We start from the raw sequence: 72089 nt of genomic DNA, 5'->3' as shown, positions 1-72089 counted from the left end.
CGGCTCACGGGGAAGCCCCGGGCAGCAGGCCGGGCCGCGGGGGCTCTGGCAGGGTTGCAGGAACTCGCTTTTAACTTCTGCTCCAGATACAGTTAGGGCTTTTGCCAGCCTTTTTATCATGCAAAAGCAGCAATGGAAAGGAAATGGAGATTATCACCAGGCTGCATCTGAACTGAGATGGAAGTGAAGACAATAAAGAAAAGGTGCTGCCGCAGCCTTAGGGCTTTCCCCTGCTGACTTCCAAAGGCCACAGAGGCACCAGCAGAGGTGCCAAACTGCTCCAAGCATTGCAAAAATCTCTTCTAATGAGAGCGACTAGGAAGACAACTCAGAGAGGTCACTGCCAGCTCCTTCTATAACAAAGTCTAGCTTGCCTGAAACACTAGAAAGTGCAATGTTTGATCTGTCACCTCCATTTATAAAAAGATTTTTAAAGAAGGCAGCAAGGCAGCACTTAAAAGACAGATGAAGTCATGACTTTGTTTATCATTAAAACATGAGCAGATATGCTATCACATATAGCATATGAATATGCTATGTACAGTAGCATAACTAACTTCTGTACCTCAGGAGAAAGAATCTCAATGTCGGAGCAGCTTCCAGCTTTTCCATAAAGAGCAGCCCACAGTTTCCTCACTTAACAGACACCAAGGCAGAACATGGCATAGGGCTTGGGAGTTAAAAGTCTCTTCTGCCAAACAGAGTCGGGATAAGGTACCAAAGCCACGCGGGACCATCACAGCCCTTAGCAGAGCYGCATGGCCTGGTTACTGAATACACACATACAGCACAGCCCAGAGCTTGCTTTTTACCCACCTCACACACTGCTTTTACCTGCACAGCAGACCTGCAGGTTTCTCCCATTTATTTTCCTGAAAATTGCCTGGCTGGCACTGCAAGCTCTGGCTGCTGCAACAGAGATGCCCAAATATGCTCTCCTAGCATCCACTTCTCTTTCAAGGGCAGCCAAGAAATGCATGACATGGAGACACCTCCTCTTTCCACTCATCCCTCGAGATACATTATAATTTAGGGTGCACCATAAAATAAGACACCAGAGATTACCTAAGAGTTCAAGGTGGGGATACTGAACTTTCAAACACAGGTTCAGCAGAGCCCAGCACTTTTTTGATTATTGTTTGTATTGTTAAAGCATGGGGGAAGGTAGGAGGGAAGGTTGTGAAAACATTAAGGGTTGCTTGGCAGAAACACAAAGCAGGCAACAAAATGACAGGTTATTTCTACCAGATTTTCCATAGGTGCAAAATATTTTGTTCACTTTTGGGAGTCTGGGTTTAGGATTGTTTTTATTATCTCCTTCCTCAGCCTATATCAAGGCAGAATAGCATGTGCGGTCCAAACGACTAATTTATTTATTTTTATTACCAAAGCAAATGAAACCGACTTCCAAAAAAACCCTAGGATTCTGCAGACTTAGTAGGATGGATTCTGCAGACACAAAAATCAATTTTTCTCCCCGCTTTTGGTCACCCGTGCCAAGTKACAATTCATTGCAGATTTTCTGCATCTGCATTTTAAATCCTCCCGCTGCAAAGCGGCAGACATGAGCAGCGCCGAGCGACACAAAGGGCCGCAGCCCGTGTGTGCATGGAGCCACAAAGAGYGGATCTTTGTTCCCGGCGGGAGCCTCCATGTTGTGTCTGTGCTGCTCTGCAGCGGGGCAAGCGCCGGGCTCCCCGTAAGCAGCTGGGTTCTTCATTTCCACCTATATTTTCTCAACTCCTTGCTAAAGCGGTGAACCAGATTAAACTGGCTGGCGCTGCCTATGACAGGATATTAGCTATTGAGAGGCTGCATACATTAACTGCCAGAATAGATGAGTGCTTTAACACTTACAAATCACAGGAGGAGAAGAATAGAGCTAGAAGAGATCATTCGTGTGCTCCTCGGTAGATATGCTGATATCTTATCAGCTCGCTGCAGACAAGCCAGATGTGGAGGTGAGCGGAATTCAAGTGCAAACCTGGCTGCCGGGTGCTCTGCGATGCACAACCCCAGTGCGGCCGGAATTCCTGCCGCCAGAAACCTCTATCACGTATGGAAATTAAATCTCCATCCTCTAGTGAGGAATGAGAGGGGCCYGGGCAAGCATTTGCTTGATGCAGTGCTCGCCTTGTGACATCCCTTCCTTCATGGCCATCTAGTACTGGGGAAGTGACAGGAATTCTGCACAGGCCCTATTTTGCTGCCCCTCACTGTTGGCTCACATGAGAATTTCCATTTGCTTCAGCCTTCCACAGGCTCATTCAAGAAACASTGTGAAAAACTAGAGGTAAAAGATTATTCTCCCCAAAGCTCCCATATAATAAGATAAAACCACTATCTCCTTTACAAACCAGGTTTCCAAAAATAAGAAGCTGAGGTTTGCCATGTTAGTTTTAATGAGCCCAGTAACTTGACATTCAGGAAAACACATTTATTTCTGTATATAAACAGAAATGTGAGAGACTAAGGACAGCTGTAGATCTGTTTATCCACAGTATATACAGCATTATCTGGCTCAGGGCAAATGGAGAGTTTAAGGTCTCATTCCGCACCTGATGCAGGGGGCTCTCAGGTGTGGGCACCTTSCCATGCCCATGAAGGGCTGCCCAGAGCAGAGCAGCCTGGTGACCAGACCAGTCCTCACAGGGTACTGCACACCCTTACAGCACGGACTGGGCAGGTTGAGGGGATAAAATATCTCTGAGCAGGGAGAAGGCAGGCAATTCATTCCCCATTTCCCAAAACATCTTTTAGTATGTTGGTTAGGCTATAAAAAAGACATAGTTATTTATAGAAATCTATAGGACTTCGGTGAAAAGAGACCTTGTTAGTAGGAAAAATATTCATTTTGGAGAGGCTAGGCACTATGTGTGCAGTGCTTTTATACCTGCAGGGCATTTCCTCGGGGTAGAGCCAGCATATTCAAATGCAGATTTCTGCAGGGCTTACAGGCTCCCTCTCCTGTATTTCAGGGGATAAGCCTTCCCTAGGGAGGGAAGGGGCAACCAAGACCTACAGTATCCAAACATGTAGGCATTGGCTCTTTCCCTCCCTGTAGCTGATTTCAGGTCTTATAACCAATACGCTTTTGAGGAAGTATCACAGAACCTCAACTATTTGTAACAACTATAGCCTCAATATTTTCCTTTATGTAATCTGGAGGAAGAAGAAAAATGCCAGGTAGCATTTTCAGAAAATACACACACCTTTCCTACAAACTGCTTCCCAAATATGTACGTCTGATCTCGTGAAAGAGAACGTTTGCAGGTTGGTAGCTAAAACACCCTTTAAACTGCTTGATACAGACAGGGCAATTTCAAAACTCCCTCTGATGTTGCCAGTGGGACAAATCCTCCCACAACCTGTCAGGGCAAAACAGCAGCTCGTCCTTGTCCCCACATACCTGTGATAGCACCACCAAGAGCASCTGCAGATACAGTATAAGGATGGTAGGAGACAAGACCTCTACCAGGAAAACCCAGTGAACTAAGTGACATGCCAAGGAACAGCAGCACCAGCAGGCCCACAATGTATCTGCCTGGAGATCCCAGATAGCCCCTTCTCCTGGCACTTGCCACATGTTTGGCATCCCCACAGCTGATACTTCATTCCCTGCTCAGCCCCACGAGTCCTGCCTCTCTAGCACGCTGTCCCAACCTTGTAACCCACATCACATCATCCCCAGGCACTCAGCCCTCTCCCACATCGCCGAAGTGTTTGTGGCTCAACAGGGAGGACAGCGCAGCAGTTTCTGTGCTGCAGGCACCATGTTCAGAGGCCCAGCAGAAACAAGATGAACACGGCAGCRTTGCCCTAACGTCCCACCTTCCTTGCTCAGGCACCCCTTCTGACAAGCCCAGTTTCTGGGTGTTCAACAATGTCTAGTTCAGTTAACTTAGCCAACAAGTGAAGTAAGATGTAGTACAAGCAACTGACAGACACACAGACAACGCCTAAGGCCCATGGCCATAGAAAACCAACTTATTTGAAAATATAAAAGAAAAAGGAAACCACGAATCTGGGTCCATACTCTTGCAGATCACTCCTCCTGCTCCTTGGACCATTTCACTCATTCTTGGTCAGGTGTGCATGCTACAAGGCAGACACTTCTCTCACAAAGCAAAGAAAACTAAGATGGGTCACACACCAGGACTAATTCTTAATTACTATTAGCACAGCTGAAAAATTTGAACTTTTAGATTAGATTACTAGCAACTAGGAATCTAATTGATTTATGCTAATTTCACTTTAACTTGAAGGGTTCAGAATTAGGCAGAGGTTTTGCTACACCAGTTTAAGTCCCTTTTTACTTGGCAAATTCCTTGTCAACAAAATACTGCTCGGCCTGTGGAAGCTGGGCTTCTGAGAGCCCCTTCCAAGCAGGCCCAGGAAGGGGCCGCGTTCCAGGTGTTAACAAGCTCTGTCAGCCCTGCACGGCTGCTCGGCACAAAACCCCTTGGGCTTGGGAATTAATTGGCACTGATAAATGACACAGACACCCTCCAAATACATTTGCACCATTACAGCAGCATAGCAAGTGTGTTACACCATTACTTTTACCCATCTTATCTCCCAGATCATTTTTCCTTCTTTTAGCAATTAACAATAATACCAGTAATTAATATATGAAGTCATACATCTCTGAAAGTGTAATTGCAGCATCCACTCCTGGCTAACACAAGGTAACAATCATTTGCATGACAAACCTTGGCATTCAGCACTGACATTATTGAACCCAGGGCTGAAATACACACAGCAAGTGACAAACAGGCCAAGGAAATACTGAGGCTATGGATTTTAGCACCAAATCACACACTCATTTTCTTCTGCCTGGGAACACAAAATTATTTAGTATTCATAATACAGTGCAGTCCCATCCCAGGCTGATTTAAAGCCTACATTATAATTGCTAATGATTACTCATGAAAAAGAGATTATATGTAAAAACTGCAATCAGTGCTAATCTATTCACCTATCCATTTTATACTGATACATTTTCTAAACAAAGCTCTGCTTGAATTGCTCATAATTAGCTTCTATTCTTACATTTTTAATTGCTCTTTTTCTCCCCCTCCCATCCTCAAACAGAACCTTTTTTTTTTTTTTTAATAAAGGCTTGGACTGAATTTTCATGAGTGAAAACCTGACGCTGTACAATTTGAAGTTTTAAAATAACTCAGATATTGCCAAATACTAAATGCCAGAGAAGAATTTCAGGAAATAAATATATTAAGACAAGATCAAGATTTCAGGCACAGCATCAGTCTATACAGTCTAAGAGCACATAATAATCACAGTACTAGAGGAGAAGAGCTGGGCTAGCTGTCATTTTATTTATTTTTTTCAAGAGCTGAGTGCATTCTGCCCCTCATCTGCAAGCTGTCAAGAGCTTGGTAATCAAGAGACATTTGGCACTCCAGCTGGGAAAAGCACTGCATTTAAGGGTCTCTCTCTTCAGAGGCTCTAGTGCTGTTAGGCCAGCTCTAGTACACCCTGCACTGGGGATGCGCTTCCCGCTCCGCAGTCCTTCRCGTACCTGAGCTACGCTGCCTGCCAAGCCAATTTTAAAAAGCTCACAAGTTCACAGCAAAACGCTGCCTATATACAAAGACATCCTCTGTAGCGCATMTGTTGAGTTCTCCTCAATAATGCTTCGTTCTTAAATGCATCTCCATGTCAAAGTGACACTTGCAGAGTATGGAATTTAACTGTAATTTCCACTCCGGTATTTTCTCCTTCCCACTTCGTAAAAATTGATCCCACCTTATATTGAGATTAAGGTCTTCCCAGTCACTCCCAGAGGTGAGGAAGAAAACATTTGCCTTTAGCTATAAGCAAAAGCGCAGCTTTTTGCTAAGTGTTCTCTGCCAAATTTCTCACATAAACAAAGTCTGCAAAACCCCTCAAAATGCCTCTACTTCAGCTCTGTTGAGTTGTGGAAAAAACACTAATTTTAAATGAGCTGTTCCCCTACTAAAGCACTTACAAATGGCATTTGCTAATGCTCATCTTTGCATCAGTTTTGGATCAGACTCTCAATCTGCAAGAGTCCTTCAGCACTAGTTTTAGGCAATTTGCAAAGTGTTGTACTAATCAGTAGATGCTTTAATCTTTATAAATACAGGAAAGCTCTTAGGCAGTAGAGCTACACTGACTATAGAAACTCATGCCAAAATATTTTATTCTTTTCAGAAGCCTCCAATTCTCAAGCTCAGCAGAAAAGACAGAGTTCATAACTTGCATGAGTCTTAAACATRAAAGGCCTGAGCTCAAAGTGGCCAAATTCACCATATATGCCCTACTTTCCACAACAGTTTATGAACAGAGCCCACTGGCCTTGATTTGATTAAAATTGCTGTGCTTTGATGAGAATCATTAATTATATATAGGACTTGTACAAGCCATTGCTGAGAACTCATGAAATAAAATTGTGCAATTCATATGTCCTTGGCAAACTGAAGAAGAGCCAACTTGCAGAGAAGGCCTTTTCTTTCTTGGACTCTTTAGTTCCAGTTGTTTCCTGCATGCCTTCCCTTTGACCCAGAATATCAGAGTATTTCAACTCAGTCTATTAACCAAAAAATAAATGGAGAGAAAAACCACCCAGCCCACACTCCTAACTTCTGCAACATCTTAACACATCAGYTGAAGGCTCACAGCAGGTCTGGCAATATCTGCTGGGTCAGTAGTTTTCTACATCTCACATTCTCCAGAATCCTTGGCTTTCACAGCAGAGCAGCCCCAACACACCAAAGATGTGAAAAGAGCAGCTGGTGAGCAAAATTCTGTTATGCTCAAGCCATTCAATGGATTTTTCTAAACTAGATGAATCCCAAGTACATCTCAGCCTAGGACATTTACTGTCGCTGCTTCAGTGATAACATACGCTGTACTTCCCCAGATACATGTGTTCATGTGATAATGTCCATTCAGGATGAAAACACTCTAGTAAAGTTTGGGGAAGGAAAACTAATCAAGCTAGACTGATAGTTACAATGATGCCTTCCTCCCCTGTCTTTTCCCCAACCTGTTAACCCCTCGCCATTAACTGAAACAAGCTCGAACAACGTTTGCACACTGCAGATGTAAAGTGCTGATGCCAGCATCGCGCGGCCTTAGGTTCGCTGTATAGACAAAACGTATGAGCACACTCTGCGTCTTCCCACATGCTAAATACTTCCCACACGTAGTTTCATTTTCATTTCAAACACATTATCAAACCACCTATTTCTGCCATAGCTGGGGATGATCAGAGCAGCGCTGAGCAATCCTAAGGTAGGTGAGAATTTACACTAGAAAACAACTGCTGACTGGCATAAGATAGGCTGGTTAACCTGCAGATTTTAACAGCTGCAATCAAAGCTAACCAACAGTGTCTTTCAGGGTGCACAATACCCATTCTTAATTATTGTTTGAGATAAACTCCCTCAATGTCTTTTTGAGGCCACTGAGTAGATGATTATTTTATTAGTGCTCAGCAAAGCAGCATATATTTTGACTGCAGAAATTTTACATGCAATTGCTGTGGTACATGGGCATTCTGCTTGTGTAAAAGATCTGAAGCAGGATGCTACAGAGCCTGCAGAAATTAAACCAATGKTGCATCTGCTAAACACCGATTACAACATGATTGTTAGCGTGCTGACACTTACGGGTGGAAAACAAGCTGGCACTAAGGCACGCTGCTCCACAGTTGCTGCTTTCTGTGCCAAAAAATACCTCCAATCGAAGCACTGATTTGGGTATCTGAATTAAGTGACAGATTCCAGGGCTCCAACTTGTCTTATCCCACATGGAACAGCTGCTAAGACTTCTCAGAAGTAAAAAAATCCTACAAAACACAGGTGCAAAATGTGGAGTTAGGCAGCCCCAGAGCATCTTAGTGCTTCAGGAGATTTAGCAGGCTTCTAGTTTCACCTAAAATRATTTTTCTAACAAAACAATCGTCTGCAGCCAGGAAAGTAGCTCTGGGCTGCAAGTTTCTGCAACTGTTCTGTAGTTTTAATATCTCTGCCACATAACAGCTTCTTATACTAACAGAAGAACAAACTATAGTTTTCATTTTTAAAATGACATTACTTACATATCTGATTTTCACGGATTAAAATTACATTACAGTCTAAAAGAAAAGCGTAAGTGAATGCTGATCTTGTGCATTTTTCTTCAGATTTGCCTTCTTTCATATGGTGGCTACAGCCTAAGAAATACACATTCAGTTCTAAAAGCAATACAACCAAATTAGAGTTGCATCCAAAAAAGTTGTCACAGAAATTCTAAAAATAAATTAGTATAACTAGAGGCCCTTCATATCTTGAGCTTTTATCAAGTCATCAACTTGACTAAAAGTGAAATAATTCATCGCATGAACAGTTAACATTTCATGTTTTATAATCAGTTCTGTAAGTAAGAGACTATTTCGGTTGCAAGCAATTGAGTTAATTTTAGATGACACACTGAAGTACTTAAGTGTTTATAATGTGAATTAGGCAGTAGTTCCGAAGTAGTTCCTAAGCTGCACATTAAAAACAGCGGCAATCTCATAAGGTAACAAAATACCTGAAGCCATGCATGCCATCCAGGATGAAAATCTGAACCAAAAGAATACGTGCAGTAAGCATGTTTAAAAGAAAAAAGGTGTATGTGCTTCAGAGAGCATGGGAGAGCTCTCTGCATTCATTTCTGAAGGAATGCTTTTACCTGTACTATATGTGCACAATAGATATATGAATAACACAATATATAGACACATCTTCCTCTCTAGGGCGGAATGCAATCATATACATGTTCCATTAGTCCTTTAAATAGAAAGGAAGAGGAACACCTGGTAGCTGCAGTTTTGGAGCAATAATTGTTCATTATTGCTGCAAAACCCACTGCAGGTGCGTCCTGGGTTTAGCTGCATATCTGTTATGGGACAAACTACACTTGAGGAATACATATAGTTTTTTGCTAGAAAAATAAAACCAGATTTTATTTATATTCTTTTCCACTTGGAATTTACATATAAGCTTGTAAATAATACAAATAAAGACCTATGAAAAATTGCTAGCAATATCAGAACTGCYTTATTTACCTCCTCTTTGTTTTCCAGTCTTTGTTCAATCTGATGGCGAATGCTGTATATCTAATCATAATCCTGCTGTTACCACAGCTGTTATGTGCTTTATTTTTGATGACTCAAAGACAGATGTCCCAAAATTGCCCTAGATCCCTGCCAGCCTTTTCAATTGCATTATACAATCAATTAAACTTTCCTGACCTATTCCTGTCTCTAGATAAAACTCAGACGTTGACACTTCAAGAAGCAAATCATGTGTGTAAATTGGTTCTAATGACAGCTATAGATGTGTAGTCATATGCAAATAGAGTATTATCAAACATTAAAATGTCCAGGAGCAGTAGCTAGATGGATGGAGTCAAGAAAAATTAACTAGAAAATGCATACTCCAGATACTTCCCACAGTATGTAATGCAATTAAACAGAAGCAAAGGGAAATGCGCACTAGAAACTGCCTCTCTCCTGCCGTGCCTATTTATTCCCCATCATCTGTTATTATTGTTGAGAATCTTCACATTGTGTCCCAATTAAGCAAATCTCTCAGAATTAATAAGGGTTCGCCTTCTCTATCAGCACATCTTTAATGCCTGGAACTGAAAACATTGGCACCTCACGCTGTACGCGAGTGTGAGCAGTTAGCATAACAACAATAGTAAGATGTGCTTGCCAAAAAATGATTACAAGTGAAGCTTTATTGCAAGGGTGTCTTGTTTAGGAGGATTTAGCACAATTCGATGGGGTGACAGCAGTTGTCAGCCATTGATACTGAACATAATAACTATTAAAAAGACAACTTATTTATTGAATACTCGGAGTGCTAATCCATTGTTTGGGCATGCCTGGAATACAGATTATTTTGCAACGGTTTGTCAGTCTCATAGAGCGGACATTTTTAGAAATGCTCCAGACTTTAATATTCTGTACAATGAACTTCGCGTAACCCAGCGACAACGGAAGGGCGGCATTCAAAGTTTCATATGAGAAGGACTAAATTGTCTTATCCAATGAATTGCTTCATGCTAACTTGTAAATCACTTGAAGAGATTACATGGATTTTGTCGCATGATTCGGTTGCACAAATATCATTATTCCTTCATTAATCTTCACGTTTTCAAGTTATTGTGCCATTCCATCTCAAAACAAATAGGAAAGGATTTGAGGAAATGAGACCTTACCCAAGAACTCTACCATTTATGTCTCCCTGTGCTGTAGACAAGCTGAGAGGTCGCCAGTCATGCCAAACAGGCCTTAGCAACTGCATTCCAAGGGCCTTGCAGGCTCTTCCCACAGTTTTGCATTCCTCAGCTTTAGGCAGTGAGCTTTCCCAATAAGCATCCCCAACCGTTCTGGACATCGTTTGCCGTTTTAGCCACCACCAAGATTATATCAGAAAGGAAACTGGCCTCTCAYTCTTCATGGCCAGGAAAAGGATGAATGGTCCTCTGTTCCTACGAGGAACACATGTAGAGGGGGTTCCAGGAGTAGGATTTTATTAAAGAATTTCTTTGTGAACATTCCAGTTCAGCTCAAACTCCACCTTACTCTTTTGCCTGCTCTTCTGATAACACATCCACTGTCCTCACCTCCGCATTGTAGAAAAAGCCTCTGTGTTAGATTCAGAAAAGGGCTAAGGGCAAAGACATTTCTGTCACCCTGCGCAGACAGAACTTCATAGGGGATTTRGCCACTTGAGCTGGTCACCACCTGCCCATTTCCAAGGAAACCATCTGCTGATTTTGCACATAGCCTACTAATATTTAGCAAATCCAGAGTAAAAGGAAATCAAAGACCCACTCTTCTTTATTTCACACAGAGAGATAACAGTAGCTACACGTCTGTGCAGCAATAGCAAGGAGCRCCATCAATTTTAGGATTCCTCTATATTTAATAGAGGAAGAAAAGTTATTTTCAAAGACAACTAAGAGGACACACGCACCTGACACCGATTCACCTTCTAAAAGTCTTTCTCCAACTGCTCTAGCACTGCATTTCAGCTCAGGCCAATACCTGCTGTGGGCTCACCTGTGCAGAACAGAAGGAAGGGACCAGACAACTCAGCACTCTTATGCCATGTTTAAATCCCTCTTTACTATCCTGCCTTGTGTTTCACAAATGGTATCTTCTATCTTCATGAAAAGCAAGTTTCCTTTCTTTTCTTCCTTTATCACCTCCTTTAAAAAGGAAGATAACTTGGATATCATTGCTGACAAATATGCTACCTTTTGTGTCTCACTAAACACAGAATAGACCCCCAACTCCTTCCCAGGCATCACAGCACAAAAATTACTTGATTTTTCATGGCAGAGAGAGAACCAAACAGAAGAAATACACAGAAATCTTAATACACCTGTTAAAAATGCATATAAGAAATAAGGTCAGGGTTATCTTGCTTGTGGTTTAGAATAAATGCATTCAAGTACAATGACTGTAAAACATTAGACGATATTCCTGTTGGAGAATTTGGATTAGATTGCACACGTATTAAATATTTCTTTATGAAATGCTTTTCCGAGTTTCACCCTCTCCCACTAAAATGCTACACGAGAACGTACTAGTAGATCCAAGCTCATTTGTTGCATTTATAGTTAGTGGGAACAAAAGGGCTCCCCAGGTGGGGATCCGCCTAGATGATGAGGTGCTGACCACCTACTCACACTCCAGTATTTCAGTCCTTTTCCCCCCACTCCCTCTCCTTAAACACTGTAAAAACATCTCGAAGTTCAGCTATGGCACTGACCCTGTGCAAACTCAATTCCTGCTTGCAAACATCACCCCAATTTGGCTCTAGCTCAGTCTCATCTGCCCTGAATTTCACCTATGTCTCTTCCCCTCACCTCATGATAGGAACTACTTGACCTAGCGTGGGRATTTAGGCAGAATTAAGCTCAATTCAAGGAAGCCATAGAACATAGTTCAGCTCTATACTTAGATCCGAGTCTAAATATAATCTAGTAGTAAAACTGCTTGCTTGGAGAAGGACCCAAACCTCATTTTGGGATTTGGGATTCAGATTGAGAAGCAAGTCTCAGTTTGAAGTGAAAACTTTTAACTTAAGCCACACCAATTCCTTGGAGCAGGCTCCATCACGTATCACTTATACAATGATCCACAAATGTGGATCGGAATTCCTGTATGTTTATTCGATTATATATATGAAAATGGACAAGTGTTTTTAATTTTACTTCCCCTATATTATAAAAGCTTCCAAACAAAGCCAGAAATTTTCACAAAAAAAATACATGCATTCTGTGGCTGTTGTGGTTACAGGCAGCTGTGCACAAAACACGCTCTGAGACTCATCTAACCTGTGTCAGCAAGCAGATTGGATCCAGCCTTAATTTTAGCATCTGGGACCACAAATCTGGCCTCCAGTTACATTTGCTGCCTTCACCTTTCTTAGTGTGCACCATCTGGTGCTCTGGTGCAGATTTTAATTATAATTTTTTTTTTTAAACTGATTTAGCAGGCTTTAGGTCAAGCCTCTGGTGAAATGTCTTTTGCTAAAATTCAGTGAATCCGGAGACAATACCTTTGCTGCTGATACTCTTTACTTTTGGCTTGAGCCACATCAACTATTTCCTCATTTCTCCTCCGATTATTGTGGTAGTTCAGGAAAAACTATGCAATATTAAAAGTAAATCTTCCCAAAAGATCATTCATCCATGCACCTATTCTTCAACATCCACCACTATTTTTAGAAGTAACTTTCTGACCTMCCACGCTAAATAGCTGCCACAAAAGATGGCCAAAAATCTCTAGATTGTCCTAAAAGTTAGCATTTACACATCGTAATGAAATTGTTCAAGATCCAAGCATATTTCATGGCCATAGGCAAGACTTCGGTAAGATTGTGACAATATCACCTTGTGACAACATCACCTTCTTGCTATTATATATTGTATTTATGAAAGAATGTTATTGGAAGTATTTCAGAGTTGGCATTCTTTACTGTTCTATTAGGCCCCTTAACACTGAAGAAAAAAATTAATGTTAAAAATACATGTCAAAAGCAAACTGAGTTAAATATGGGACCTGTGTCCTTAACAAGCATATTACATTTCAGGCATTACATAAATTACATACTAGGAAAAAAGAAACAAAGCAAACAAAAAATTTCTTTCCCAAGCTTCCCCACACATTGTTTTCCCTAAGTATTGATTAAATCATATCTTCTACAAGAACACAAGTTTACTATTTCTCTGTGTTTATGAAGAATTCACATTTGATATCTGTGTTTACATACATTACCCTAAATAAGGGCCTCATCTAAATCAGAAAGTCCTTGCAAGCACTTAATATATATTGAGATCTTTCAAGGGCTCTTCTGAACAAGAAGTCTCAACTCATCTACTGTTCATTCAGGACAGGATCCCATCACAGTCCTGTTCAATCAGAGTTCTTCAACAGAGCCTGCAGACGGAGAACACCTTCCCAAATTGCAGGAAAAAAATCATTAAAAAGAGAACTTGGGGCACACTTCTCTCACAGCGCTTTAGTATCTCACTGCATGACCWCTGCTCCAAATGTCACCTTCTTTCAATTTGAAACTTTTCCTAATTATTTTTTTGACTTAAGGGAGAAAACCCTCCAAGCAGAGCCTTTTGCCGGAGATCGCTTTCCATCCACGAGACTTCGTTAACACGTGCTGGCTGATTTGCTGTTCCTTTGAACTTATCTAGATCCAAGGCTATTCCCTGGCCACAAACAGAGAGGCTAAGACTTAAAAATAATAATAATTAAAAAATCATTTACTAAGTTCTGTTATGAAGCAATGAATCACTTAATTCAATGCACCCCATGAAGTTCAGCCCATACCTTCCCTGTACTCAAAAGCAACATCGATTACAAATCGTCTTGCCTCGACTTTGACTCACCTCCCATAACACAACTGGAAATCAGTTCCTGGAGATCTAACTGGATAGTGTGCAAACTGAAAAAGCATAGAGGCTCTTCAGGCCTTGCATTTTTGGCTGATACCAAAGAAGAGCTATCACAAAAATAGAAATGACGTTTTCATATGTACGTAAAATTAAAAACTTTGGAATATTTTACTCACATTGATGAAAGAGCAGTAACAGCACAGGCAAGGCAATATGACAGCTTTTCTAGCATGGAACATGGTGCCTAATAAGGGAAATTTTTGATCAGGTCACTGCACTTGCCTATTTACAACAGTTAAATTTGCTGTTAAGCATCTCAATATTCAGTCAGTTATTCAGTATAATTCATTTTTTATGCATTGCAGTCACATTCCTGCAAGTTTATTCCTCTTGCAATCAGGTGGCTTTTCAGGATTCTGAAGGCTGACGGGAGAACCTGAATTCAAGTTCYAAGGAATCCTCCCCTGGTAGCAGAAGCCAGGATGTACACCACGGGCAAGGCCTCGGAAGCCACACGACATCCTTGGGAGCTCACACAGCAACCCAGACAGGACTAATGCCTCTATAATCCCCCTGGTTAAATTCATGTCTAGTTTCAGCTGCTTCTACACAGCTAACATCAATTTGCACAATTGAAAAAAAAAAACCAAGTTAACTTGGAAAACAAGCTCATCTAATCCCCAAATGGGCTCATAAACAAAACTAAATGCAGCGGAGGGGAATCTTGTGTTTAAAGTTCAGGAAACAAGTTCTCCTGTTTCACGCCTTCACGTACCCTGTGACCCAAGGCAAATCTTTGCTCTTTCTGCACTTGCTTTTACTCCAAGAACAAATTACAAATTTTGTATACGGTGAAATATAATTCAYGTTTAGAACACTGAACACCATCTACGTAGTATGAAATCATAACAAGTCCTCCAGCATGAGGCTGGCTGATCTGCAACCCTCACATACAACTTGCGCTGTAATTAGAGTGTGACGACCTTAGAGGTCGTGTCTGGAYACATGGCTCCACATTTCTGGCAGAAAAACTGTTCAGTTCTCTGGTCTGTTCTCCAAAACCTTTTTCTTATCCTAAAGTTGGTACTAGTTACATTCACTACATACATCTCTCCACTTTAGGGGAAAACGATGGTTAGTTAATCACTGTTTTAGGCAAGTGGTCTCTTTCAAGTGCAGCATATCACAAGGCTTACTGTAGACAAAATGTATGCTTTATCAACTACCCTAATTTTAATATCCTAAAATGATCCAAAAATCCTAATTCAAATCTTTGCTGAAATTCTCAGTACAAAGTAGTGGATAAATAAAATGCCGCACATCATCTTGCATGCTGAGATCATTTCTCCATGCTCTGGATGAGGCTATCCACCCATGTGTCATCAGGCATTCTGGAAGCCTGCCTTCCTTCCTACATTTACATGAAACTTATAAATTGATACAAGAGTCAGCCTTACACCATAATACAACTCTTTTTTTGCTTGGCAATTGGTAGACCTCATGCTATGTACTCTGGCAGTAACAGAGACCGATTTGCATGTGATCTATTAACCTTTATCCTCCACTCTGAAACTTCAGTGTCCAGCCCAATTTTATATTTATGAGCATTACTCCAAACAACCAAAAGCCCTCCTACTGCTTTCTGCAGAATGAAAGCATGTGTCTGTCAGGAAGTAGAAAAAGCTATTTCAGGATTACTCATTTGGCTCAAAGTTAAACAGGATTTCAAGATGGAAAAGTAGTATTTAAAACAAATCAACTTTATGACTTTTTTTTCCCAGTAATATCTAAGATGAAGCACCATAAATTCATTATACTACTTGAGTTTACACTAGAAGCAAAGAATTAGATKGACTTGGGTCTTTAAAAACAGTTACACATCAGTCTATGTAAAAAGAGTACTCATTTMTCTAGAAGAAAGGAGGACTCTCTACAGAAGATAAGGAGCAGGGTTAACAGAAGGTTAATATCTGCCACCAAACAGAGATCAGTATCTTCCCGTTCCAGTGGCTAACATTACATGGGCTACACCAATTAAGCCATAAGAGAGCCATAACCAGTGTAATGTAATAGTTGTATTAGTCAGGCAGATCATTTTATATTGCTGTGTATTTTAAAAGATTCCATGAGGATTCCAGATGCAAGTTCTTGATGAAAATGGGAATGACAGAAGCGTCCCAAAGATTTATTTTTACTTTCTGCTCACCACAGTTAGCACATGGTAGAATAACGAGYCCATTCATTCATAATTGCAGATGCTTTGCACATCTTGCTGAAACGTGTGCATTAGACCATTATATGGGGCTCTCTTTTCTGTTTCCAAAGTGTTACAATAATTATTCTTTGATTTGGGTGTTTGAAATGTACACATCGATGCGTCACCTCTTCTGAGCTCTTATGCTAGTTCTCGCTGTTATAATTCATGTCAATCACAAATCAGATCATCTCCCCACTGAAAGGTAGAGATGCTGCACAGCTCTTGATGTCTAACTACACAATTTACACTCCGAGAAGACCTGGCAAGCCAAGAAATTAGGGCTCATTCTTGTACACAGCAGTGTGAACCTCAGCAGCCATGTTAGCTGAAAATGGCACCTCATATAACACAGATATTTATATTAGCACTGTAAGATTACTTCCAGTCATGCTGGTACTCTCATAAACTAGCTGGATCCTTTATGCAAGGCTTTCATATCATTCAAAGATGCTGTTTCAACTAAAGTAGAAAGCATACCAAGAGAGGAAGACAAGGCTTTAGGGAACATAAAACAAAACAAAAAGTCTTTGGACTAGTTTCTATTTCACAAATTTTTTCCTCCTCCTTCCAACTCGCTCTTGTTACTTTCCCAATCAGCAAGATCATTTTCTATAAACAATCTATATCCTGTACAGTTTCAAAATCAGTGCATCTGATTTCCCTTATTCTTTGTGATCTTTTCATACAGAGACTAACTTGCATGGAAAAGTCAGACTGATACTTTTTCCACTTGAGGCTCTAGGACTAGTCACTAAAGAACAAACAGAGATCAAAGCCACGGCCTAGTTTTTAGAAGTTCCAAGCCCTTCGGCCTCCATTGACTTTACTAGGTATTTTGTCCTTTTTGTAGTCCTAAAACAGAATCTGTTATTTCAAGGCCTGTTTCAGGTGCCTAACTAAATTGAAAACTGAGTCAGATCAGTCAGATTTGACTATTTTGCTACAAAAAAAAATCTTTTTGTCAACTAAACCATTTGAGTATTCCCCCCCAAGCACCAATATAGATGCCACAGTTTTATGTCAGAAAAAGAGATTAACTACAGTAGCAGTAACCTCAGAATCCTTCATAAGATCAAGGCCAAAATACAGTCACAAAAACAAGAAAAACTACTAAACTGCTGGTTGCAACAGTTCTAAGCTCCCAATGAAGTTTTCTTTGAACAGAATAAGGCTTCAAAGGCCTAGTTAGTTCTCCTTTCAGAGGAGCACTTGTATTACTGCCTTTGATTTCTTTTCATACTCCTGCTCTAACTGTAGCACAAAAGTTATGGCATTGGATATGACTGGTACCAGATGCTAGATTTAAGAACCTGCCATAAGTTTATATTTAACTGCATGGTGCAGCATATACAGCTCCCACCCTAATTCATTACCACAAAGACAGGCTCTCAGGGAGGAGGGAGAGGTTGGACAGCCATCTCTCACACTGAGGGAAATTGCTGTCATTGAGCAATTAATACAAGGAAAACTCTTGAATACTCTGAGGGTAACTGGACCCCTGAACTCTGAGGTAGGTACCAGTTTCAGATCAGGGTGCACTGCTCTTGCAGAAGAGCAATTTTACCTGAGCAAAGACATAAAAGATGCCTTTTCAGCTATGCACAGATTAACTACTGATAAAAATCCCTATTAATGCTGATTATAGATCAACATTCTCATTTATTAATATTGAGCCATTGTTCTTTGCTAGAACACTGAAAAAACTCACCTTTACCCCAAATCTTCACCGAGTCGGAGGCTTATACCACCAAAGGAATCATATACTCAGAGCATTGCAAAYGGACCAAGGCAGGAGAAAGAAGTTCATAAAGTGTTCAGAACAGTCCTGTTTAAATATTAAACAAAATACATAAGTGTGAAAAACTGTAGTAACCTTAGAAGATTATCTGCRAAACCCCTCAGCCCTGCTCTCCATTCAGGCTAGAAATGTTATCTTTGTAGTATTTTGTCATTTCTGCTTCTAGTAACTGCTGAAATCRGAGACCCAGACAAAAGGTGAAGTTAGAGAACAGTTTTGCCTCTGGGATGCAGAAGCCACGTGTTAATTCTTGTTTAACATAACAGAGTTCGTTCACCTAGGACATGCTACTGTATGCTGTAGGATTTTTACTTGTTTGCAGTGAACACCATAGATTAATTCCTCAGAGTGGAAAAAAAYTGCTACAAAGCAGAAGAAAACCACTGAATTCACATTCTAGGATAATTAAACTATTTCAGCTTTTCATACAGGTGAATACTCCCACGATATCTGATATAAGCAATTAGCTGAAGCAATAAAAAATTAACACTATGCAAGTAGTAAATACCTTTTCCTTTCATGCTTTTTTCACCATTAAAGGCTGTCTTTTTAAAGGAGAAAAATGTGCTGTAAAAAGGTGTTCTTTACCCATGTGAAAATGTCAAGTTTTACTAATATGGTGATTAAGCAAAAATTAATGATTTTGCCTGGAGGACACRTTTCTTTCACTGTGTCATGAAAAGCATCATCTATTGAACTAATAGTATGCTTTGTATAAAAAGGTGGTTTTCTTCTTGATCAAAATTTCAAAACCAGGAATCCTAAAATAAAACCTCTACAGGTTTTCATATGGGCACAATGGTAACATGAAAAAGGATAGTTCTGTAGAGTTCTATATTCAYGTTATAGCACAGTTACATTAAAGGTGCATATGCAAAAGCCAAATTATTCTGCACACAACATTGCATTAGTCAGGATTTGACTGTTTTCCCCTGAATACTAAAACCTTGTGTGCTGTACCCATTAAAGCAACAGCAACAAAAAAAATCTACAGAAGCAAATGGTATTATGTAGCCTTAAGCATTACGGTATGTGGAACCTTCATGCTGTTCTTTGTTAAACAAGTGCCATACTCCCTGTCTATCAGGGCTCCCATTTTCAGCAATAGCTCAGCACTGCCTCCCTAAATGACACATAGCAAGGAAAATAAGGTTTTCAATGAAGCCTCACACAATTAAAATGGTAAATATTTCACAGGCTATTCTGGTGTCTGCAGGAGGTAAAACTTCATGTGGAGCTAACCGATCCTCCCCAGCCAAGGGAAATGAAGTGGCTTCAGCCATCAGATGGAACGCTTACATACGTGCTCCTGAGGGACTGCATATGCTTTGCTTTGTTTTAATGAAAAGAGGGCGAGACAGGAAGRAGGCTGAATTACAAAAATGGCTGCTTGCTCTTTTAAGACGTGCAGTACCTAAGGGTCACATGGCTAAACTGATTTTTCATCTGAATTCTAATTTCAATACAGAGTTAAGCATTAAATGCTATAAATTGTTTAAATGGTAAAAAGGCAAAATATTTTAAAAATAAAAGTGATGAGAAAATATGACATTATTGAAGCAGTCATTTTAAGAGAAATAAAAGATCTTAGTTGTTTAAGGGTCGAGGCCTGCTCTCACACACATTGGCAGCAAAGCCACCTGTCCCAGTTGAAAAAGATTACTCCTTGGAGTCCCAATTCTTAAAATCCCTCAGACACAAGAAAGCTAGAGCCTGCAAAACAGGAGATACAATTATGAAGAAGCTAAGCAAGTGCTCAAGAACTTGCAYGACTGGGGTCTGAATTGCAGTGTAGGTTAGAAGTATCGGCTGTACCTACACTTAGGTTTAGGACCACAAGGAGTGGATTAAATCAAGTGGCAAATTGTGAGCAAGGTAAACTGACAGAAAAACCATCAGCACCAAGCATATTAATTCCTAGCTGATAATCACTCAAGATTTTACATTTAGGATCTCTAACAAAATTTGGCCCAAGCAGCTCTACAATCACAGCCCATCCCTTCGGAAGTGCACAKGCTTCGTTAGCCACAGGAGGGCTCCAGCACTGTCCCTAGACTGCTATCACATTCTGCACCAAATTCAGAAGAAAAAGGTAGATGATTAAAATAGAAAGTGAAACAATTGTCTAGCAGGGTTTATGAAGCATCATTCAGCACCATTAAAAAGCTGTCAGATTTTTGAAAGCCTACACCACACACTAGCAAGGATTTCATGTGTAATGCCTCTTGCCTCTTTCATTTGAGAGACAGGAACAAGGAGAGATCATTGCCATTGCATTTTGTCTACCAGTGCCTGCAACAACAAAGTTACACATTTTTAATGTATATGTATACACATATGTATACATACATATATATGTAAAACATTTATATGYGACATGGAGGACTCATTTGTGCAGCACAAAAGGATGATGTGCTCTGCAGTTACTATTCATTACTTGCTTCAGGGCCCTCTCTGCCCTCAGCTGCACACAAACACTGCAAGTTTTCTCCCAAGACATCCACAGATAAATACAAAATCCCAATATCCAATTGTAAGAGTGAGACAGCATTAACACATGACAGTGCCACGTGGTAGCGCTCAGCAACAAAAGTGCTGCAGACGTGCAGCTCCTTCTCTGGAAGAAAAAGTGTGGATTGATTTTGCCAGTCAGTTTGCTAATTCACAGGAGAGTTTTACCTAGAAAGAAGAAAACCTGGGTYGGAGAAAGAAGAAGAATCTTTCTCCAAATCAAAGTGTGTGACTTCCTCTCTTTCCTTCCCTGTTTTAAGAGTATAAAAAACCCATCTGTCTCCTCCTTTCTTCTGCCTCTTGGGATTTCTATTCTCACTGTCCAGCCCTACCCTGAATGAGCACCCTGAAGTTGCTGGGACAGTGGATAGCAAGTGTCTACACCATGGAAATATTTTTTATGCAGAACTCTTGCAAGAAAAAGCTGGCTTTGAGGGGAGAACAAGAAAGCTCTCAATATTAACAGTCAATAGAAGAAGCTGCATTCTGAGTTCAAAAGAAAAAAAGGTGTTGGAAACATCTAGTATAGCAAGTAAGCCCAACAGCCTAGTGTTCAGCATCTTSCAGGAGCTGTACAGCCTTGGCTCACAAATATAATCTGCCTGACTCAGGCCCCTGGCTACTCCAGTGCAACTTTGAAGGATGCTCATGTTACCAACACGACACAGGCTTCTCTACCTTTGCAACCCTGGTCTTCCAAGGCTTTTTGTTTCTCACAAAGACAAGCCTTTAGTTTTGCACCAAATCAAAGAAGAATTTTTCAGTGTTTCTGACACAGTGACCAGGTTGGGAGGCTCCAACTAAAGGGCAAGAGGAATTTAAAGATTATATTCAAAATATCCCATCACCTGAAAGGCACCAGAGACTATCCTGGAGAACCACTTAGAATATTTAATCTTGCTAGGGTAGGGTTATTCTTCAAGTACTTTGAACATGAAAAGCACAAGATGGTGCATTTATCTTCAACTTCATCGCCATCTCTATGCCTAATCACACTGAACAGTATAAGGCTTCCTGTAAACTTATGGTGCTGCCGTGGCTAATTGCAAAGGAGAACCAGATCCATCCTTACACAGCCCCTTACAGAACCATATCCAATTTTCAGAGTGATTAATAGTGAGAATTTGCATCTGGTTTGAAAGAGATTAAAGATGTGGTAAAACTAAGTTGTAATACATGTCAATTCAATCCTTACTCATTCTGATTACTATGTTACATATACAAATATCTTTGCTTACTTTCAAAGAAGCAACAATTGATCTTTGGAGATATTTGTTAAATAACATATTGACCACGCAGTTCAGCCCAAACAGCACAAATCCTAAACGCACTAACAATTGCCGTCATTTTTTTTTTTTTTTTTTTTTTTTAAACATTATCTTTAGGGATCTAGGCCGTGCTGAGTCAAAGCCATCATCTTGAGTCCTGAAGGACCCGCAGTAACCGTGCATGGGCAGTAGATCTGATAAATCAGCCCCACCACCTTCAGACCTAACAATGTTAACAGACCCTGGCCAACAGCCCGTGAATACTCTTACAAAGCCTCAGATYAGTCAGGTGCATAGCCCTGAACTCATCTCTTAAGTTATCTGTTAGGTAAACTTCTATCCTCAACATCTTTAAAGTCTTCTTACACTTTCCAGTACTCAACAGTTTTAACACTTTTGTGCCAGGAGTCAGAATGACCTGCTATATCCTCAAGGATCATCCATCTATTTTACAGAGAGGAAGTGTTTAAAAACACTTGATCTAATTCTGTGCAGTCTGGTGCTCCTGACCTTTCTCTTAATCAGAGCTATGGACAAAAACATCTCACTGAGAAATTCATATTTTCTTCAGAAATCTAAAATACCACATTCCTATCAATAAAATCATAGGATATTTTAACGAGTTGGGATCTTCCAGTATCAGCCTTATGCTGGATCAGAAACAACGTCATAGACTCCTGAATCAAAAATACAGATTTGTCTATATCTAAAAAGAGATCTTCCCTATTCAGTCAAAATAGAGCCAAAAAAAGCTGTGATTGCTCACTCCCTCACCACTTTTAAATCTTTATCCTTTTTTTATTTTACTGCAGAAATTCTACAGAACTCAGAGGTTATATCTTCCCCTGGTAGCTCCTGAAAGGCAATTGCCTACAAACAGTTTGAACTTTCTGTTTTTCAAAAATTTCCACATACGAAATCTGCAGACATTTGCCATAGGACTGAATCTAAAATGTTTAGCCATACTAAACCTCAGATATGCTATTCCATGTCCCTGAATTACTACAGAATCACAGAATCACAGAATCACAGAATCACAGAATCACAGAATGGTTAAGGTGGGAAGGGACCTCTAGAGATCATCTAGTCCAACCTTCCTGCTCAAGCAGGGACACCCAGAGCACGGGGCACAGTGTGGCATCCAGGGTTTGGAAGACCTCCAGAGAAGGAGACTCCACAACCTCCCTGGGCAGCCTCTTCCGGGGCTCTGTCACCCTCACAGTGAAGAAGTTCCTMCTCACATGGAGAYGGAACTTCCTGTGTTTCAGCTTACATCCATTACCCCTCRTCCTATCGCTGGCCTCCAGTGAAAACAGCTTGGCCTCTTCCTCCCTACATTCTCCCTTCCTGAACTTATACATGTTAATCATATCTCTTCTCAGCCTTGTCTTCTCCAGAAAAAAACAGGCYCAGTTCACTCAGTCTCTCCTCATACGAGAGATGTTCCAGTCCCTTAATCATCTTTGTAGYTCTSCACTGCACCCTCTCTAGAAGCTCTATGTCCCTCTTATACTGGGGAGTCCAGAACTGCACACAGTACTCCAGGTGTGGCCTCACCAGACCTAATTATTTGGTCCAGACGCAAATTATTTGGAGTCTAGCTATTTCACACCCCCATTTTGTTTTACAGCTCCATGTTCCAATCACTGTCCTAATCATTGACTTCATTTAGAACAGTTCTGACCCCACCCAAAATATTTTGCAGAATGCCTCTTTTGAAAGTGGTTGTTATGTCGGTATATCAATTAACCTGAAAGCTTGCTGCTTGCTTTCAGTATTGCTAGRGCCAAACACTGTTCTTCAGCTGCAGAGCTAATGAATTCTGATAGTGCACTTCCAAATTCGTCCATTAACCTGGGTGATTTTTCAATCCAGGATGATTTTCTCTGGACATGTGTGATTCTTTCTGATAATCAGCCTTGCATTTATAATCATCTCTTTTATGAACAGATTTTTTAAAATACTGTCAGCATTTAACAGAAAGGTTTTCCTTTATTTTTGAGTTATGGCCGATTTGTTTTGCATTCTAATAGTTCAATAATGGCATGACCCAGGATAGTTTCCTTTTTCCTAGTCAGAGCTCTACTTAGAAAGACCTTGCACCTTCTATATTTCTTACTATTCAGCTATTTTCTCTTCTTGGGCAACGGAAATTTAGTATTACAATTTTTTAACTTTCTTAGGGTCTTCTTAGCCTTCTTCAGAATATTCCAATTGAAGTTCAAGCCTAGTTGAACATTTATAAACCAGTTTATTGCCACTTTACCTTTACAGCTCTTTGATATTCCTTTAGTATAGATCTCCACAGGTCCTCCATCATCCCAGGCAGCTGATTTTTTCCTCAATATATAGTTTTTGGCACACTTTGACTAGCTGGCTTCCCATTGCATGCCCAGGGCCACTAATATATACCTTTGTATTTGTGCTACAATGCTGAACTAAGCAAGTAAGTTATCCCCATAGCTTTTACTATAAATTGGGACATAAAGACCTTTACCATCCAGGCTTGGTATGTTACAGCTGAAATGGATAAAAAATGCTTTTTGACCATGGTTACTCAAGTCTCATGAAAAGCTCACCTCCAGCCATAGAGATAATTCTGATCGTGATCCTTAAATTTTGTTCCAGGCCATCATTTTAGTACTTGCACCCACACTGTATTTCATCTTTTAGTAATTTACATGTAAGTCATATCTTTGTCCTCATTTTAGGGACATAGGGTGGAATCTGCGATAACTGATAACCATGGCTATCTTACCAAGATTTCTTACTATTACAGAGAAGATGGTTGCAACTGTGTTTTTAATCTTGACTCGATATTCTGCAGTTAGTGCTCTAACAAAGGTATTAGATTGAATGTCATTTTTTTCCAGCACTTTATGGTAATAAAAACATAATGATTTTGTATTGTCCTCATTTCTTCCAATAATTCATGCACATTAATATAAGCAAACACTAAAAAATACTTTACCTGTATAATCTCCAGTTAACAGCACCTCCTTGATCAGAAAGAGAGAAAATAAATGGCTTCTTATAGATCAGGTAGGATGAGAAATTGTAAAAAAGAAATAGGTGACAGTATATGTATGATACTTCTGCTGTTTTCTAAACAGATGACTCTCTTGAATATAAGGCATGGAGACAAAGGCAGTTCCCTTGCCTACAGCAAAAACATTTCCAGTGTGTCCTCCGCACTTCTTCTAAGTAAGTTTGGATTGATTTTTCTGGCCAGCAGGTTGCTCCTCAGTTTATATCTTATACACTGAAACATCCTTTGCAGAGGTTGTGCTGACAATGAGTGCTATTACATCTTCCATTTGAGTGCTATTACGTCATCCATTTTCTATGAAGTATGTTTTTAACTGTCTCTTACAACTACTTAACATAAAAGGTAGTGATTTAATAAAGTTTGCCATAACCTCCTAGTCTTAAATTGTTTATGAGGTAAAAAAGAATCTTAATCTATAAAACATAACAGATCTATTCTAAAATCTATTTTTTCTGGCTTGTAGCCATACACACTATTTTTTAACTGAATGATATTTCTCAAGCACACCTTATCAAGTCACCATTTTYACTTTTAACTTATAAACTAGATGTTTTTAAGAGTATCAGATGAAGATTTTACTTTCCATCAAAATGTCGTGCTGTTGAACTTAAAACAAGCATTTCATTAAAAATACAAAATGCAATTTAAGAGAACCAGTAATAAAATTGGCATATCACCAACCACTCCATGCAAGATACCACAAGCACACGAAAGCACAGTAATCCAGCTAATTGATGTTAATAGGCTGTTCAGAAGAAATGACAGCTAATTCATACCTTATTCCTTACCTTGTGAAGAGGAGAAGTCYCAGCTTCACAAAGCTGTGGAGCAGTGGAGCCTATTTCTAGAAATAGAGAATTCATAAAATAACTGATTTATCATCTAGGAATGACAGCCTTACCTGGAGTATCAGATTCTGATGAAGTTTGACAGATTAAGCTCAGCCTCACATATGCTAGCATTTCAACTTTCCTTATGCATCTATCTCCATTCCAAACTGTCAAACTGAAGGATATAGCTCACCATCTACCTCTACTGAAGGATAACTCTTTACAAGTTACTTAATTTTCCACTTGGCAATAGAAGAAGGATGTGGATCCACTGTAAAAAAAAAAAAAAAAAAAAAAAAAAAAAAAAAAAAAAAAAAAAAAAAAAAAAAAAAAGATGAGCAACATTTCCTTTCCTGGAAGAAAAAAGAAGGGTGCAGAAGGGAAGATGTTTTCTTTAGAGAGAGAAGAACGAGAGAATGTATAGTGATGTTCAACTAGGTAGATGAAACATAAAGGGAATAAATTCCTCTTCATTCCCTCTAAAAGTAAAACCAGTAATAATGTATTAAATTGCAGTAAAGATTTTGTGCAATGTGAGAAAATAAAAGCTTCCTAGAAAGGAAAATGAGGCACGGGATATGTTGACAGTAAAAGCTGGTGAAATCTCTCAGAAAATTTTTAAAGATCTTTGGATATAAGTGTCAGAAATGAAATCCACTTCACAAATACATACACCCTTTTCTGCCTCCTGCATTATTTTCCAATGGTATTTTTTGTGAGCAAGCCCTTCCTTTAAGTCAGGTTCAGAAAGATTTTCAGGCAGTGGTATCCACTTCAGAAGGCAGTCAGATATCTGCCTGTGACTTCTGATGTACTTCCAACTTTTACATTTCAGATAACATTAAAAAGCTTTTCAGCTGAAGATTCATTTGATGTTTAAGTCATAGATTTTTCTATGGTTCTGAAATGCAATTGCAGTCTCTCCAATATATGTCATTTTTTGATCAGCAAGAAAAATATAGCTGTAAATCTACAGTGAATGATTCTATGCTACTACATAGATGACATATCTAGGGAAGAAGGTGTGATAAGTGGATTTTAGTGTTCTGTATTTCTGTCAAACCACAGATTTTGATAATGTCCATTTTACTTTTTATACTTATCTTGTTTGCCAGAATTTATGATGCATAATATTCAAATATATTTCTAATGAAAGTCATATAAGGGAGTCTGTTAGAAAATTAAATAACTGTCTGTGGACTTTTCTGATATCAAAGTCCTAGGTTTCCAAGATTCATCTGAATCAGTTCTTGGAAAAGAGCTCCAATAACATTATATATTCTCAGCTAATTTGGTGACTTGTTGCATTAACATAATTTTAGACATTTGAATGATGATTGCAAAGTACATTCAGCTCATAATTCCATCAATGTAAGTTGACATTTTGATAAAGGGTAGAAGAATGCTCTGTTAAAGATAAGAAAGTATTCTGCAGTTACCTTATAGAGCTTATTACAAAACTTCACTCCTTGTACAGTTAAAATGTTGTCCTAATACCCTAGTTCTGCACCACTGAAAACTATCTGCAATAATCTGCTCTTCTCAACATAGTGCAAGCATAGAGAAAATCTATTTTCTTCACAGTTCTGAGGCTGCTGATTTAAGAATCTTAGGATACCTGAGGCCATTGAAGATCTAAGGAAAAGGCATTGGTATGTTTTTTTTTCTTAACATCACGATTTTTACATCATTTTACATGATTTTTTTTTAACAGTGAACTCAGAACACTAATCTAAGTTCTAATCTAATCTAATTAACAATCATTTTTTAATAACAAGCACATGAAGAGATGCAGCTAAAAGTASTGAAAGTTGAGTCATTTAAGAGTTATTGAAGATTCTACTTCTACAAAATGCATCAGTTAGTTAAAGATTGATTTTCTAGGGCCAGAAGCTCTACAGAAACTATACAGAAGATGTTTGCTGAATGATCAATGTACTATTGCCTATTTGCTGAGTAATAAAACTTGTCTGCTTGACAGATCTGACTAATATAGAGAAGGGCCATGAGGACTGGATAAATATGACAGAGCTGCAATGCACAGTGGCACTGCCAGTCACACACAGATCCCTAGCTGCAGGACTATTCATGTTTGCAACCAGTACAAGTCACTGAAAAAATAATTCAGATTAATTTATATACTCTTTTTAATACTTTTTTTCCTGACTTTTGACTTGTAATTATCAAGTGTAATTAAAACATAGAGCCCATTTTCCTGCTTAGCTGTTACTCCTCCCACYCCCCCAAAGCTACATTAGTTTAGCTAACCTGCTTTTAAATACTTCCAACAAAGGAGATTATGCTCTCACTGTAGATAGTGTGATTTTCATTTATTAATTAATGAATCTTCTTCACAACGAAAGCCACGCTAGTTCAACTCAGGGGGTTATGACATCACAATTTTATCAAAAATAGCTATAAACAGAAGAATGCAGTAACAGGGCAAACATATACTAATACTTTTACAGACTATGCTCACTACATTAATGAATTCTGGTTTGGTAAATCACTGACCCAGAGCTGTTTGATGTTTTCCTTGGTCTTCCTGTAAATTTCCTTAATTAATCTGTAAATAGTGTATTCTAGGTAGAATAAGTAAAGTAAAATGCAGAATTTTATCTCGTCAGAGTCAATTCAGCAATCTCAGGATGTGTGTTGCAATGAATATCAACTGAATTGTTTCAAAGGAGTTCAATTAATCTTCAGATCTCATATCCCACTTCATCTATCTTCACCACAATCACTTTATTCCAATGGCTCTTGACAGATTTCAGTATGTTCTGAATTTGGCTTAGTTTTAAGTCCCAACTTTTCAAAATTCAAAATTGATTTATTTAGAATAAACCAAGAGCCAAATAAAAGATTTCCCCAGCAGGATTCTCCTCCCTCCTCCACTTAAAGAAAATTTCTATTCTTCTCCTCCCCTCCCCTCTCCCTGCCCCTAACTTGAGGGCTATATAAAATTAGTAACTTTATCTCAGGAACTTATTTATATATTTATTYATTTACTTATTTTATTTATTTTATTTGGTTTATTTATATAATCAAAAGAATTTGGTTAAAAAAGGTTTGGGAAAAATGACCATATCAACAGAGGAAATCTTACAAAAAAAGTAATTGCTGTTTTTTCTCTAAWCTTTTGAAATAAAGGTATCTTGAAACAATTTTTTTTTTTGACAGAATTTTCTTTTTCCTGTCCATTTTTTTTTCATATATTCATTTCTGCCTCAGACAATATAGGAAGAAGCCAGTGGGGTTTGCCAAGTRAAAAAATAAAAATATTAGTGAAAGTAATATATCCAAATATAACAGGTTTTGAAGGCAAGAGAAAACATGCTGCATTTATTAGAAGTACTGCTTGCACACCATTTAAAAATTATTATTTAATTAACATTGATCTAATATCCTCATTTTGTAGATGCTCCTCATCATGCTTGTGATTTTCTTCTTCATTTTGATTTGCCTCACTAATCTCTGCCTCTTGTAAAGATTATCCACTTTAAATAGCTTTATTCTGCAGCAAACAAGAAGCTGGGGATTTCAGATAGCTAATGACACAGCAGTCTGATATTTTCCCTGAATTCAATATAATGATTCCTGCATGTTAAGAGTAGTTTTTAGATTTAGGAACATCTCTACAGCTTCTCATAAAGGATTAAAATRGTACTATGGTTTTAGTTTGTTAGGCAGACTACCTTGAAGTGTAAGGAGCTACAATGGAGATAATATTGAATTTCACTACATTTTTAGATAGGGATTTACAATGGTTTTCCAAGGACCTTTGAGCAGTGGCATGCTTAAGATAGGCGCAAATTACAAATTACTGATCACTTAGGCTACCAAGGAACAATTAAAARAAAATGCAAAGTACTCTTTTAAAAATACCCGAATGAAACACCAACCCAGAGTTTGAAATACTCTAGGCTGAGAGCTGGTATTCAAGCCAAGCTACAAGGACGGTTCAGTAAAGATATTTTAACCTTCTTCATAGGTTTTCTCTTTCTTCCTCTTTCAGCAAGGCTCCCCTTGATGGCATTAGTTAACTAACCAAGATTTTGGACTCTGAGGAGTCCAAAGGGAGAAGGAAAGGGAGGAAAAAGAAGGATATTTTATTTTTGTTGCTTAGGAAAGTCTTAGTAAATATTTGAAGAGAAAGAATACTGACAGGTTACTTGAATCATGAAAGTTTGAAAGTTTTGGTTTAGATACCTAATATAGCTTRCAGCTATATTAGCTAATATTAGCTAAATAATCAGCTTGGGAAATTTTCTTTTTATTGCTCTTTCGTTGTTTAAAACTGGTAAAAAYAGCAAGTATCATTTCACCATAGATGCAGAATACTAGCACATGCGTACAGTATGCAATTTATATATTGTTTTGTCATTTCTAAAAAATAAACTGAAATTGCTCGAGTCACACACAAACATATACCCATTTGCAAATTAGTTCAAAGTCTCCACAGAAATCAGTGTCCTTAAAGGATAAGGTCACAGATACCATGTTGGCACAGAGCTGTATTTGGAATATGAGCTTGTTTACCTTTTACTTCTTGAAATTCCCAAAGGTTTTGTTAGTTGTAAGGTAGTATATTAGCTGTAAGACATGAAAAAAATAACATTTTTTTTTTTTTTTAAGCTACAGAGAGGAAATAAAGGACACATGCAAAGCTCCAGGAATTTTATTTTGATTACAGGGAAAATTCTTTCTAAGGAAGCTATTAACTAGAAGAATTTTAAAATGCTATTTTCAGGAGCAAAGCAGTTGCACTTCAGTGAACATTAGATTTCTGGCTGCTTTTAAAGAGGAACAGAGGGGTTAATTGTCTTTCCTCGGAAACACAGATAGATTTGCTGACAGGCCCAAGTATTATTCTGAAAAAATAGATAAAGAAATACAGACGCTTGTTTTTTATGGAAGTGCTGTCAGCAAAACAGATAAGCATTGCAGGTTGTCCATTCAAATGGTGGTGAAAATCATGTAAAGTCACTGTATAAGCCTTAGAGGAGGGAAAGACAGCMCATTGGCAAAGTCCTTGCTCATTTTATGGGTACGTTGCAGGAAGAAATGGAAGACTCTTCCAAAGAAAACTTGGATGACTGTGAAAAATCTCTTCTATGTTGGTCCAAGAGCATTGTAAAAAGGAAAAACAACTGCTCTAAGCATTTCTTACATGCATGCAAGTCTGCAGCAGATACATACATGCACTAAGGCTATGATACCCTTTTGTCACATGGAGGAGAAAAAAATGGAAATTTCAGTGAGGTTTTATGGCTTTCACAAGAACAGGAGGACCAGGACCAAGACCAAGACAGCATCCTTGGCATCCTGGGGCACCCAGGATACCGCTCACCAATATTCAAGTTAGACACACATCTTTTTCTTGGGTTCACCTAAGTTCATCACCAGTTTTGCTTCCTGCACTTCTCTTATCCGAGCAGCTTTCATACTGGCACTGCTTTTCTAACCAATTCATCTGATGCCATCAGTAGCACGTGTATTAAAGAGTTTTCTGGTTTTGGAATTCCTCCTCTTAAATTCTTTTTAAGTCCATGAAAAGTGAATCCTGCTTCCTATTACAAAGCTTACTTTAAATAAACTGGTAGTAAACTCTTGGATATGCCTTTCAACAACTGTGCCTATTTCAAACTGTGAGTGAAAACAGATCTCTGATCCTCAGTTTCTTATGAGCAAAACTAGGGTCATTTATTGTCTCCTGGCACTCATGAGACATAGTGCAGAACTGAACTATAGAGATGAAGGAGGACAGACCATAGCACTTCATTAGGGCTACAAAAATGTAATGTTCTGATAGTTCTGTATGCAGAAATTCGAACATCTGATAGCAAAGCAAACTTGAAAAATCCGTAGACATAAATAAAAAATAATAGTAGCAAGGCTACTGAGAGAAAAATGTTACAGAAAGAAGATGCTTGTTGAAATGTTCTAAGTTTCACGTAATGACTTAACACTTGATTTCTTTTATTTTTTTTTTTTTAGAAATTGTGCCAAACAGTGAACAGAACCTGCTTAAAAGGTGGCATAAAAAGTCAGCTGTCCAGGAGCAGAAAAAAAATAAGAAATTTAGACAGCAGATATAATAAATCCAGAATCTGGCCCTCTCGGGAAGGTGATTCATATATTTCATATACTATTTTGAGAGGGAAAGAGAAATACTGTCCCTAATTTTTTTGTCCCTATGTACTGTTTCTACATTCTTACTAACCAGTACCTCCCATCTGCAAGATAAGAATAAATACTAATTAAAAGGTAAAGTTATTCCAGTTAGAACTCTTTTTTTGCTCCTGTTACCTCTCCTCCTAAAAAGAGGACCGGAAAGAGGACTGATATCACTGCTTTTACTCACTTAGGATGGCTACTATAATGACAAATATACATGTACTGCAAGAAAAGGATGTTGGCAGCATAATTTATTATATTCAAAATCTTTTTGAGGTTAACCTGACTTTCAGAAGGTGAATTCTCATGCTCTTTTGCAAAATTAAATGAAAAACAGCAAAATATAAAGCTTTTTGCTTTCTCTCATCAGAACAGTGGCAATAATYAGCCATTCTTGAAAGTCTTAAGCCAGGTTTCTATTGCATTTTTTAGATAACACTCTCTCTCCTCTAACATGCATTCCACTGTGGCATGTGACGTATGAGTACACTGTAGAGTGTACAGTTGATGAGGATGTGAAGACTGAGATATTCTCATGTGGTATCTTAGCAGTAGCACCAACACTGCTTATTGGAATATAAACAGATATCTTCTGTAATAATAATAAAAGATCAAGATGTTTCCATTTTAAGAAAATAAACATGTCTGATGGAACTTTCTCATGTATCTAGAAAAAAAAAATCTACTGACCTCTTCCATTGCAATTCAGTGCAAGTCAAATAGTTCCAGGCCTACAGCCCTTACTTACACAAACACTACCTTAGCAGTAGGACCAGACCTTGAAATGGGTAAGGACCAAGTGTCAAACTGAGATTCAAAAACATTTATCCTGATAAAATCAACTGTCTAGTTGCAGCATCGTCCTTACTAATGACTCCACTTACAAAATGATAAATTCTCCCTACAGCTCAGCAAAATGCTGGATAAAGGAGTTTGCAGGAGTACTTTATCTAACATACAAAAATCCTTCCCTGCAACAAAAGCACTTAGCAACCTCGAGGATATTTCACAATATAAATATTCCATAGACAGTACCCTTACAAGACACATATTTTAAGACTAATATAACTCTGGTGTAGCAGCACAGGGCTCTAGTGAGTGATTTACAATTCCTGCAGCACTCTATAGTCTATGTCCCTTTTAAGTAATAGCAATATAACTTTCTCTGCTCTTTCCTCAGCATCTGACTACTGAAAATGAAGAAATCTATAACAAAATAGCCATTAGAGATCTAAAAATTGCATAATATATATGTTAGGTAGTAAGTGTTTATCACTTCTCCAGTGCAATAGTAACTTGATTTTTTTTCTTTTATGAATCATGGTATTTCTTTCACAGCAGTTAGGGTCACTTTTATGCTCTCAGTAGTCTGAATTTTGTTGTTGTTTGTTTTTTAAAGAAATTAGGAAGGTGACAAGCTCTAATAGATATGGCCATTAGCTATTCAAGACTACAGACCAGATCCCCAAAACTGAGAACCAGATTCTGGAAACAAAAAGGCACCAGCAGCTCTTACRAAGCCACATTAAGAACAATAACACCCTGAAGAAAATAGGATGCAATGTCTTTTATCTTAGCATAGAAAGGAGAGTTAATTATCCCCATATAAGCTGTATAAGCTCTAATAGACATGTCCTCTCCCATTGTTTAAAACAAAGGAAAATTATGACCTTGTCTTAGGACACGAGTAACATTTTTTTTTTCTAAGATGAAAATAAAAATAGTATTGCCAGGTTTTTCTTCTGGAAAAGAATGAACAGTAATTGATTAAATACTTCCGGGTAAAAGAAAGTAGCTCAGGAAGCAGTAAATGGTAAAGGCTTTTAGAAAAAGCTAACAGCTAATGAAATTTGTGCGATAGAAACAAGGGGTCTGTGATTCTTCATCCCTGCAGCATTCCAAGAGTGTAGTTACTGTTTAAGGTAGAACTGAGAGAAAGGAATTAACTTCACAGCCATGTCCTTTTTGAAGCATGGTCCTTGATGAAAACCTATCATAAGATAACTGACAAACTGTTCATCATTCCAAGATAATTCTCTGCTTCAGCCTCTGTGTAAGAGAAGGGCCACAGTCTTGTTAAATATTCTTCTTGTCCTAAATTTTATCCGTACTGCTGAGATGTGCTCAGTCTCTCAAACTGAGTATGAGAGGCTTGCACTTTGTGCTCCCTCCTAGCAAGATACACYAAGGAATCATCACAACTTCCTTCTTACTGAGTGATTTAATCTGTCGGTTGCCACTAGCTTGGCTTTAGCTGTGTCCCACCAACAGGCTGCACCTTTTCAGCCCATAAATTGAGCAAGAGAAGCACCTACAGCACGATGCTCTAGCTGTTGTTTTACAATTCAGCAGGATCCTGTTAAAGCACATCCCCCACTACGACACGACATTGTGGTCGTACTCTAAAGTTTTTTTTCCTTTTAATCTGTTATGCCTTGATTTCCAGTAGGCAAGAGTAAAGTCAAGTGGCAGCTCAATCCTCATAATGCAGGAGCTTATTGATGACCAGGTTGTCCTGTTGAAGAGTGAACAGACTTACTGATTGAGATGTTGTTCTGTATCACAGAGGAGAGATTYTCCTTCTGTTCATCATCATATGATGACTGAAGAAAAAATAAGCTGATGARCTTGTCACTTTCTCAGCCTACACGTGTGCAGAATTCAGCAGTCATTGCCATATCCTGAATCCCAAATCTTACAATAAAGCTTCCAAAGGTTTTCCATAAAGGACACACACTTTACTGTACCAGTCGGTGCTCAGGAAATTCTAGCATCCTTTCTTGTAATCCATTCATCCATGCAAATCTTTATGTTGGAATTAAACTTTCTTTGAAGGCTTTATTTATGTTCTTAAAGAAAAAAAAAAGGTTATTTAAAGATCCAAATAAAAAATAACACAGGCCTTTTAGATCAATACTCTTGAAGCTGGACAGAGTCCAATTAGATTTAGAGGGCCATTTGCTTCCAATCTTTACATCCAGTAAATCCAGAGAAACTCCACTAACATCTCTTCAGAATGGAACAAAAGTCATTTTGACACTAGGCCTCATTTCATTTGGTGTGTGTCACTGTTATACACAGTCTCTCTGAACCAGCATACTCAAATTATCCTTTGAGGCAGAAAGGGTATTAAAATGCTGTTCTGTATGTTCCCCAGATCTTGCCAGCTCAGAAAAAAAAAAAAAAAAAAAAGTATTTCCAGCAGACAAAGAAAGCAAAACTCAGTTCCTTTCATTGCTATTCTCGAGTCTTCCTTGGACAGTAATAAGCAGCCTGCTACACTGAAGTTAAAATTAATTCTGAGAGCTCAGGAAAACAAAAGGTTTAAATGACACTGTTTGTTCACGGAACACTATAGCTCCAGACACCACCTGGGTTGATAGTCTGGAATACCTGAGATCCCTTCTTGGTTCTGTCTTGACAAGCCCTGTGATCTTGGAGATATCTGTATTCTTTTCTAACCATGCCCCATACTATATAGATAATCAATCCTATTTTAAGAAGTCCCCATTCCATGACAAATTTGCAGAGGGTCCAGCCCAGCATAACTCCATCTGCAAAATACTAACAGTCTTCTCTCTAAATGAAAAATTTAGGGAACTATTATTAATGTATCTAAGTCAGACCTCAACATGAAATCAGAGTGGAAGACCAGGGGCAGGTTTTTGACAAGAGCAAAGACTAAGCTGTAATAAGTAGGTGGCTTCTTAACAGGCTCCCACCAAGGGTCTATGTCTAGTAATATACAGCACTGCAGCATTCTCTGCTTAGGAGGAGTTGAGGAGCGTGAAAGAAAGAAGGGAAGAAATTAGGAATAGGGAATAAAAGAAATAGTTCAGTCTCTCACGTTGGATGTAAAACTTAGCAAGTTTCTAATTTGTAGGATACCGCACACCAGATACTGCAAAACTAGGACTGCTTTTCACCAGCTTAGGCCAAGAGAACTCAGGTGAACATACAGCATTTTCTCTTCGCATAAACTGAGGGCTTGACCTGACATTGTGAAACTAAACCACATCAGGAGTTGTAGGAATAATGTAACCACAGCCTAAGCTGAATGAATATASTGTGCTGGATTTGAATGCGTTACATAGGCATATTTTGGCAAACATTCAGATTTAGCAGGCCTGATTCCTCACTTTTCCAAGYTGTAAATGCTGCAGCCGCACAGAAACACTGCAAATATAAGTGAAAACCAGAAGGGCCAAAGTTATCGTGGTCATTTTACTGCTGCGTTTTCTTTGCTTATTTCCTTGAAAGCAAAACAGCTCTGTCCTGCTGTTGTCTCTGGTCACAGGAGCTAAAAAATAGGTGACAAATATGCTTGGATGGGTCAACAGTCTGTGGATGCCATCTGGTGGCTAAGCATGAATTTTACAGAAAAATAAGGGAAATACTTCTATCTCCTGATCGTATCTTCTGTAACAGTCCTTTTTAAAAAAATATTACCACTGTTCTACTTTTATTATCCAGTTTATCACTGTCTTCTTACTAACATTCTTTCAGGGTTAGTAACATGTATCAGATATTCCAAGATTCATAACCGGTGAATCACAATTACAAACAACTACACTGCTGGGTATGGGTTACCATTAGTAACTCACTAGTTAGCCCCAAGGTTACACATCTGAGATCTTACATATGTAAGATCTCAGAAATATAACTTTTTTATATTAATTTGTTCAAAAAAAAAAAAAAAAAAATCGTGCATTTCATCTCCCTTTTCTCACTCTCCTGTCCCAGGGACATGTAACTTGTTTTTTGCAGAACAGTTCTAAAAACACTTATAAATAGCTGTACATAGCAGAACAAGAGATGTCCAGGTTCTCCTTATCCTTTATCTGTTAGAAGTCCAAATGTATAGACAGCAACACTCACACTGCTGCTGCACCACTGCATCTGGACTCTGTACTGGCACTGTAATGAAAACACATTAACAGATGCTGCTGATTGACAGTGAGCTCCAGGAAACTTGTATTTTGGTATATTTGATGATGGGTTTAAGGTTGAACTTSATTATCTTGAAGGTCTTTTCCAAGCATAATGATTCTATGATTCCATGATTCTATGATTCCATGATTCTATGATTCTATGATTCTATGATTCGGGTGGCCAAGAGCAGCAGAGGAAGCACTAATGATGTCCATGTTGTGAGGGAGGCTGGTAACCCAGGTGTGATGCTGGTCAAAGCAGTAATTCTACAAAATTTTCTGTATGAAGGTTTGTTCTCCTATAGAATACTGTGTAATTTCATTTATATTTCCAAAATAAGTAAGATGAGAATGGGGTCTGATGTCTTCTGCTTGCCATTCACATAGAAAGAAAAAAAAATAAAAGCAGATGTGGCTGGTCTCCTCAGAGTCATTAATTTMATTAGCCTCACATTTAAAGGTTGAGAGGCAAACAGTGATTTTAACTGAACCATAGAAAAGCTGGAATTATTAAGCTATCTCTTGACAAGAAAAGGAGCAAAGCCACTTACAGCTGAGGCAATTGATCTTGTAGTGATTGAGGGGAGGGGACCCAACAGACCCAATTTCCAGCCACTCTTCAACCTGTCAGACCCTCATTTCAATCCATTTATTTCAGTGCCTGTTTCAAGCCCTGCTGGAGTGATTTTTCTGCATCTTCAGCAGAAAAAGGTTCAGCAGAGAGGGCTTCCCTTTCACTGCTGGGTGGAACAACCAACGTGACTGAACTCTTGAAGAGAATTTCTTCTTCGACTAGAATCAAATTCACTGATTGGAACATGGGGAAGCAGATGTTAGCACTTCCTTTTSCCATAGAGTCTCAAAGAACTGATGACTTCTGTGCAGAGGTCASGGCAAGAGAAACCATTTTTTTCCTTTTACACTGCAGGACTTTTTCAACAGTTATTTTAAACAGAGTTATTTCGTGCTTTGCCTTTCTTCAGCTTCTCCCTTTAATCTGAACTCTGCCCGTGCCTCATATTTCTCCTCCAGCTGCATTTCCATTTATTGCTCTCTCAATTGCTTTTTTTATCAGTAAGTTCAGTGTACTTCAATTTGTCCCTCGCATAGTGATCATACAAAGTTCAGGAGCCCAATTTACTTGTGTATCGCTCCAATTTCACAGCCCTGCAATTCCCTTTTAAAGAGACTAAAGAGGTAATACCGCTGTTATTTAGGCCTACACTATGGATTGGTATGCAGTAGTGAACATCACTCATTTACTTAGATGCTCGTTTGAARGACAACTAATTTAAGCCACTGGGATGTTTTTCAAGTAAAGACAAAGTTTGAAATATGCACAGCAACAAGAAAAAAAAAACTTCTCATGTTTTATCTACTGAAGAAATTATGACACCTTAAGTGGAACTGATATTATTTTTCTCAACATGCAAACAGGGCATAATTATCTGTGTCAGAACAACTTATTTCCACAGTAATTGCAGTTGCAAAGATGAAGAACTAGTTAAAAGCCAAGGAATACCAACAGACCCTGGTTCGGGGAAGTTATTGTAGTCTGGTGGTCAGGATACAGGGCTGGGAAATCAGAGACCTTTCTATTTCTAACAGTGACCTCAGCCAAGTCAAAAAAAGAAAACCCTCTCTACTTCAGATTCAGTGAGGATAAAAAGAAGTATGCAGGAAAAAGTGCTTCAAATTCACAAGAAGAAATGGTGCTGTCTAAAGCTAGTATTCACATTTCCTTGGATATGATTGTCTTAGAAAAAAAGTAAAATTTCCAACTATAGGCTAATCCTGTATAGTAACAAAAATTTACACAGACATTGAGAACTTGTGGAACAAACACATATTTCCAACGTCTGACCGCAAAAAGCCCTCTGAGAATCATTAGTATCTCATTTCTGAGATGAAATTCAGTATAGGAAACTAAAAAAAAAAAAAGCAACTTCATATATTGCATTACAATGCAATCACACAACAAAAGGAAATGTCCATTACTGTGGTGCCTATTTTTAACTTGTTTTTAAAATTTAAAACCGGTGTATCTTGTTCACCAACAGAATTGAAATGGATCCCTGCATACACAAAATGCTTCCAGCTGCAATAGAAAATTAGAAAGAATAAACAGCTGGGAGTAGACAAAGTTGCCAAAATACATATGAGTGATAATCACAGYAACACTACTATTGCACAGAATTCAAACAATATACATTGGAAAATACAGTGACACACCATCTGTAAAGAGCAGCATTTAAATGGCAGCACAGTTTAAGTCTGTACTGGTAGTGTAGGAAAAAACAATTTTATTCTCTACTCCTGTAGCAAAACCTGGGATATTAACAGGTTTCAGAGCACTCTCTTGCTGCTGTGAGGAAAGCTGACACTGTCAGGATGCCTATCTCAAGGCAGTTGCAATGCGACTAAATTGCATTTTATTGATTTCTCAGAACAGGAAGGCCCATGCTTTGACATCAGCTTTGCTCTAAAGCTGATGAGGATTTCTGAGCGCATGCCTTGAGCAGAGCTCAGTTCTTTGTTACCCATGTTACTTTGTTAGTCTAGGCTTTGGGAGGAACTACCAGAATCATCTCTGCTTTCTTTATGTAAAAAAATCAACATCCTGGCAAGACAAAAGATGAAGACAAGCACAGAAGAAATTGTCTTTCACAAGAAGTCTCTCTGAACTGGTAGTTAAGTTCCAGGCAGTTCAACCATAGCAGGTTAATTCTGTGTTAGTAACAGACCCTTTACTATCTATTAGTGACACCAACTTAGAGCAGCTTTAGCTCAATTAATATTTTAATACTACCAAAGGGGCAGGTATCACCCAGATCACTTTATGTCAGGTCTTCAGGAGACTAAAGTTGCAAAGAAGCAAATATAAAAGTAGTTCCTGTGTCACACTCAGGAAGGCTAGTAAATCAGGCTAGTAAACCACATTCAGGAAAGCTAAATTAYTATTTCTTACAGAGAAAATAATGTAACATTTTACAACAGAAAAGGAGTCAAGGAGTTAATGCAAGAGGGTATCTGACCAATAGGCACTTACAGGTCAATTCATGCCCATGTTCACTGGGGCACAGTTTCCCTTACTAAGTTTTAAGTGGTTCCTTACTTAATAAAATAAGTTCCTCATTTAAAATTGAGGAAATCACTAGAAAGGAAAGTGGAGACAAAAGAACCTCTGGAGAAAGAGGTAGTACAGACCTACATAGTAAAAATGCATGGCACAGCCTGAATAAGAAAAGCTAATAAACTTGACTAATACAAATTAAAATCAGGGAGATAGTGTTTATATTGACTTCTGTCATTGCTCATGTTTCATGAACACACATCAACAGCATTCTGGCTTCTGAATTTTTATATATATTGGCATCTACAGGGTAAAAGATACTAAGACAACTCCAGTATTATTTCTAATGTATAGACATATGTGGCACCTTTCGGAATGATATAATTTCAAAAGTACTGTAACAATTTATACTTGCTGTAACAACAAGCAGTATTGTGTCTAGCCACCTAATAAAATTTTACTCATATGATTTCTGTTATGGATACATGCAAAAGTGTATATACAAGCTATAAAGATACTTATTTCTGTGCTGTATACAAGTAAAAAGTGGATAGCCGATATGTTGAATAGTTTGAAGATATGAAACTAGAAGGCAGTGTAAGAAAAATCTTAAAAGGTGAGAATCTTTTTTGTAATAAGCTTTTCCACTAGAGCATTTTCCACTAGGCCTAACATTTTAACATTTTATTCATTTATCACAACTGAAATTTGCTCTTGAATAAAGTTTTTTTATACCTGTTGGCTTTTGCTATTCTGTAAGGGTCATAATGTTCTGTCCAAGCTTCAAGTACACTAAAAGGCTTAAATGGCTCAAAGCAGTAAYGCAGAGTCTTTAAGTGTGGTGGGCTTGCAGGTTGGTTTAAGAGTAAAGAACAGCACAACAACTTTTGACAATATTGACATCTCAGTTTCCTCACCGTTCCTTTTTTCTTATTTTATATGAATCAATATGGCAATAATCTATTAGATTAAATCCCTCTGGAATATTAATCTAGAGATACTTTTGGTCTTTTTTTAATCAGTGCTTTGTCTCACAGTGCTTCATTAACTTAATTTCTACGTTTCAGACAAAAATTAGATGAACCAGCAGCATTTTGAAGTTCATAGACTTGGAAGTGCTCTAGTTGTATCCATCTACTTTTTAATGCKAAATCCAAAGGTAGTGGTTAGAAGACAACTGCAAAATATTCTATGGAACAGAATTCCTATCGTATCCTGTGAAGGAAAGCTACAAGACTATGTTGCAGTATATCCACAACCATAGTGTATCTCAAGCGATGCTCTAGTACAGAGGTAGTGACTGAAAGAGGTTATCAYTTCTAGCTCTCCACTCTATCTTCTGCCAGAGTCAATTAGGAATAMTAGAACAGTATATATTCTTCAGTCATTCTTCAACTTAAAACCATTATTTCACTTTCACCAGTATACAGCAGGATGGTAGAGAACATGGGCACATTATTTCACTTCCAAAGTAAAATGTTGAAAGAAAGTAAACTGCTGAGGGGAGGTACAGCCTTCAACTGCCACAATTAAATTCAACAGGGATTTATTTCTCAGCCCTCAGGGAGCTATATTGAAAAGAGTTCTKAAATTTGTCTTCCCTGAAACTAGAAGTCATTGACTGGAAAACTCCTTAGCAGAGATATCTGAATCCCAAAAGAACTTAATTTTTTTTCATTGAACTTTAGTGCACCTATCATTCAGAGGGTTGAGAAGATCCACTACATTCATTTCCAAACCTAGGTTTCATATTTCTGATAGGAGAGAGCTGGGCATTAAAAAATGGCATTTGCAAAAGCCAGCATGATAGAAGTAACTTGGCAAGCATCTAGATTTGACTTGGCAGTGTGGTAGAGTACCCAACTGGGTATAAACCATGTCATTGAARCAGGAGCAAGTATTGCTTAACAGGGCAAGATTGCACAGAAAAGCATAAAATAGGAGACAAGATGATTATCACAAATAGTGGATTTTGKTTTTTTAGTAGCTGCACATGGTCCTTTGGAGTTTGTTTCTCATAAATGTGCCATTATACGTCTACATTATTGCTGTATTGTTCTTTGCTAATAAAAGGGCACCATCAATACTACTGCTTTGCACAAGGTCTTTCTCACTGTCTTGACCTAATAGTATTTGTAGTGCACTGGGCTCTGCAGATGAGATCAGACAAGTCCAGTGTATGGGATAATTCGTAGACTTAGGCTATGCTTACACGAGCAAGTAGTGTAGTCCAGTAGGCACAGATTTAAAGTGATTCACTTTGCACTGGGAAGAGGCCATCTAAACTGTGGACATAGGTTGCGTACCTCGTTGGCATCTCTGCAAGGATTCTCAGCATGAACATTAGTAAAGAGCTGGGGAGGCTCAGATATCAAATTACTCACAATTCATGGACCTAACGGTACAGCCTCATCCCAAATACTGTGACTGAACCAAATGGAAAGGCCTTTCAAAAATGAAAAGCTGCACAGCTGACACTTAAAGAGAAGGAATTGTTCTGTCGTTAAGAAATGATCCTTCTAATCATGGAAGGAGGTGGACATGTGTTATTTTTGTTGGGATCCCTGTTTTTAAGCCTTCCCACCCAGGCACTTCCTTCTGCACCCACGGGAACCTACAAGGTAGGAGAAAAAGTGAAGGCATTTCTAGAGCTTGTCTCCTGTTTGTGCTCATGAAGTTAATTACACCACTCATTCTATAAAGGTCTGTCCCACACAGAGATACTCCACATACCTTCAGGAGCCCTACGGATGCTTTCCAAACTGCTAAAAAGTTCCTTGTTGACATGCTATGTGGGTAGTGGGATATATACATATACACACAAATATATATATAGGTATATAAATATATATTGTAATGACTTTGACCTTGTTTTATTCATCTTCTTGGTGTTACAGCCGCTGGCAGCACAGCTGTGTGTGAAACAACCCAGCACTGAAATAGGGACCTCGGGTCCCCGCTCGATTTTGCTGCAAGTTTCCACAACCAGAGCGTGGTTGTGGAACACAAAACAGGTCCCCTGCGGTGCGACAGGACACACTGGGCAAGGGCAGACGCTGGAGAGCRGCAAGTGCCTGCGGCGCTGCTTGTGTCCCGGCCTGGGATCCGCGGCCTCCTCCCTCGCCTCCCGCCTCCCCCGTAACGGGGCGGGACTGGTGGCCATGGGGCGGGCGCCGAGGCGCGGCCCGGTCCGTCTCGGCGCTGCCGGCCATGTGGACCTCGCTGCGCAGCATGACGGAGCCCGCCGGCCCCCGCGCAGCCAGCGGCCGCTTCTGGGCTCTGATGGGGGCAGCCGCCGTCGGACTCTTCCTCTTTGGCTTCCTCGTGGGTACAGTGCGGGCTCAACCCTCTCCCTTCGCTTCTGGGATCTCTGGAGCACGTCTGGCGCCGCGGAGGCGGGCCGGGGCCGGCGGGTGGACAAGTTGCTGCTTCTCCAGCGCGTGGGGGGTGCTCTGCGGCGAATTTGTTTTTGGCGTTTTTCTCGGGTTTTATGTATAGAGTGTAGGCTAGGGGAGACTCATTTTCTGAGGTGCCCGCCTTGACTCCCCACGGGGCTCTTCTAGCAGTGTAACGTGGCCGGCATTCCCATGGAATATGCCCGGTCCCCGAGCTGAAAATAGAAACAGATGCCAGAAACTCTTTCGAGCCAGGTGTACCTCTCATCACTTATTCTACTAATCCCTGTGCAGTACGGGAGTGACTCCAGAGTAAGAGCCAGGCGGACTGGAGGGTGAGAAAGTGGTTACGAGACATCTGTTCCTTATAGAGGCTGTCTGTGCATTTCTGCATAGCTGCTGCCTGGTTACTGAGGTGACTGAAATGACTGACAGCATTCTGGTACCCAAGAAAAGCAAGTAAGACTCCTCAGCATCCCTAGTACAATAAATGTGATGAAAAAACCATWCTGTTTTACACCCCCCCACACAATAATCACTAAGTTCTCTTACTCTACACCACAGATATTACTGGGCTCTGCCTTAGTTGTAGTTGCTTCATCATACATTAATAAAAATATTTGTAAAATATGCGGTGAAAATATTGTAGTCATCCCAAAGAAAATCGATGCGTGCCATAAGAATGTTGTTCTGATGATTTCATRGTTATATTTTGGTGCGTCATGTAGGCTGGTTTGCAAAACCTGCAGAAGAGAAGACATCTCTGAGGCCTCATGAAAAGATGAAGAGAGCATTTATGGCCGAAATGAAAGCAGAAAACATCAAGAAGTTTCTTTAGTAAGTGATGTGTAGACGTAATAATCATAAATCGTAAAGGATTTTTTTCAAATAATTTATTAATTTTACCTACTCTTCGGTAAATTAGACAGGTGATTTTAAAAATTTTAACAGTGATTCTTGTATTAAATCCTGCAAGCAAGCTGCTAACATTTGTTTCTGATTATTCCATTGGTGGAAGAGAACCATTTTTAAAATCTATTATAATCCCTAATTTCTGTAATTTAATTAGAAGCTTTAATTACAAAGCTGCTGCTGTGCTGTTAGTTGTTTATCTTAGGGATCTTATAAACAGTTTTTTTTGTCTGTTAGAGGATTGTAGTGTTTGTTAAAAGTACAAAAATGATCAAAAGTCATAACTTATTGAAAGAAATTAATCTTTCTTTGTAAAAAAATAGTATCAAGGATGAGTAATTTTAGGATTAATCAGTGGGTTATGGTTTGCTTTTAATTCCTAGCCTGATTAAGTACCTTGAGGTTGTATCACGTTCCAAGGCCTTACAAAAGAAAAATAATTAAAACTAATCTTACTAAAAAAGCATTTTCATTTATAAGACTTTGGCTTTCCCTCTGATTTCACTTTAATTGCACTTGCCGTGAACTGTTGCAGGTAAATTAACTTCAAAGTACATTCTTTTTAGTGGTGAGAACAGTGTTGAAAACTGAAGCCTCAGGACTTTTTACAGACTCAACCTGTATTTTGGTTTCAGACAAGTCAGCTGTTGCTGGACAACTCTGTAAAAGGCCTCTTTTCTGCCATTCAAATTCCCCGTCTCATTATTTATAGTGCAGCCAATTCTGTGGTGAAATATAGCAAATACTTAACCATGACTCAGAACTGCCAGTACAGGCCATCAACARCTTAGAACAGGAAATGAGGAAAGTAACAATATTCAATGCAACAGACATGAATACAGCAGGATATTTTGGATAAGTCCATCTTTAGCCAAAACACAAGAGTTAAAAATTCCTAAATCTTACAGCTATTGCCTCTTTAGCACATAACCATGAGCTTGGTTCAATATATCATCCCAAAAAAGGTACCTTCCTTCTGACAGGAACTTACAGTATGTTGTTGATACAAGATGTTGACTTTATGAGAGGAACATGGTGTTACCTAATAGTATTCTGCACAAAAACAGGAATATGTAGTGCTTATGAAATACTTTGTTTGCTGGCTTTGTTCTCCCTGGAGATCAAGGGGTTTCTTTTATTGTTTTTCCCGAACTTATACCCTTTCCCTGTCCGAGATCCAATTTTTCTCATTAATAGTAGCTGGTGTAACACATGTTTCTATGAAATGTTGGTGATGCAGTCTTGTGACAGAATGAGGACATGACAATCTCATTCTTCAGCCCACTTTACCACTGAACCTACTCAGTGGTCTGGGCAAGGTTCTTTTCAGTCAGTGTGCTGCTCACTATTTGAGATACCTGGCACTGTTAATTTCTCTGTATGATGGAATGATTTTTAAGTCACAAGCAATTGAGAATTCCTGTTACTTGTTTTTATGCTGCTGTGAACTCACTTTCTCTTATTTGCATACTAGATATAGTAAGATATAAATACATAAAATTCATATATAGATAAATAAATACCTGGGCTCAAATAAAATACTGGGCTGAAAAGAATATACAGTCAATTGCATGCAGGAATCAGGTCGATTATGCACATTTTTAATCTGACTACATAATCATATTCAATTATTTCATCACCTAGCAAGGGAGATGGACCTCCTTATGAATAGAAATGATTGGTCCTCCAAGTCATCCAGCAGACAAAGATGAAAACAAGGACTAGACCCCACATCAGATATTTTCATGCCATTTCTGCTAAGTCACACTGCTAGGAAGATTACACTTGTAGCAGTTCAGACAAACTGAAACCCTTTACCTCACTTTACACATCAGACAGACAAAAATCTATGTCTGCAGAGGACTGGGTCCTGATTTAATCTCCATCTGCACATCTCTAGGGGGGTTTCCAATGGATTTGTTTTCTAAGTAGGCCAAGGTGAGTTCTGATTGTAACCTGCAATGCCTTGTCTTGACTTCTTTGTCTCTAGCAATTTTACGCGCCTTCCACACCTGGCAGGAACAGAGGAGAATTTGCACCTGGCAAAGCAAATCCAAGCTGAGTGGAAGGAGTTTGGATTGGATTCTGTTCACCTGGCTCACTATGATGTCTTGCTTTCTTACCCGAATGAAACTAAGCCCAATTACATCTCAATAATTGATGAGTTTGGAAATGAGGTAAAGAAAACAATTATTTATTGCTTTCTTACATGGATGAAAATAAACACAATTATATCTAAATAATTAATAAGCTTGGAAATGAGGTAAAGAAAACAATTATTCAACCAGGAAAAAAAAATCACCCTCCTGTAATACTTTGGAAGACTAAGAGGGAAAGTTGATCATCATCTGCTCTATTGATGTTGTTGGGCCTGATCCTGAACTCAGATAAATTGATGGTTCCAGTTTACTTTTCTTATTTTCGTTTATTTGTTTCTCCATCTGTATGCTAGGTAGACTACTCATTACCCTGATTCATATAACATGATGAGATGTGTTGATCAAAAGAAAGAAATTAAGAGTATTAAGAAAAAGTTAAGAGAAATATGTAGTTCAGTTGTTTTGAATTGTCATTGTTTAGAAAGAGGAATACAGTTGTGGTCATTACTTGCACTAAATTGTTTGTAGAGTGATTGGTGATTTTGCTAAATTCAGTTTCTTGAAGCATAGGCCTCCAGAGGTACTGACACAAGCAAAATTAGTACATTTCAGTGCAGGTCCATTGCTTGTGGAAGCTCCAAAGCAGAACAAAACCATTCTGCTGTATAGGGACCACCTTAAAGGGCTTTATGTTATTTAAGTAGGATTCCATGTGAAGGGTTGAGGTGCAGTTTGCAAGTTAACACTTTTTGTACTGAAAGTGATGCCCAATGCCTGTAAAAGCTTTGGTCATACCAAGTGTTGTCTGGTTTATTTTTTTCTTCTTTCATACTAGATTTTCAACACATCATTATTTGAGCCTCCTCCTCCAGGATATGAGGACGTTAGAGATGTGGTGCCACCTTACAGTGCATTTTCAATCCAAGGAATGCCTGAGGTAAATAACTGAACTGGGAAATATCTAGCTTTCAACTTTATTTGTTCAGAGCTTGATGTCATAAAGAGAAAAAAAAATGTGCCATGTGCTAGTCCTGGTGTCCTGGGCAGTTCTGCAATGGAGCTACTTTGTAATTGAGCARTCATACCTACCTGTTCATATTTTTTGACACTGTTTTGAGTCAGAATGGGATTTTTTTCTTTTCTTTAAAAAAGGCGTAAATAAATGTTTAATGTTATCAGCTTCTCCTGATAATACTGTGAATATACCCTACTGTTTCCCATCTTGATTAATAAGTAAGACTATATTTTAGTAGCCTAATTTCAAAAACTGTTTGCCCATAGCTCACACTGACAGGTATAAACACAGGGTGCACCATATGCCTGCAAATGGCTTTTGCTAGCATTTCTAGCTGGGGAAAAAGGTGTTATTAAGATCCAGGTTTAACAGTAACCCTTCCTTTCTTGTTATACGGATGGTAGCAGCTGTCAGGTTTCCTTTTATGAAGCTAGTCTGTGTATCAGGAGTTTCATATCCTCTCATCATTCGTGATTTCAATTAATAATTTCTAAGGTAGGAAATATTTCTTTGTTTGTAGTATCTCTAGTCCAATCTCTGCTTCAAAGCTTGAAGCAGGGAATTGAATCTCAACCTGCTAACAGTGTTTAATACCAGTACTTTCTGAAGTTTGTTAGTTGATGGTGCAAATTTAAAAAAAAAAATACCCTGTATTCATATGTCTCAGATACTCAAAGGAATCTGGAGACTGACACATATAATCTCTATCCCACAGGATATGAGAGGTTTGAATGTTTTAAGAATTGAAATAGGGGTTTAGAACATAATACTAAAGTATGGATTCTGACTTCCTATCATAATATCCCTAAAGAAAGACAGAATAACCTCACCAATTTATTTGGTCTCTGGAGATCTGCAATACATGATAGGACATAGGAAATAAGAAAAGATGGAACTTTCTTTAGAAAATKATTTTACTGTAATCAAATATGAGACAGTTCAGTGGAGACATGAACTTCGAACCCAAAATTCTTTACACTAAGAGAGGACAAGAATTCAGCTCTTGCTTTTTCTGGGTGAATGCTCTAAATAGAGAGTTGATACATAGACTTGGCACTGTACTTGAAGGATACATCCTATGATAGTGGGACACTCTGCTGTCTGCTAGAGTGAACCCTGCAGAGATTTAGAAATAGTTTCGCTTTATTTCTACTTCTCAGTGCATGGTAGATTTTTATTCCTATACTGTTACAGAAGCAAAAATGGAAACCCTTGGGGTCACTGAGGTGGGCAATACCAGCCGTGTATAATCTGACTACCTCCAGATTAACCAGCCACTTCACACAGCCTTCAGCTTCAGACTAAACATACATTTATATGCTTAGATATCCATATGTGCATTTGGTGACTGAACTTCCATGATAGGCAGTGGACTTTGGTTTATTCAATACAGTCAGCAGGCCCTAGGTAACAATTTAACTCATCTCGGTGTAGAACCTTTTATTCAGTTTAGTTACTTAAAAATGGGTGTCTAGTGTGCTTTGAGATGCCCTAGGGTTTTCTAACTGACTCTTACTCTAGAAAAGCACAAGTTTCTTGTGGATCCTGTGGTATATCTAATACCTCTGTTCATGAATACTTCAGGCTGGCTCAAATCATGCTAGACCACTATGTTTAGGCCACCAAATTAAACCTTAGAACTTAATTCACATGGCATTTTTAAATGTGCCTGAAAAAATGTGATAGCCTACAAATTTAAATATTTTCTACCAGATACTCTAAAGTGCTTATGTTAAAATGAAGCACCAAATTCTGTGTCTGRTGCTGAATCTCAGTCTGCTGACAGAGCTTTTAGCCCAGTATTTAATTCCTGTAATTTCTGAAAGCTCAGGAAACAAAGGGTTTTATTATCTTATGTTATGCTGTAATAACTTAATTGCACTAGAAAGTCTAATAGAAAATCTTTCCCAATTTCAGTAGAATTACCTTTGATTTTACCRTGGAGAAAAGCTAGTGCGTAAACTCAGGAAAGCCTCTCCAGGAATGATCCTTGTGTTTGACACACTGTCTGAACAGAGAGCACCAGAATCTTAGCAGGTGTGAAACTGTTCCCCTTGATTATATAGAGTTTCCTTTTTTTCATTAATTTACACTTACTGAGAATCTGATTCCATTTATTTAATTTAAAAAGAAATTGCAATTTGACTAGATGGGTGATGAAACCAGTATAGTTAAAATGACTTTACCACACTCTACAGGATGTTCTGTATGCTGCATTATCAACCAGTCTGAATTTCTACTTCGGAAATTTCATCAGTGTAAGACATTTAAGTTTGTGTCTTTCCAGTTTAAAATGAACCATCTCTCTGGATGTGTCTGCTAATATAGAAAACCCTGCTAGGGAAAAGTTTCTTGTCATCTGATTTTAGTTATTTGAAATTATGGTCATCTACCCTAAATTGGTCTTTGAAACTCTATCTATACATGTGGTCAGTGAGAGATGTCTCTAAAATGCAATTTATTCCTTCTTAAAGAAAGTTGTTTAAAACTGATTTGGCCTGAAAACTCTCCAGAACTTCCAGACTCTCTCACTGGTTGTAGAATGCTGCCTGACCTCAGTAAACTGTGCATATTTCTTCTAGGTACTTGACATTAAGGAAGATGAATCATGCAGTGAATAACATGGTTGAAACACAGGCATGAAGGATACTTGATTCTTGTGCAAAATGTACTTAATGTACTTACCCATCTTCCACAATATTGAATAGGAATCAAGGATCCTGAGAATTTTTGTAGGATATAAGCATGAGTTTACTGTGATGCTTAAGGTACAAATGCTATTTTCAGAAATGTCTGGGTCCAGAATACCTCCAGCTCTTTGGGACTGACTGTAACTTCTTATAAAGCCAACAAAGAGAAGCAAGGGTCATATTCAGAGCACTTATTCTCTGTTTCTAGTTGAGGAGCGATATCTTGCATTCTGGAGGCCATAGTCAGGCAGCTTCTGATTTCAGGGACTGGAACATGAGGAAAGACTGAGAGAACTGGGTCTGTTTAGCCTAGAGAAGACAGAGAGGGGATCTTACCGATGTGTACAAATATCTTAAGGGACGATGTCAAGAGCATGGGACCAGACTCTTCGGTGTTGGCCAGGAACAGGACAAGAGGCAACAGACACAAATTGAAACACAGGGAGTTCTACCTGAATTTGAGGAAAAAAACTTGGCTATGAGAGTGACAGAGCATTGGAAGAGGTTGCTTGGAGAGGCTGTGGGGTCTGCTTCTCTGGAGATACTCAAAATTCACCTATATTCAGTCTTGTGCAACRTGTTCTAGGAGACCCTATTTATGCTGGGGGTTTGGACTAGATGGTCTCCAAAKGTGCCTTYCAACCTCAGTGATTCTGTAATAATGGTAGGGGCCTAAATTCATTAGAGGTCACTTGCCTGTTTGGCTTATAATCAAGGAAGAATTCATATCAGCATCAATACTGGAGGCTGTTGTTCTTAGCTTATTCTCTTAGTAGATCACATCTTCTTCCTCACATGCTCGTTGACATTTTTGTTTCAAATTTTTCCTCCTTTTGTCAGGGTGAATTAGTGTATGTGAATTATGGCCGCACGGAGGACTTCTTTAAGCTAGAACGTGAAATGGGCATCAACTGTACAGGAAAGATTGTCATCGCTAGATATGGCAAGATCTTCAGAGGAAATAAGGTAATACATCTAGATAAAAATCTTGTTTGTGTGATCTTCTAGTTTGTTCCAAAAGACTGAAATTTTTACCTATAACCTTATGGAAATTTTAGTGTAATTCAACTTTTCAGAGAGAGTTCAAAGATCTCTCCCCGACTTGGACAATAATCAGCAAGATCAGTCCTGGTGGCTGCATCCTGCTAGGGGACATTCGGGTGGACTTGGAGGAGACAAGTAACAAACAGCACGACAGGGAATAAATGAACTTGTTGCAAGTCAAACTTCATCTGTTACGAAAAAAAAAGACCACAAGTCAATCTTTTTATCCTATAAATAACGGGACAGTCCACATGCCCAGTGAGCTCTCCTTGCAAGGCAGTGAGCTGCATGCCAAGATCTCCCCTACAGCAGAATGCCTGTCAAGGTCAAGAKTAAGAGATCCTTAAGAGATCCAGTGGTAGATCCATGATAAGCAAACGCAGCACGTTGAAAGTTTCTAAAACTTTATAAACTTTACTACATTGTATCTAGGATTGATTGCACACATAATCCCTCAGAAATCAACTGACCAAGTSTTGGACTAAGATATGATCCGGCCACCTCAGACCCCTCTGAGAAGGAGTTTGGAAAGAGAGGGGGTTTAATTTGGATGCCATGTCTCAACAGAAGGGTTTCCATGGTAATTCTGTAGAAACTTGTCCTTCACGCAGGAAATAACAGTGACATGGGATTCATATATGACTAGCTGAAAGATAAATTACTTCGAAGTTCACGATATATAAATATATCTATATTTTCAATCCATTATGTATATGTTTTAATGGTCTGGTGGTAGCTTTGATCTGGGTCATAATATACCATCTCAGTTCATGTAGTTATGTCTTGGAGGATGGTTTCTGTGTTACCTCAGTTACTACCTTACTTTTGAGGCTGCAGTAGATCTCTTACATTSATGTGAAACACAATATCTGCCTGTGTATTTCCAGGGAATTACATGGTATGAGACAGGTATGGGCCAGATTTTTAATTCCTATAAAATTTCTTTACTTGGTCCAAGCAGTGCAAAACACTTTGAGGTATAGTCCCTGTAGTTTATAATACTTTCTCTTGACCTTTGACCACTATGCAAGCTATAAGGGGCTGAACAGGACCAYAGATCTGCTTTGCAGGTAAAGAATGCTGAGTTGGCAGGTGCCAAGGGAGTCATTCTGTACTCTGACCCTGCTGACTACTGCGCCCCAGGAGTAAATCCCTATCCAGCAGGCTGGAACCTGCCAGGTGGAGGAGCTCAGCGTGGAAATGTATTAAACCTGAATGGGGCAGGGGATCCTCTGACACCAGGTTATCCTGCGAAGGGTGAGTGTCACTGAAGAAGTCATTCTGTGAGGGCCTGATTTCAGAAGGGGTTGAGGAGAGTGAACCACTCCTTGCTGGTTCATCACCTTCACCTCACACTGCCACAGCTGTTCATTTGAGTTCTACCTAAGACATTCCATTTATTCCATTTAACACTGAATCCAGCTCATTTTGACTGATATGTGTTAAGCAGCACTCACACCAGTTCCTGATGAGCAACACCAGTCAGTGTCTGAAGGAGGCAGTTCTTAAGAAGAGTCCCTACACGATAGGGAAAGTTGTCTCTTTGGTCAGTACAACTAGATCTGGAAGAGGTTGCAGTTGCAACCTAGCAACCTTAGGAATGATTKGCAATTCCTCATAGTAGATCGAGTGAATTTGTTTTCATGTTAGATTGATGAATCTCTGTTTGTCTCACATGATAAAGGTCCCTTCAGATGCTGATGTAAGGAGGAAAGCCTGTCTTTTCCACATCCACTAGAAAAATCACTTTCAAAACTTTGACCATGCTATGAAAATTAAGATTTTTCTGAAAAAAGAAAAGATCCAAACTTGTATTTGAGTTCTAGAATTTTTTTTTTCCATGAAAATAGTAAGAAAGCAGAATATTCTGTGGCTGAGTATATAGTATATAAAAATGAGTTTATCTACATCTCATATCATCTGGCACAATTTTTAAGTTCCTAGTTGAATGTTCCAAGCACAGGACTACTGGCTCTCTCTGTGCTCTTGTCCTTGCCTTTTGGCTTTGTCCAAAAACCCTTTATGTGAAAGAAATATTCTTACCCAAAAACATTTCAACCAAAAAATTAAGAATTRATTGAAAAATTTCTAGCCAGCTAATGCATATGATTGCACACACTAACAGAAGAAGTTTTGTTAGTGTTGCTGGAAGTATGTTGTTGAAGTGTAGAGTGAAGTCACTATAGAAATGTCAACCCAGTTTCAAGGATGAAATAATTACTTTTGACTTCTGTGTTAGGACTGTGCTATGAATTGTACGAATACCTGCTGAGAGTTGTAAATATAAATATTTTATTTTGTTTTTAGAATATACCTACCGATTGGACAAAGCCAGTGGTGTAGGTCTCCCCAAAATTCCAGTTCATCCCATTGGTTATCATGATGCTGAGTCACTGCTGCGGTAAGTAAATAAAGCACATTGGGAATTTTAAATCGATTGCTTTGTAAAAGACATAGAAGTGTTTGAAAAGAATGGGAAATGACTTTTGCACTTTCCTTCTAGTGTAGTTGTTGCAATAGTACATTTGCTTATAATTAGGATTTCTAATGAGAGGTAAACACATTCTAGTATCTGTTGCTATGCATTAGATATGTGCTGAGTGATCAAAAAAGGATCATTATGATAAAGACAATGATTTGTAGGACTGCCATGATTCTCTCTTGTAAAAAAAAAAAAAAAGCCACACAAAATCATAAAATCATAAAATCATCCATTTGTCCAGAAAATATTTATCATTCATAGCTCATGGGATGGGACTGGTACTTTGTTCTGTTACTTAAAACCTGTGCTCTCTCAAACTAAAATAAAGACTCTGGAGAGACCCTGGAACATTATAGGGGCACAGCTACAAAGTGGGCCTATTAAATACTGCCAGCTTGCCAGATGATAGCATAAAAATTCATAATGATCTTAACAAAACAAAATAATCATTCTGAAAAAAATAAGATAKATTTGAAATGCCAAGTGCATTCCTCTAGCATGTAGGTATAACTGTTTGCATCAGCTGTATGGCTAAAGAGTAGGGAATACTAGGATTGGTAAACACAGAAAAGCATTCAGGACWATATGGGGACCTAATCGTGTGTGTGTATGTATTTATAGGGGAGTTTATATCTAAGTCCCATGAGTCCCATGATTTTGCTCTGTCTGATGCCTTTGAGAATAGTGAGTCCAATTTTGGGTAGTGCATCAAAAAAGATATGGACCAATTACCAGAATTCACACTAAAGTAGAGAGACTGAATAAAACATAACAAAAGAGAAGTAGAATAAAAGTCTATTTACTACTGTTGAGGATAAGGTATAAAGTGAAAAACACCATATTCAGGTGATGATACTCAGTTAATTCAAAATCAAATTCAGGGTATTCAAATATGTACTTTTGAGTTTGCATATAAGGAAAATTTAATGTACACAAATAGATTATCAGGGGAAGCTTCTTTCATAAATGTATGTACAAAGCTGCTTCRTCTTGGCACACAGAAAGGTGCCAAGGTAAAAGACTTCTCACTGCTCCACAAGCTTATCTCCCTGCTTCATACTTTCTATCAAATTCTTTTGTTCTTGTAGGCTTCAAGATCTCTTCTACAATCTGTTACGCAGAGACAGTAATAGCTGCCTTAACTAGGAAGAGCGTTTATAAAATAGTCCATCAGTATGTTTCTTCATGAAGTCTGATACTGAGATAACTTTAACTATGTGATTTTTCCTTCAGGTTTTTGAATGATGTGAAACAGTGCTGTTATTGCACGATAGTATAAGCTCATGCCAACCACTATATTAACACAAATCTTAATCCTGAAAAAACAGTTCCACAAAAGTAATAGCATGCATTAAATTATTTTGAAATTTAAGCACAATCCCTGTTCTTAAAGGTATGTATGTGTAGCAATAGATAGACACTGGACATGGGCAGAAAACCTATGAAAAAAAAAACCCACAGTAATCTTAAAGACAAAAACAAAACCACAGTAGTCTTAAAAACAAAGACRCTTGTCATGGTTTTACATCAGGGATTGCTCTAATGAGTGGTGATGAGGGGCACACTATATGCTAGTACATATTCTCCAGTCCCCTGATTCCCTGCTTCACAAAAGGTACTTTTTCCTCTTTTTTTCATCTTTGCAGGAATCTTAATTTGAGCCAGAAGACAAACAAATGTTCTGTGTTGGTGCCAGAAAACTTGTTTGCAAGTACCTTTAATGAGCATTGGGAAACAGGAACAATTTGGTCCTTATTCACAATGCTGACACGGGTGTTCTGAAGCACTGGGTCTCTGCAGTGGCTGGCGTCTGGACATACGAGTTCCCAAAGTTTGCAGCTTCACTCTAGTTGCTGGTGCTCAAACCACTTCTCATCACACAAGCAGAAACACAAGCAGGTCTGTTCGGTAGCTGGTCCAGACCAGCCTGTGGTCTTCTCAGTAGCAGATACTCGAACATCTTTCCAGTAGCTCTGTACCAGACCTATGGTCCCTCTAGTAGTTTGCTGCCTAAACATGTTGTCCTACTCACCAGCTACTCTATCTTGAAATTTGATAGTGAATTTTACCTACCTGCTTGTGCTCACACAGGCCTGCCGTTCCCAAGGAATCACATAACCCCCATCTGTCCAGTTGCTGCCCCCCTTTACACTTGCTTTTAGACCTCTCACCGCACATATATGCATAGAATAGAGAGCACCCTTAGGAAACTATTTAAGAATACAGTGTAATAAAAAGATAGGACTGTGGTGATAAGGCACAGGACATGACCGGGCTAGTGTACTCACTAGCTAACCCTTCGCTGGCTGGACCATTTTTCCTCTAAAGGGGCACGGCAAGTCTGACATGTCCCCATAGTTCCCTTTAAAACTGTGTTTTACAGAGTACGAAAGGTTCTCTGCACATCATAACATGCCTTGTACCCCTTCATTCAGCAATTACCCCTTCATCTGCAAGTTGTTCTGGGAGGAGCTTTGCTAATTGACACATCTTGGTGGGTTTCACACCATGGACAATGTGCTAGTCCTTTTCCTATGACGGTTTGAGGGTTTTCTCTCAAAACTGTTCAGGGTTTTCTCTTCACAGATTACCCTGTCATTGCTCCTGTGATCCTTTCTGGACCTTTGTGTTTGTGTAACTAGCCTTTAATTACGTAAGCTAATAGCGAACAGCTAATTCCTCAGATCATTTAATATAAAATACACAATGAGCCACGTAAAAAAATGCTAGAAGTAAAGATAGGCACTGATTAGTAAGTAAAAGGAGAAGTGCACAACTTGTCCTTTTCCTTGTTCATATTTTAAAGAAAAGAGTGAGCCAGTTTTGTATGTTGCCCAGCATGATTTAGGTGTTTATGTTTAAATTATATCCCCTCTGAATTATCCGTCTGAATCCATGTGCTGCATGTTGTCAACCTATTTTGGAGATGTCCAGCTTTGCCCCATTAATTCCATAGGAAAATACAGGTATCCCATTGATATTTGTGGCTATACTGATAAAGTGCTGGAAGGATCCCTGGCAGATTTCTTTTTCTGTGCCAGAATGAGCACAGAATGAGTTGCAATTTCAGTTCAAGAAATTTAGAAATTCCAGGTACTGTTTACAGAAGACAGTTTGAATGCAAAAGAAGTTTGATTGCTGAGAGAACACTTCCAACAGAGGAGTAGGTTGCTCTGTGAACAGGTCACCTCAGTGCCCAGGACCATTCCTGTACATGTTTAATTTATTTGTATTTATATAGCTGAAACATGGATAATTCTCCTGTAGAATCAAATAGTGCAAACTTTCCAAGACAGAGACCATCTTTTTGGTTTGTTTTTGTAAGACCTAAAAACTTGGCTTCTGATTCCTCACTTGTGCTTTTTCCTGTTTTAAGATACTGTAACTAATCCTCAGCTGTATTATTTTTTCCTAATAGTAACATGGGAGGTCCTGCACCACCGGACAGTAGCTGGAAAGGAAGTTTRAATGTATCTTACAACATTGGTCCTGGTTTTACAACAACTTATTCTACAAGGTCAGTTTTTCTTCAAAAAGAAAATATGTTCAGGATCAAGGTAATAGAATACAACCAAAGGTAGAACAGTTGAGGTTATTCAAGTCACCCTTTTAGTTCTGTTTCTTGTGCTGAAGTGAACTCAGTGCAAAGTTTCAGCATTTATGTCTGTTTAGATGAATATGTACAAATTGCTTCAGATTCAAGCCAATCTTGAAACAGTTTTGTTTGGAAAGCTTTGGCAAACTCTTTTATGAGTCTGGATATTTTTTGAGACCAGAATTTGGAGTGTAATCTTCTTTTTAATTTATGTGGGTCTGGCTTTTGGTCTTAATTGTTATCTTATAAAAGCAACATAGTCAAGTTAGGATTTCCAGAAAAAGTGCTCTAACTCTAAAAAATAGTGCTCTAATTCTAAAAGTGTTCTATGTGTTGTTTTATTATTATTATTATTTCAGATTATGTTTAAACTGATTTACTGATTGCAAGTCAGGACTGAAATTTAGCTGTTTCAATATTGGTTGAATTATTATATTGATTTATTATATACCGTTGACCTTTTATTCAAATCACATTTTTTTTTTCTGAAAAATATGCAGCCAGTCCTTGAGAATAAATTATTGAACTTCAAGCTATGTTGTAGATAAACAGAAGTCTCTGCAATGCAATTCAAGTCTTGTGATTTTCTGATTCTTGCGATGTCACACCGGCATGATTGCATTGGCTGTGCTAGGGGCAATTCTGATTTCACTATATTCTGAAGGATTAGAAGTATTTATCTTTTTTATCATGAGCTGGTCTTCAATTTTCTTTTAAAAATCTTTCTCAAATTTAAAAACAATCTGCTAGCAAAAAGTCTTTTTGAGTTTGGGCCTCTGAGCTTCTTACTTAGTATCTACCTTATTGACATCAAGAACAGCAGATAGCTTTGACAGACTGAATGGTGCTCCCAGTTACACAAATATAAATTCAGAAAAAAATGCAATGAAGTCTTTTCAGTTTCACTTCTGTTAGATATAAACTAAATTTGGCTAAATTCCTTCATTATGAGCAATTTATAACATGTACTTATAAAAAATACTAGATGTTTTATTCACTAATCTGGTGGATTTTCATTTTGAATCGTCTTTCCAATGTACTAGAAAGGTGAAATTACACATTCATAGTAACAACAAAGTAACAAGGATTTACAATGTGATCGGAACTATCAGAGGTGCCGTGGAACCAGGTAAAGACACTTTTTTGCGGGTTATGTGGGCATGCAGTGACTTTTGGATGCATGTAGTAATAGTTATAAGGGAGGCAATCAGGAAGGAAGTTTTCTTTGAGATACTATATAATCAGTTCTGTTGAAATATTTACTGCACAAGTTTTCATAGTTTACAGCAGCACTTTTTGCTATAAATGCTGAGCTTCAAGAAGGAGTCATAATGTAGCCAGAAATTTTTGTCTTCAGGCAAGTAACTGCAAGTAAAACAATATTCTTAAGTGGATATTTTTCCCTGGTAGTCTGGAATTGTGTTATGAGCTATAAGAGTTCAAAAAACAAATGGAAATTGAGAATAGCACAAGTCTGTAAAGGTTTTGCATTCCATCTGAAGATATAACTTCCATTTGTTAATTATCTTATAGTCTCTTTTAAAGAAAAAGATTTTTATACCCTAAAAGTCATCTCCATGATAACATCATTTAATCCATGACTTGGCTGTTGTCTGAAACACATCTGTTTACCTATTATAGTATCTGAGGTCTGATTTGTCTTTTATCATGTTAATCACATTTCTGTCATATTTTTGACAACTTTTTTTTTTATTTAACTGTATATAAAATTTCTAGAACTACTGCCAACATACTTCAGTATTGCAAGTTTATGTGATGAACAGATATAATTAGCTGGTCACATTTACCATGAAGCCTTTGATTGAACAATGTGGCAAGATGCTCCTGTCTTTAAAGGAAAGTTGTAATATTTCTAAAAATAGAAGCAACATTATGATACTGGAATTTAGACTATTTTAGTCTCATGGGATCAAGTGACTGCATTTGACGAGTTCTTTAACATTAACTTAAATTACAGAAAAATGTCTTTTGAGATTTAAAAAGTCTTTTTGCATTCCATTATATATACTTTAAGCTATTAAGTTTATTATCTGACACCTACATAGACAATTAGAAATTACTTCCCATTAACATTACTATAGTAGGATTTTTTTAATAAAACCTTTTAAAAATAAWTTATTTCTTCAAATATACATCCGTAATTAATTTCTCTAGACAGATATGTCATCCTGGGAGGCCACCGTGATGCTTGGGTATTTGGTGGAATTGATCCTCAGAGTGGGGCAGCTGTGGTTCATGAGATTGTGAGAAGCTTTGGAAAACTAAAAAAGGAAGGTAATGTAATGAAAGAATAAAGCACACCAAACCCACTGCTTTCAGCTGTACCGATTGATTTTTCTGATATTTGAGCCTGTATTTAAAGGCACGCTTTTATGTCCTGGAAAATCAAGGTTTTGAAATGAAAATTATTAACTTAGATATTTGCTATAGGTATCACTAATAAGCTTGCAACTAGCTAGCTTGCTTGCTAGCAGTATATCCAATAGTGTATCTATCTCACTGATCTCTGAAATAACACAATGTCCTATTAATTACAGTTCCAGTTACAATTTGGTAACTGTGAGGGAAAAAAAAAAGGGAAGAAAAGAAAAAAGAAAGGAATCAAGGGAGCAAAAGGTGAAAAGTCACCAATAGCCTCAAAGAAAACTGATCAAAGATGGAGACACAGGGCARTATAGCCAGTTCCAATTCACCTGAGTTAAATATGAAATGCAGAACTTTAAGTGAAAGATCTTGATTTGGAATGCGAGATCAGAATTGCAGAGAATTCTTTCAAGTTTTGAAATCTGCCATTTGAGAAACCGGTCAAAGAAATGCAGTAATAGAATTGAAACATACCAAAACACATGTTTCTGTTAGATTAGATATCAAACTAATCATACAAATAGCAGATTTTTTTTCCAGAATCCACACAGATGCACATACTTTTATACTTTTTCCATGGTTTTGAATTCTAGAAAATTTCACTACCACTAAAGCTGAGAGAAGAAAAAGAATACTGTGTTTTGCCCAATATTGCAAATGCTACAGTGGGTTTAAGTTCACTAAAAAATTAGCCAAGTATTCTTAGATTGTGTTAGAGGAACTTTTATGGAACATCAACTCCTTTACTGTCTCCAGAGATTAGGATAAAAGAAACACCTCTCCAAATTGACATTTGTTTAAATGTTGGTAACCAGAATGTACCATGAAGTGTCTGTTTATTTCTGTAATATATTTTTTGTGGACTTTTATTGCAGGATGGAGGCCAAGGAGAACAGTGATATTTGCAAGCTGGGATGCAGAGGAATTTGGCTTGTTAGGATCAACAGAGTGGGCCGAGGTAAAACAATAAGCATTCAAATAGATGTTTTCATAGGGCAGATCTTCGAGAAATCTGTATGAGAGAGGTATGTTCCACTTGCTCACTCTGTCTTTTTCTCTCTCTTTCTCTATTTCTTACATACACACACAAACATACGAGTTTTATTATTAAATAGCAAGTTTATATGGCTACCTACAGGAGGGCATCTGATGCCTCTCTGAAACAACTGCTATTTTCTCCAGAAAATATGAAAGTAATTTTGAGGCTCATCGACATCTTCTTTTCTTCTTGCAGGACAATGCCAAAGTATTACAGGCACGAGGAGTGGCTTACATCAATGCAGATTCCTCCATTGAAGGTATATAGTCTTGTCACACATTTTGCAGCAATAGTGATGACATATACAGGTGTCTTCTTTGAGTCTAATCTGGCATTCTATGAAAGCTTCAACATGATAATATCATTCCATTAGACCAAGAGTAGACATAGAGGGAAGCAATAACCCAGAATCATATGTATCCTTCAGATATTTCACGTTGCTTAGGAGAAGCAGCTTGTTACACTGACTACACTGCTTGGGAAGCTGTCAGGAGGGAGAGAACAAAATGCCTCTGTCCTCTTCTCATAATATGAGTAGTCAGCATAATGATTACTTCAAAAGCTGGGCTATAATTCATCCTAAACCTACGCAAATTGAATCCTAAACCAAACTGCATTGAATTAGGAGAACCTTAACAACAAAAAAATCCCAGCTTCCTTCCTGTAGAAGGCATGGAACTCTAGCCCTTTCATATTTACAAATAATGGCACAAAATCTCAAATAAGAAGAACTTGCTTCCTAATCAAAACAATTTTTCTTTTCTTTTAGGAAACTACACACTAAGAGTAGATTGCACACCGCTGATGTACAGGCTGGTGTACAGTCTGACCAAAGAGGTATTATTTCTTGAAATTATCAGCCACCCATTTCAATTTATATTTATCTGTTTCACTGCCATCTGCTTATATATAGTGTGAATGAGTCAAGTCTTAGTAAAAGTGCAGAACCAGGCCTTTGAGGACCAGTTTCCAGCAGGAATGCTTGGTACTCACTTATTGGATGGGTTTCTGTGTATAAAATAGCATGTGTAATGTTGCTTTCTTTTGTATCTGCAGCCATCATTTTTAAGTTAACAGCCACATAATTCTCAGTAAAGAACATCACTGTGTTACGTGTAAGATGCTCCTTGCCCTAAGAGTGAATCTTAGAGAACTGACACTAATAAATCTTCTAATTTGGCATTTTCTTCAGTCAGTTTGTATTGGAAGCATCTATTCAGGAATCTTTTATTGGTCTTTTATATGTGTGTGAGATATATATATATATATATATAAATGTATAAATATATATATTTATCAGCTATTCTGTTTTCTGTGTATCTATTGTGTCTATGTTCATCTGCTGTATATATTCACCCATCTGTTTTTTCCAAGGTCAGTAATTTATTGTTTCTTAGAAGCTGCTGTTAGCCTGGTACAAAAGTAAATGAAATCTACTTTTTTTACTGTAAAAATTCAGAATAAACACTTTTTGCAATTGGAAATAAATAAATAAAATTTAAATCTGTTAAAATTAGGTGACCAGCTAAAGATATTTCTGCCTTGAACTGCAGACGTGCTGATCAACTGCAGTTCCCATGGAAACCAATTCTAAGTGCAGGTGTTCAAAACTGTCAGAAAATCAGGTCTACAGAATCTCAATTTGGGCACCAAGAATCATTGTTAGAATGTTGACCTAAATACCAGGTGGTATAAACAAGGTGGCATAGCCCTTCCTAAAGCTAAGGAGCGGTAAACAAAGGCTGGCAAATGCATATTGCCATGGTCTGTTGGTAGCTAATGTCTGCAAAGAAAGCTGATCAGGAAGCAGGTCCTTTATGATCCCATCCTAAATTAATCTGTGGCAAAATGCATTAACACTGTTTCACGAACAGTTACCTTCATGACCCAAAAAAGGCAAATATTATTTTTATTTTGATTGCTTGTAAAAATTAATAACGCTTCAACTACCTGTCAATTAGGAAGGCACTTAAAAAATATCTGCAGCATTTATTCTGTTCAGTGATCTAATGAACTGTCTGAAAATAGTGGAAGGAATTAACTTCATTATGATGGTGGTTTTTATATCTTTATAGCAGCTATGCTGATCACTGWGCAACTATGCCACACTTAGCTTTTCTAAGATAGCAATGATTCTATGATTCTATGAACTACTGAATCCATGAAGATTATTTGTCTGAACTAAAAAAAATGACAAMTCAATGTTGAAGAACCAAAGACAGAGTTGTTTTTTTTCCTCAAAATAAAACAACTCTTTCCTTTTGCAGGTTATTATTTTTAAATAATTAAATGTCTGAAAATCTCGTAATGAATAATCAGAAAATTTCATACTGGAAATAATGACTTGAAGTGCTTTGCTTTCCCTGTGTTTTTTTTTTTCTATCTAAACTACATATTTTTAGTAAATAAAAGTTACCTCTGAAAAAAGCTGTGTATTTGAAATGCTTAAGGGGAGATTCAGAAAGGTTGAGGGATTTAAGTTTATGACCTTAYGACTTAGTCATTGCTGTAAGCAATAGACTGGAAATGATAGCAGGATTTAGGTTTATCACTTGGTAATATTTTTTTTTAAATGACTTTCTTTACAATATATTTTTTTTTCTAGATACCAAGTCCTGATGAGGGCTTTGAAGGTAAATCTCTGTATGAGAGCTGGTATAAAAAAAATCCATCGAGGGAATATAAAGAGGTGCCCAGGTCAGTGATAAAAGAAATAAAGGGTATGCCAGAAGCTGTCTTTGGGTCTTTCCAGTAATTATATACAGTGAGTCAAATTGTCCTCTTGAATGTTTGACTTTCTACAATAACTCTAGGTTTCTAAGCCTGACAGTAAGAGGTGCATGCTGCGTAGGGGTCATAGGCAATTGGAGGAATATTCACAGATAGAGCATGCTGGGGAGTGATTGTGTGGTACCGGGGACAAGAGAGTAAGCAACATACAAAAGTACTTGGAAACTTACAATAAATGATACTTTAAACCCTTCTCATTGAGGGCATTTTCTCCTCTTTCTCAATAAAGAATAAATAAACTGGGTTCTGGCAATGACTTTGAGGTCTTTTTTCAACGGCTTGGCATCGCTTCTGGCAGAGCCCGTTACAGTAAAAACTGGGTAAGTCTGTGGCTTTGTAATTTTGTTTCATGTGTAACGGCCTGAAAAACATCTACTGTAATTCATTCACCCGTTCAGACTGCCAGCTTTTTGGAACAGGAGTACCATTTTTGGTTCTGTTTGGTGAGCCAGAGCAGAGTCCTAGCTATAAAGTGCTATTACAACACAATTATTTAATAAATAGAAGTAACGGTCAACTTGGTATCAGTCAAACAGAAGATAAAAGACCTTTGCTTAGAGTAAACAGATGTTCTCAGAACTGACTGTGAATAGTGAAGGCTTATGAGTGGCTTATGATAGCTTATGAATGATTTAATAACAACTATGAAGCTTTGAATTCMGCAGTGATTTTTTTTAATGGAGAAGATTTGACTACAACATACACTGAGGTGARACCAACTCAGAAATGTTCGAGGGATGGTCTATTAAATGAGATTTTTTCCTTTGGAAGAACATATCTGAAGACACAGACAAAATGGCTGTTGAGAGCAAGTCAAAGAGAGGAGGAGCAATTTCACCTATATTTAGCCAACTAACAGTTCTGTACCTTTTCGTAGATGTTTACCTAGAGCCCCGTGTGACCTGAAGTGATGTCATCACAGCAAAATTCATCTTATCATAATGTCTATGTCTAAGAGCAGTTCTCGTTTGATTTTCTGAAGTGAACACTTCACAGTGCCTTGAATTTCACAGCAAAAGTTTTCAAACAAAGCTGAAATGTCCACATCTGACCTTAATAACAGTTCTGTTTGTTTTCGTTTGTTTCTTTTTCAGGATGTAGAAAAATATAGCAGCTATCCAGTTTACCACAGTGTCTATGAAACCTATGAAATTGTGGAGGGGTTTTATGATCCCACTTTCAAGAATCATCTGACAGTGGCTCAGGTACGGGGAGGGTTGGTGTTTGAGTTGGCCAACTCTGTTGTGCTTCCCTTCGACTGCAGAGATTATGCAGCAGCTGTGAGCAATTATGCTTATGTCATCTACAATTTGTCAAAGAACCATGAAGAGGAACTATCAAAATACAGTGTATCTTTTGGTATGTACTATTTTTCATCACAGTCCTCCTTTTATCTTAATGTGTAAGTCTTAGTCATGAACTGATACTTACTTGTGCCTTGTGCTGTGTGAACAGTGAATAAAACAACAGCCATATTCCAAACAATTTGAAATTTTAGCCATCTTGAAAATCCCCAAGGACAGAGAGAGGAAAAGCTCTTTGAGCAATAGTGCTTGACTATATTCTGTGTGAAAAAAAAATAAAAATCCTTATATCCAGTTAGAACTCCTTATTTCAGTTTATGGTTTCAGTTCAGTGATGGCAGTTGCCATCTTGAGGCCTCTTGAGATGTTCAGCTGAGGGTTTACTCATGCAGCCACAGTCTACCCCTGGGCTGCAGTAAGGATCTTGTACTGGCATGTGAAATTTTATTCACATAATAGGGATTCACAAACTCTCTCCTACCTGTGAGACCGCCTCTTTATTGTAGTGTATCTATTGACAACATTATGTACAACTCAGTGTTATTTGATTACTAATAACCATTTTATGACACATAAACAGTTACACAACCTCTTTCTCTCACTCATTGGCTTACTTACTTGCTCCTGTCGTGCTTTGCAAAACCTGCACCTACCTGAATAGTCCAGTTCTGGTAGTGTGCTTTACTTTCAGTAAGTAGCAAATAACAGTATTTACAGAAATACTAATTTCTGTTCTCTCCAAGACAATGCTTCATACAAGGCCATATAGATTTATTTTTTAACATAGGAATATGGGGTCTTACAATGTTTTTGCCATTCAGTAAGAACTACCAAAGCATGATCACTGTGAAAGATAAGTAGTTTTAATTTGAAGAATTTGATTTGTTAAGTGATTTCTTCAGAATCTGAAGGTAACTCCTTCCATATTGCTTCTTCTAGATGCTCTGTTTTCAGCTGTGAAGAATTTTACAGAAGTCTCTGCTCACTTTCATGAGAACATGCAGCAAATAGATATCAATAAGTAAGTTGAACAATTTWGTCTTCCAAACAAGTAATTTGTGCAGTTTTCTAGGTTCCCACCGCATAATGTTCACTTGCATTTAGTTCCACAAATGATCTTGGTGACAAGTGACTGTCATTCATTTGTTCCATTTGGAGTGCTTATGGAATCTTGTCTTTAGAGGTCTAGCTACACCATGAAACAAAATGCAGAAGTGTTGAACATCTGAGCATGGACCTCTGAGACACTGCGGACACTGAGAATCCAGCTGTGTTAGCTTTGAAGAGTATCCAAGCTAATGAGTGCCAATTCGTGACAGGTCTTAGCTCAGGAGCAGTGCCAGGAGCATACATGAATGTGATGAGATGTTGGTTAGCATGAGCAGAGCTAGGTCAGGTGTGTCAGTTCCTACAAGTGCAGAAAACCTTCTAGGATTTTATGATTGGAATATCATTAAATAAAAAAATGTAAACTCAGCATTTTCAGTTGTCAGCACGCTGTAATTTTGAAGATATTGGTACCAGTTAATGCAGAGAATAACTGCACCATGACTGTTGCCTTGCCAGGCTTTTTGACAAGCTTTCTATGAGCCACCTATGCTAAAAGTCTATTAGTTTTTGACTCAATTCTTAATTAGTCTCTGTAGGCCACCTATGTATGTGTATTTATAGTTACATTTCTTGGGAAGGATGCATGTTGTATGCTTATCCATAGGGAAGGTGAGAATAAGCGACATCTTTCTAAGCTGAGAATAAGAGCTATGGTGGCAACTTTTAAGATAAATGAATTAACAATTTTCTAATAAATAAGCATTTACATGGGCTTACTATTTAGGTATGTTTATAGTAAATTGTATTACTTCAGAAAGGCTCATTTGGATGAACAGAGAAATTGTTTTTATAAGCAGAATTACTCTTTGTGTTTTGTGAATCATTTTCAAATTTCCCTGCCCTCTCAGATCTTTCCTGTATTACTTATTTTGATTTTGTTGCTCCTGTCAAGTTATCACAGAGTCACAGAATTCTGTGAGGTTGGGAGGCACCTCTAGAGATCACCCAGTCCAACCCCCAGCTCCAGCAGGGACACCCAGAGCACGGGGCACAGGGTGGCAGCCAGGCGGGTTTGGAAGATCTCCAGAGAAGGAGACTCCACAGCCTCCCTGGACAGCCTCTTCCAGTGCTCTGTCACCCTCACAGGAAAGAAGTTCTTCCTCATATGCAGAAGTAACTTCCTGTGCTGCAGCTTGTAACCATTGCCCCTTGTCCTGTCACTGGCCACCACCGAGAAAGGTTTGGCCCCCTYCTCCCTATATTGTCCCCTCAGTTACTTATACATAMTAATCAGATCTCCTCTCAGTCTTCTCTAGGCTAAACAGGCCCAGCTCACTTAGTCTTTCCTCGTAAGATCCCTTTCCTCCAGTCCCTTAATCATCTTTGTCATTCTACACTGGACCCTTTCTAGAAGTTCCACAAACTTGATGTATTTATATATTTGATTTACCATGTAAATCTCAATCTGTTTATTTTTCTGAGCTGCTAAAATGCATCCACAGACTTAGATGAGATTTCAAAATAAATGTAGAAGAAATCATTTTACTGCTAACTATAGTGATTTCATTTCAAAAATAAAATAYGTCCTGCTAAGTTGTAAGGCACAGCAGCAAATGAAAAAGTTCAGTTCAAAATCATTTCATTAATGGCTGACACAATCTAAGCATTAATTCAATCAATCTGATTCTGTTTTCATTTACATTAATGCAAATTTCAAATAATTTCGTTGATAACGATAGAGTACTCTAGGCTTAGAGACGTAAATTTTACCTCAGTCTTTCTTGGTGAATGCCTTGAAGCTCTGCAATGAGTCACTTAGGATGTAGACTACAAGACATATGTACATTCAATACATTCTTATTAACATTTTTTTGTATTTGTTAAGTATCAGTATGATGCTCAGAGTAATCCAAAGCACACAGTCCCAGATGGTCTGTGATCTAGGGAATATATAATATGCGCAATCAGAAAAAACGATTCTTGGATGACTCAAAGGATGATTCTAACATCACAAGGTTCCTCAGCTGATGTGGTTCTGCATGAAAGTAAATATGATTTTACTGAGGTGGTTTTAGGTGATATGATGCTTTATTTGACTTAGTGGAAAATAAGGTCTTTAAAATTTTGTCACAGAAAAGAATGGCCTGCCTAAACACACTGAAGAAAAGGAGATCTAGAAGTGAGGAATGGCATGAGAGAAAATATCTGATAAATCTACATTTTCTTTGATGTTATTTCTTGTCTTTTAAGAATGGTTGTAGACTTTCAGGTTATAAATCAGACTATCTCACAGTCTAGATCACTGTAGTCCTACAGTGCAGGTTAGCTGACTTGGGCTATTTTCTGTGGCCAGTAAACTTGAATAGGTCAACATCTTGGATATATTTTCCTTCCTAAATCCAGAGCTGTGAGTGTTCTGGCACAGGAAGAAAGTGGAGCAATCATTTTACAGTTAACATATTCCTCTCTTATCTTTTTTTTTTTTTAGCCTACTTGCTGTCAGATCTTTAAATGATCGACTCATGTTTCTAGAAAGGGCTTTCATTGATCCTCTTGGACTACCTGACAGGCCATTCTACAGGTRAGGAATGCTTGTTTTTTTTTGCTTTCTCTTTATGCCTTCTCTCTCTCAGGAAAATCACTTTATGATTTACAGGCCTCTCAATGGAAGCATAATGATTCTCTTCAGCATAGTGAAAATAGGTTTAAAAGAGAAAACAATCTTAGGAAAAATTTCAGTGAGGTATACAGTACAGAAGGCAAAAGAGTCTTGTCAGAAGCCTGTAGSTGTAAGCCTCTTTACCAGATCTAAAAATTTGACTCTGGACTCCGATCAGATAATTTCACAGGTAAAGTTATTTCACAGGTAAAGTTAGAAAGTCATTGTGAGTTAAAAGAAAAATATGATATACTTCAAACATCTAAATTTGACTGATTATAGTAGAATAGCTATAGTAGAAAACATGTAGAGTGAAGCAACTTCAGTAGCACTGAAGTGAACTCTTCTGTCTTATCCTGTTTAGGTAATAAATCTTTCTTGAAAGGCAGAATAGTAAAGTCAAGTGTAGCTTTTTGTTTTCTTCTTCCACGCTCTATACTTCAAAACAACAACCTTTCCACTACAAGAACTTCAAGCAAGTGAGCTTAAGATTTAGAATCCACATACTTGTTACAGCTTCTGATTAAAATATCTCTTGAGAAGTTTTTTGTTAAAGTTTCAGCTTTAGTTCACTTAAAAGTTTCAGCTCAAAACATGCCTTTAACTATCAGAGAATGTGCGTGAGAAAGGCTTTTCTTTATCTTTCCGTCTAAGTCAAGGCAAAGGAAAATACTTTAGACAGCTTTATCTCTAGTGTTCTTAGCTACAATTACAGATTATTATTCTTGAATTCATATGGAATAATATAGCTCTTTTTTTTTTTGCTCCATATATTATAGGCACTATTAGTACAAGAATCTTGCTTATTTGCATCTTCATTGTCAATAATTTGATAGCTGATATAGGTACAGATTATTTGAAAAACAATATGTTTTGTTTTCCTAATGCAGAATATTTTTTTTCCTTAACTTCCCTACAGACATGTCATCTTTGCTCCAAGCAGCCACAACAAGTATGCAGGAGAGTCATTCCCTGGAATCTATGATGCCTTGTTTGACATTAAAAGCAAAGCTGATCAACATAAAGCCTGGGAAGAAGTAAAGAGGCAGATTTCTATTGCAGCCTTCACAGTGCAGGCAGCAGCAGACACACTGAAAGAAGTAGCATAAGTTTCAGCAGTATCAGCATCAGCAAAAGACTAAGTAGACAGTTTGCAGAAGCCTCAAAACCAGACCGTAATAAACAATAGGAGGATTATTGCAAGAACATAAAACTCACACAGTTGCATTCTTTGCAAATAGTATACCCAATTGGAGTGCATTTAACAAGGTGTTAACAAGGYAATATCTTCCATTAGATATCCTCAAATTTTACATGACTTCTGAAGTGAGAGACACTACATTATAATACATTATACATTAATTAAAAAAAGACTTTTTTTCCTGTATAATATGTTCAATATTTTAAATCATTGGGTGTATATTCAGAGCTTCTTATGCAGCTAGTTGATTATTTTTCATAGCGCTTCTTACAGGAAAACAGATTTCATGCATGAAGATGGGAAGACTGTCTATACGTAAAGTGTGAAGTGTGTAACAATGGTAGATCTGGGGTTATCAGCCCAGTATTCACTCAGTGATGTTCTCATCACATGATGGGTGTATTGCAGCTGTTTGCAAATAAAATTAAACAAGAAGTCTTCTAGTCACCAGAGTAAAGACATGGCAACACATTTTGTCAGCCACAAAGTAATCTAACAAAACATATCTTTCAAGATGAAGACCTGCTTTTATTTTCTCATCCAAAATCTGCTCTTATCTTGCCTTGTCCATATTAATATATTTTTAATTTGAAGGTAATTAGAAGCAAGGAAAATTGATTATGCTCGTAATAAAGGACACCAAATTATTACCAACTTCCTAAACTCTCTGGTTTCGGCCTGCAGCTTACTCTTACAACTCTGTATCAGACAGCTGAGATCAGATAGAGAAGACTTTCAGAGAATCAGGTCAATTGATACAGTACTTTGTCACTGCAGGATTACTCAGCATGGCAAATATTTTTGTGTAATTTGACCTGGCATTTCAAATGAGGCTTCCACCATTTCTTAGAAGACTCCTGATCTGATGGATTTCAGTGTCCTCATAGATATTTACCAAGACACTGTATCTCATTTATTCATATTTTTTTCATCTCTTCTAATTAAGCGGTTAGTCAAGTGATTTTAATTAAAGTCATTATTTTGCTTAATTGTAGTCTTTCTCTTTCTGAAATCCAGATACCCTTATCCCCTTATAGATACCCTTCTACCAGCTGTTATCCCTAGTTTGGTTTTTATTTGTTTATGAAAGAGTTCAGAGTAAGACCGTGCAGACATATCTTCTCCCAAATATAGCTGAGGGGATGGAGGACATTGCTATTTCCACCTGTTTTATCACTCCTTGGTGCTGGAGATGCTTTTTATCCCAGTGGAGCAATTCATATCAATGGTCTATAATACATCTCTTGCAAAATTAAGCAGGTTAGTTTAGATCATCACTTAAACTAACCTAGATGATTTTGTCTGCTGCAATCCAGGAAATGATAACACCAGTCTACCATCCACGTTGCAAAGGGAGAAGTGATGAACAGCTTTTATTGACCAGCTGGATGCATAAAGAGTGTTTTTTTGCATTGCTGGGGAGGATATATGCAGAATTGAAGTACCAAAGTCCAAAATTGTAGAACTATCTTGCTATTTGTCATGTAAATTCTCTTAGTATGTTTTTCTCTCAGTTCAGAAGACATAAGATATTTTTAGTCTCTTGCTTAATCTTATCATTGGTTCATTTAAGCTTCCTTAGAAACATTTCTGACAACAACTGGTAGACAATATACAATGGTAGGACCCAGTACCTAACACAATATAGAGCTTGTACACTCTTAACTGTGTACCAGTGTGGTGGTACTGGGTATAACATCCATTTAAATAAAATCTATTTTTGAGCACACAGTTCAGGGCTGTGCCCTAACCACCACAGTGGATAGGACATAGCAGAAGCACTCGTCTGTTGACTTCATGTCTCTGTGTAGAAAAATACCAGGGCTGATAGATCCAGAGATAATCCCCCAGAAGGCAGATAGTAAGATAGCAGTATACAATTATGATTTAGTAAAGTGGGATTCAAATTATTTACTCCCTTCTGCAAGATATGGGTGTAGGCTGGGATCTATGTTTATTCATTGAAAACCACAACCTTTAGCAGTTGAATTTTAAAAGAAAATAGAACTTAATTTTTTTGAGAAAATCCTCAGATGGAGTCAGTCCCATTCTTGCCCCAGCTCTAACCTAGTCACCTAAATAAAAAAGGGACGTGAGATTAAAGACTCTGCTATCCATGCAGTCTGAATGTGTGTGGTCTATCTCCCACGTCAGCATGAAGATTTTTAATTTCAATCCTGAGTGCAATTGTTGCTGCTGGCATTTCTTGAGATTACTGCCTTATTGTTATAAGGCAGCCTTCTTATTCTTGCTTATCAGCCATCAGCTCAGGTATTTTTGGCCCTGTTGCAGGAAACCACCCCAGTTTATAGTATAGGTTATGATAAGCCAGTGCTCATTTTGGTTTTCAATATGCAGGACTACAACTTGTGCTGTACAATAGCTTCTTCAAGAACTACTAAGACATCTTTATATCAGATTTGGGACATGGTCAGAGAGGAGAAGACAAACAGATGGTGGGAAACATGACAGAGATTCCATGGAAAACTGTGCTCATAAGTGTATGCCTCAATCTCTTTCCTTTCTGTAAAAAAAGGGAGCACAGGCATAAAGTTCCACAAACTACAAGATAGGCATAGCAGGGTCTGCCA

At 38.1% G+C, this 72089-nt stretch overlaps 1 protein-coding gene across 4 annotated transcripts; it reads left to right on the top strand.

The window, feature by feature from the left end:
* The first annotated feature begins 43048 nt into the window (after positions 1-43048).
* Positions 43049-69627, top strand: LOC112949989 (putative N-acetylated-alpha-linked acidic dipeptidase). 4 transcript variants are annotated; one of them, XM_026042459.1, is made up of 20 exons: positions 43055-43166; positions 43962-44070; positions 46136-46322; positions 47080-47181; positions 50790-50915; positions 52064-52250; positions 53301-53394; positions 56894-56992; positions 58114-58199; positions 59246-59365; positions 60331-60413; positions 60690-60753; positions 61264-61331; positions 63100-63191; positions 63514-63604; positions 64379-64489; positions 64604-64643; positions 65528-65609; positions 68127-68219; positions 69217-69627. In XM_026042459.1, the coding sequence occupies exons 1-20, from the start codon at positions 43070-43072 to the stop codon at positions 69404-69406; spliced, it is 2121 nt and encodes a 706-aa protein (XP_025898244.1). In that variant the 5' UTR covers positions 43055-43069; the 3' UTR covers positions 69407-69627. The 4 variants fall into 4 exon arrangements, with proteins under 4 accessions (XP_025898243.1, XP_025898244.1, XP_025898245.1 ...); XM_026042458.1 differs by having other exon boundaries at positions 43049-43166; positions 64379-64643; XM_026042460.1 differs by lacking the exons at positions 64604-64643; positions 68127-68219; positions 69217-69627 and having other exon boundaries at positions 65528-65603.
* Positions 69628-72089: the final 2462 nt, after the last annotated feature.

The sequence above is a fragment of the Nothoprocta perdicaria genome, unplaced genomic scaffold (genome assembly GCF_003342845.1).
Source record: "Nothoprocta perdicaria isolate Ctin4 unplaced genomic scaffold, notPer1 scaffold_302, whole genome shotgun sequence".
NCBI classification, from domain to species: domain Eukaryota; kingdom Metazoa; phylum Chordata; class Aves; order Tinamiformes; family Tinamidae; genus Nothoprocta; species Nothoprocta perdicaria.
Note: the sequence above shows the minus strand (reverse complement) of the source record. Positions and strands in the feature narration are given on the sequence as shown.